Below are 72,089 nucleotides of genomic sequence, written 5' to 3'. Positions count from 1 at the left end.
TTGGTGAGGAAATCAAAAGAGACTACTGGGACCAAGTCCCTTCCTCTGAATGAGCAAGTCTTGGACTTGACTCAAGATGAGGAGGGTGAAGAGGTCCCAAAAGATGCTACGGCTGAGAAGACATCGGCCGTCGTTCCCCTTGCCGATAAGATCCTGGATGAAACTCTTGCAGAAATTGACGCCGAGCTCGCGGCGGATAAGGCTGCTGAGATGTCTTCCCAACAATCGCCTGAACTTCAAACTCAACCAACTGCTACTGCTGAAGAGTCTTAGCCTTATGTTTTTCCCTTCTTTTTCTGTACTTTATTTTTCTTTTTTTTGAAGTACTGTAAACTTCTTCACATTGCCGATGTGTTTTTAATACAACAACTCTTTTGCTTTTGAATGCTTGCATGCTTGCTTTGTAAGCCTCCATACTTGGAATATTTTTGCATATCTTTAATATATACTTCAATCCTCGTGCAATCTTCTCGGGGTGACACACCTTGGTTATACAAACTGATGTTTTACTTCGGCAAGTACCCAAGTACTTTTCTTGGCATAACCTTGGTTTCATCTTGTAAATTTTTTCATAAAATTTCAACAAGTGTTTAACCTTGGCTTAACTTTAACTTGTAAATTGTCCACAAATTTCAACAAATGTTTAAGCAATGATTTTGGTTTAACTTCAACTTGTAAATTGTCCACAAATTTCAACAAGTGTTAAGGTGCCGTTTGGTAACACTTAGGGTGTGTTTGGTAACGTTTACGTTTTCAGTTTATATTTACAAAAATTTTATAAATTGGTTTTTGTATATTTTTTGTTTATTTTTAGAAAAACATAAACTACAAATGTATTTGGTAATTGACAAAATGTTTTAAAAAAAATCTAAATATAAAAAAGAGTGAGAAATGACAAGTGGCGGCAAGTGGCGGCGGACGACGGTGGTGAAAAGTGGTGACGGTGGATGGTGGGTAGCTGGTGGTGGTGGGTAGTGGCGGGTGGGTGGTGGTGGTGGTGGGTGGGTGAGTGTCGGTGGCGGGTAGTGGGTGGTAGCGAATGGGTGGTGGCGGCGGCGGCAGTGGTGGTAACGACGGTGGTGGCGGGTGGTTGGTGGTGGTGGTAGGTGGGTGGTGGATGACGGGTGGTGGGGGATGGTAGCGGGTGGGTGGTGGTGGGTGTGTGGGTGAAAGTGTCGGGTGGTGGGTGGTAGCGAGTGGGTGGTGGTGGTGGTTGTTGTGGTGGTGGTGATGGGTGGTTGGTGGTGGTGGCAAGTGGGTGGTGGATGGCGGGTGGGTGGTGGTGGCAGGTAGGTGGCGGGTGGTGGTGGTGGGTGGGTGGGTGGGTGACGGTGGCGGGTGGTAGCGAGTGGGTGGTGATGGTGGTGGTGGCGGGTGATGGTGGCAGGTGGGTGGCGGATGGCGGGTGGGTGGTGGTAGCAGTGGTGGTGGTGGGTGGGTGGGTGATAGTGGCGGGTGGTGGGTGGCGGGTGGTGGTGGTGGTGGTGGCGGGTGGTGGTGGCAGGTGAGTGGCAGATGACGGGTGGTGGATGGGTGGGTGACAGTGGCAGGTGGTAGGTGGTAGCGAGTGAGTGGTTGTGGCGGTGGTGGTGACAAGTGGTGGGTGGTGGTGGTGGTGGTGGTAAGTGGGTGGCGGATGGTGGATGGCGGGTGGTGGTGGTGGTGGTGGGTGGGTGGGTGGGTGACGGTGGCGGGTGATAGGTGGTAGCGAGTGGGTGGTGGGTGGTGGTAACAGGTGGGTGGTGGGTGATGATGGTGGTGGTGGCGGCGGCGGCGGTGGCGAGGGGTGGGTGGTGGTGGCGAGTGTGTGGCAAGTGGGTGGTGGGTGGTGGTGGCTGGTGGTGGCGGGTGGTGGCAGGTGGGTGGTGAGTGGTGGTGGTAGGTGGTGGTGAGGGTTGGGTGGTGGTGCCGGAAAACGGTGGTGGAAAATGGTGGCGGGTGGTGGCTAGTGTTGGGTGATAAAAAAAAAAAAAACTCAAAACTCAAAACGGAAACACATTTTTTGTGTTTTCATTTTTTGGCCAAATTTATAAACTGAGACCACTGATTTATAAATAAAAAATTTTACCAAACAAGTTTTTATTTGAGTTTTTTAAATTTTTGTAAATATAAACAGAAAACTGAAAACGTAAGTGTTACCAAACGACACCTTACGTTTTCTGTTTTCTGTTTATATTTACAAAAATTTTAAAAACTCAAATAAAAACTTGTTTGGTAAAATTTTTGATTTATAAATCAGTAATCTTAGTTTATAAATTTGGCCAAAAAATGAAAACAGGAAAAATGTGTTTCCATTTTGAGTTTTCAGTTTTTTTTTTTTTTTTTACCACCCAACACTAGCCACCACCCGCCACAATTTTCCACTACCGTCTTCTGCCACCACCATCCACCACCCACCCCCCACCACCACCTGCCACCACCACTCACTACCCACCTGCCACCACCACAAGCCACCACCACCCACCAGCCACCTACCACCACCCACCACCCACCTGCTACCCACTCGCCACCACCATCCACCCATCGCCGCCGCCACCACCACTACCACCCACCCACCACCCACCACCCACCTATCATCCACCCGCCACCCGCCACTACCATCCACTGCCCGCCACCACCACCCGCCACCTACTTGCCACCACCACTCACCACCCACCTACCGCCACCAGCCACCTGCCACCAGCCACCCGTCACCCACCACCCACTACTACTACCACTACCACCCACTTGTTACCACCTACCACCCATCACCGTCACCCACCCACCCACCACCACCACCCCCACCCGCCACCACCCACCACCACCGCCACCACCACCACCCGCCACCACCCACCTGCCACCACCACCCACCACCACCCACTTGCTACCACCCATCACTCGCCACCGTCACCCACCCACCCACCCACCACCCATCCGCCACCACCCACCACCATCCGCCACCCACCTGCCACCACCATCCACCACCCGCCACCACCACTCACTCGCTACCACCCACCACCCGCCACCGTCACTCACCCACCCATTACCACCACCCGCTACCTACCCGCCATCTGCCACCCACCTGCCACCACCACCCACCACCCGCCACCACCACCACCACCACCCACTTACTACCACCCGCCACCGTCACCCACCCACCCACGCACCACCACCGCCACCACCACCACCACCAACTACCCACCACCCACCGTCATCACTTTCCACCACCGTCTTCTGCCGCCACTTGCCACCACTTGCTATTTCTCACTCCTTTTTATATTTTTAAATTTTTTAAAACATTTTGTCAATTACCAAACGCTTTTGTAGTTTATGTTTTCCTAAAAATAAACAAAAACCAGTTTATAAAATTTTTGTAAATATAAACTGAAAACGTAAACGTTACCAAACACACCCTAAATAATGATTTTGGTTTAACTTCAACTTGTAAATTGTCCACAAATTTCAACAACTGTTAAACAATGATTTTGGTTTAACTTCAACTTGTAAATTGTCCACAAATTTCAACAACTGTTAAACAATGATTTTGGTTTAACTTCAACTTGTAAATTATCCACAAATTTCAACAAGTGTTAAACAATGATTTCGGTTTAACTTCAACTTGTAAATTGTCCACAAATTTCAACAAGTGTTAAACAATGATTTCACCTCTCTCTGCCCCCTCATGTGAACCTAAGTTCTACTTGGGTTCTCATTATATATGTATTCTAGAGACAATGTCAAGTATCTTGAAAAGAAAACCAAGCTGAATCTTTATTTATTTACTTCAGCAAATGATAAAAGAACAAAGGAATTCTAATGATAGAAAAATTTCAAATTACAAGTGTTCAAGGGCCTTGGCAACTCTTTGCCCTCATTATCTTCAAGCCGATAAGCCCCATTACCCAGTACCGAGATTATTCTGTAGAGTCCTTCCCAATTTGGGCCAAGCTTCCCCTCTCTGGGATCATTTCTGTTGCCGACGACTTTTCTCAAGATCAGGTCGCCGACTTGGAACTCCCTTGGGTTAACCCTCTTGTTATAAGCTCTGGCAAGCTGCTGCTGGTACGCTGCGAGCTGAATCGTAGCTTTCTCCCTTCGTTCTTCTAGAAGATCCAGATCTCGGGCTAAGAGTACATCATTTGTTTCGTTCTCTACTCCCCGGGTTCTGATTCCTGGGATACCGACCTCCAGCGGAATAACTGCTTCTGTGCCATAAACCATGGCAAAGGGGGATTTCCCTGTTGATCTTCTCAACGTAGTCCGATATGCCCAGAGCACATTGGGCAGCTCGTCCACCCACTTTCCTTTTGCTGTCTGCAGCCTCTTTTTTATCCCGTCCAGAATTACTTTGTTGGATACTTCTGCTTATCCATTGCTTTGGGGAAAGCTTGGTATTGAAAAGTAGTTCTTGATCTTGAACTTTGCACAGAAGCTCTTAATTAGCTTACTGTCAAATTGTGTTCCATTGTCTGCAACTATTGCTCTTGGAATCCCAAATCTGGTGATGATATTTTTCCAAATGAATTTCTTTACATCCACATCTCAGATTTTGGCAAGGGGTTCAGCTTCTATCCACTTAGTGACGTAATCAGTTGCCACCAGCAAGTACTTCCTTTGCCTAGTTGCTTGGGGTAGTTGCCCAACGAGATCCATGCCACATTAGGCAAATGGCCAAGGACTGGATACAGGGTTCAGGTATGCTGCTGGTTGGTGTATCAGTGGTGCGAATCTCTGGCACTTTTCACATTTCTTCACATATGCTTCTGCGTCTTTCTGCATGTAGGGCCACCAATACCCCTAGGTAATGGCCATATGGGCAAGTAATCTGCCTCCAGAGTGGCTTTCACAAATTTTTTCATGAATTTCATATAAAAAATCTTCCACTTATGAAGAATGTACACACCTCAAAAAGGGTCCAGTGAAGGATCTTCTGTAGAGGTGTCCTTCTGCTGTCAGACTGAATCTTGCCGACTTCAATCTGATCTTGTGTGCCTCTTTGTGGTCGTCTGGCAGCTTTCCTTCTTTCAGGAATATAACAATTGCATCCATCTAGCTTGGTCCCAGGTCCACACACATCGCTTCGCGCTCTGTGGTCAGTGGTTCGATACTTGGGCCTAACAAGTAATCAACCATTATGGTCCTTGCTTTTCCAGGTTGTACCGTACTAGCTAGGTTGGCCAACGCATCGGCGTGGCTGTTATCATCTCGGCTTACCTGAAGTAGTCGGCAATTCTGAAACAAGGCTAACAAACTGATGACCTCCTTTGCATAGGCCGACATTCGTTCATCTCGGGCTGCAAACTCGCCTATTGTCTGGTTAACTATCAGTTGTGAATCACAAAAAACTATTACCTCATCTACTTACACTGTTGCTGCCAACTTCAGCCCTGCAATGAGTGCTTCGTATTCTGTTTCGTTGTTTGAGGCTTTGAACCCCAAACGTATGAACTGTTCCACTATCTGTCCATCTGGAGATATCAGCACTACTCCTGCCCCCGCTCTCTGTCGGTTTGAACTCCCATCAACGAACAGTCGAAAGGAGTCGCCGATGTAATGCTGCAGAGTCTGAGTTTTTCCTCTTTTCTTTGTTCTTTCGCCTTTGGCTGAGCTTCTCCTTGTTTGTTTGGACATCGTTCACCTAGCTCAACGGAGCCTGATGTTCGATGGATTCTGGCGTGAACTCGGCCACGAAGTCGGCCAGAACCTGGCCTTTGATTGCTGTCCTTGGCCTGTACTCCAGGTCATACTGGCCTAGGGTGATTGCTCACCTAGCTATTCTTCCTGTCAGGTCTCCTTGTTGTAGTAAGGACTTCAAGGAGTGTTCTGTTAGCACCAGAATTTTATGGGCCTGAAAGTAATGGTTCAACTTCTTTAAAGCCATTACCAAAGCCAATGCCAATTTTTCTAAGGGTAGATATCTCGTTTCTGCATCGGCCAGGGTTTTGCTTACATAGTAAACAGCCCTTTGTTCCCTTCTGTCTTCTTGGACTACTACTGCGATTATCGCATGCTCTGAAACGACCAAGTATAAAAACAGCTCCTCTCCAGGTTCTGGATTTGAAAGGACTGGAGCTGTGGTTAGATACTTCTTTAGGTCGGCCAAGGCGGCCTCGCATTCTTCGGTCCATAGGAAGTCTGTGGCTTTCTTCACTAAGTTGAAGAAAGGTCTGCACTTGTCTGAACTTCTGCTGATGAATCTATTCAGGGCTGCGGCCCTTCCAGTTAGTGTCTGCACTTGTTTTGTCGATGCCGAGCTCTTCAGTTCTAGGATGGCCTTGATCTGATCTGGGCTGGCCTCAATGCCCCTTCTGGTCACCAGGTATCCCAAAAACTTACCAGATCCAACTCCAAATGCACACTTCGAGGCATTGAGTCAAAACCGATATGTCTTAAGGATTTCAAATACTTCTTTGAGGTCGGCCAGATGTCCTTCGGGTTCTTTGGTCTTCACGACCATATCGTCGATGTAGACTTCCACCGTTCTGCTAATTTGATGTTTGAACATCTTGGTTACCAACCTTTGGTAAGTCGCTCCTGCGTTTTTCAACCCAAAAGGCATCACTCTGTAGCAATACAGTCCTTTTAGGGTGATAAACGCAGCCTTCTCTTCATCTGAGGGGTACATGGCTATCTGATGGTACCCCCTGTAGGCATCCAGGAAGCTCATCCTTCCATGCCCTGAAGTGGCGTCTACCAGCTGGTCAATCTTGGGTAGAGGAAAGCTATCTTTGGTACAGGCTTTGTTTAAACTGGTAAAGTCTACACAGACCCTCCATTTACCGTTCTTCTTCTTCACCACTATTGTGTTTGATAGCCATGTCGGGTAATTTACCTCTCAGATGGCCCTGGCCTCGAGAAGTCTGTCTACTTCTTCTTCCACTGCTTCAACGTGTACCAACGTCAGTTTTCTTGTTTGTTGAATTACAAGTTTGGCCGACCTGTCAACGTTCAGCTTATCGCAAGTGACCTCGGGGTCGAGGCCTGGCATTTCGTTAGGCGTCCACGCGAACATCTCAATGTTTGCTCTTAAAAAAGCTTCCAATTCTTTTTCCTCTTCGGCTAAGCCCGAGCCGAGAAGAAAGAAGCGTTCTTCATCCCCTTCCTGGACTAGGATTTTCTTCAGTACTTCTTCACTCTTCTCGGCTGGCTCCTTGTCGATATCTTCTAGGACCTTCACGTCCTCATCTTCGATCTCTGCCTTTTCTGGTTCTCGAATGCTGCAGGTGGATTTCATTGCTGCCATGGAGCAATTTTTTGCCTGCAGCTGATCTTCTCTAACTTCCTTAATCCCACACTCTGTTGGGAACCGCAATAGTTGATGCAAAGTTGAGGGAACAGCCCTAATTGCATGCAACCATGGTCTTCCCAAAATGATGTTGTAAGGGAAGGGTGTGTCAATTACGGTGAACTCTATTGTTATCTTCTTGGTGCTTGCTTGTACCTCCAAGCTGGTTGTTCCTAGTGGCCACGTCGGCGTTCCATTGAACCCGATCATTGGGCTATTGGATTGCCCCATGTCATCTGGGTGAAGGCCGAGCTCCTTGTAACATTGAACGTACATGATGTCACAAGAGTTGCCTTGGTCAATCAAGATGCATTTTACTTGGCACTCCCCAACCTGGAGGGATACTACCAAGGCATCATTATGCGGATGCTGCACCATCTCAAGGTCGGCTTCTGAAAAGGACACTACTGGTCCTTGGCACTCTTCTGTCCGATGTCTCTTCTCCTCGACTTGGTAGACATGTTGCAGGTGCTTTACCTTCTGGGTCTCCCCCCTAATTTCGTTCTCGTTGACCTTCGAGTGAATCACATTGACTAACCGAGGTCCTCCTGCCTGAGGTTGTGGTGCTGGGGAAGGCGGAGCTGCAGGCGCCTGAGGCAATCTTGCCTATTCTTCCCTTGTTCTGGCCTCATCGACGAGGTCTCTCAGATGGCCTTGCCTCACCAGTTCTTCCAAGTGTGTTTTCAGGGCTCTACAACCCTGAGTCATGTGCCCATCTTCATTGTGGTAAGCACAATGTCTGCCAACGTTCCTTCCCATAAACTCTCCTGGTGCCTTCGCTGGTGTTCTGAAATAGGGTTGGTTCCGAATCCGGTCCAGGACTTTGGGAATCGGGATTCGGAACATAGTTGTTACTGCCTGTGTGGCCTTCAGTTCTTTTTCTTGTTTGTTTGATCCATTGTTACCTCGGCCTCGCTTCGGCGAGCCGTTTCTTTTCTCTTGTTTTATCTCATTAGTCCCCGACGTGTCGTCTTCGGCTCTGGCATACTTCTCGATTCTCGCCATGAGCTCTTCCATACTTTTTGGCAATGTCTTTGCCAAAGACTTTCGTAGTGGACAGTTGTCTTTCAGGCCGTTCTTAAAAAATATGACCGCCACCTCTTGATTGCATTCGGGTATTCAGTTGAACACCTCATAGTATCTTTTTGCATAGGCCCTAAGGCCTTCATCCTTGCTGATTTTCAGAGCCATCAATGCATCCACCCTTAATGGCTGCAGCTTGTTTGTCACGAATCTGATCACAAACATCTCGGCCAGGCCTTTCCAAGTCTTCACGTTTCCCTTTGGTAATTTGTGGAACCAATTTGATGTAATCTCCCTGAAAGATGAGGGGAACACTTTGCAGAGCAACGGCTTGTTCCCACTATACAATGCCATTGAGTTCAAATATAGTCTGACGTGGAAGTTGGGGTCTGACTTACCATCGTATATTTGAAACCTCGACATACTGAATCTCTTCGGTGCCTCAAACTTGTCCAGTTCTACCGAGAATGGTGTCCTCGGCTTATCTAGGGAGGTTACCTCGTCATTGGCATTCTGTTGCTTCCTCTTGAGGTAATCTCTTAAGTCCTCCTTTGTCCGTCCAGAAGTTCGACTTTCTCCTACTTTCAGTCTTTTTGGTGCACTACTTTCAGCTTCGTGGTGAGTCCTTTTCGACCCTTCTCCATGAGTTGTGTCGAAGCACAGTGCCTACCCTTGAACATGCCGATGTCCTTTGGGGTCTGCCTCCTTTGTGCGATGCGTCCTCCGTGATTCTTCTCTTCTTGACTCTCTTCGTCCGACTTCTCTAGAAGGTCGGTGAGAGTATCTTTCGCTCCCGTTGTGTTGAGGGGCTACAGGGATTGTTTTCTGCCCTCCCTTCTGGGCATTAGTTGTTGGAATCGGCGTGTCCTGCAGCGGGAACGGTGGCTGCATGATGTTATTTTGCATCATGAAATTGACGACCGACTGCAGGTCTGCCAATTTGTTTGCCATCTCTTTTACCTCTTCGTCCCTTCGCAGGCACCTATTCTTTCATACCTGGAGGTCGTCCTCGTTGTAGTAGCCACTTCGATCTGGTTTCTTTGGTGCGTTGCTAGTCTGGCCGACGTCTTTCACTCCGTGATTCTGGTCACGAGTTTCTGCGTTGCATTCGTCTCCTTCGACATCAAGGTCAATAGGTCTCCCACTCCCAGTAGGAGTGTCGTCCCCAATCTTTTCCTTCGGTCCGTTACTGGCCATCTATTCTCCTTTCTTTCCCACAGACGGCGCCAAATTGTGTGAGTGATTTTCCGATCACACTACCCAACTCAGTATTCAGCTGGAGAATACTGGCAGAATAGATGATACCTGGCTAACCTGCAACAGAAAGAGAAGATTCCGGCGGTGGTTCGTCCACCCGGGGGTACTCCGACGATCAAGTCAGTATATCTCTCAAAGATAATCAATAGTGCAAATCTCACTGTTCAGAATATAAAATTGTGTACCTTAGACCCACGGGGGTGCCTCTCTTTTGTAGCTAACTCAATCCTTGTCTCAACAGGAGCCTAACTCTAATGGACTTAGGATTACTATTAATCTTGGACTCCCAGTAAGATTGGGATAAACTTCCTAAGAGTCTTATCCTTTCCCAATTGTAGTCTTCCCCCTTTCTAGGACTTTGTGCCTTATTCGCTTATCTCATATTCCGATATCTTCGAAGGTAACCTCGGCCTCGCTGAGATAACCTCGGCGTCATGACCAGGACACGTGCCACCTCAGCTAATACGTTGGCGTCACCTTAGCCGCGTATTGGTACTCAGAAAATATATCCCCACAAAAATGTTACTTTGATTTACAATAAAATTATACTTTATTTCACAGCAAGATTTTCCTCTGATTCACAATAAAATTTGTATAATAGAAAAAATAACTCAAAAACATACTATCAGAGTAAAACTTTACTGTTATTATTGTATAGAAAATCAACAAAAAAAAAGTACATATTTTTATTGAGAACAACAGAGTATATATTAAAGAGCAACTACAACAAGTAGAGATGAAATTTTACTTTCATATTTACGAACTAATAAACAAATAACAATATATACACACATAAAACCTTACACGTATCCACGGAAGAGTTCAAACTCATCCCTTAACTTTTCATTGGTTAGATTTTAAAAAAAAATATATATATGAAATTTTTCATTGATTGTAGTTTGGCTTAATTTTATTTTTTGTTCCATTGCAATTAGGTTCATAGCACATACATACATACATATATATAGTTTAACTCATATACATATATATATATATATATATATATATATAATCTGTAGATTGCAAAGCAAAACTGAGCCAAATGCTATGTTTGTGAGCTTCAATAAACATAATCTACCTCTAATTAGGCCTCTTATATAAACAAAGGTAAAAAAATGCCCATAAAAATCAATACATGTCCTTTATGCCCCAGTCAAATAAAACTAAGGGACTTTATGGATGAAGAAAATTTATATTGGATTTCAAGCAATACACGCTTTTCACCAGGGACTTTTAACCAAATATTTTTTTTTTCTGCACATTTTTTTGTAAAAAATGTCAAAAAAATTATTAAAGTAGCATGTTGCCAAATAAGGTCTAAATTAAATTTGGCTAAGAAGAAAATGGTAGAGTACAAAGTGAGAAATTTTTTTTTGAGTTTGTTTAATTTAAAAGTGAATTATATAAAATTCATTTTTTTACAACTCATAATAGCAAGTTAACTAAATTTTTACTTTTTGTTCCCAAAAAAAATTGGTTTGTAAAATTTGCTATTTATTTATGTATATTTTAATTTGAATAAGAGTTGTTACTTAGGGGAGAAATTGGTGAAAAATCCATTAATAAGGGATAGACATTCAAAAATTATTTTTGTTTTGATTGTAAGGACATAATTAATGAAATTATTGGTGAGAATGATAAATTATTATTTTGAAATATGATGTTTTCCATTTTTATACACTACTACTAGACCACCTATCACCGATCATAAGAAAAGAAGTCATCTCACCGTCAGAAAAGTCATTGGAGCTGGTCGATTGGGAATTGTGACAGTCAATGGTGGCCAGTGATAATAGTGATATGGATAAATAAGTAACTTAAATAAACTGATAAGTGACATATAAATAAATTAAATAATAAATATGTGACGCTAGACAAATAGGAGTAATATCGATTTGAAAATTGTTATCATCCTCTTATGGTATCAAAAGATTAAAGTTTGAGACTATTGCTCTCAAGATAATATTTATAACCCGAGTGACCTTATTTATAATGAAAATTAATATTTTTTTGGCCTTTTTTTTTTTTTTTTGCAAATTTTTCTTCATAATCAAATTCATTGTTTGGTTTAGTTTTTGAATCGTAATTTAAGTTTTGAATTGTATTCTGAGATTTTGAAATGAGTTTTGAAAAAAAAAAAATTTGTTTGATTATAAATTTTGAAAAGAGTTTTAAGTTATATTTTGATTTTTGAGTTTTGAATTGTATTTTGAAATTTTTTTTAATATTTAAAAATTTTCTTAATTTTATTTTTTTAGGATAAATATTTTTTATTGTAAATATTTTTTTATTTATTTTTTAATGTGTGCTACATCTACTACATTCATGCATTGTATTTTTTAAAAATATTTAAAAATTAAAAAATACGTTTTTTATTTTATTTTAATTTTTAAATATTTGGGTTAATTACACACAAAAAAAAAATACCCTAGAGTTTTGCGCATTTTTCATTTTAAACTCTAGGTTTTCAATTTCGACAAATTAAACCTTATCCTTCCACTTGTGTTTTAGTCTAGCTCCTCCTTTCATCTCTCTCATATTGAACTAACGGAAATTTAGACAAAATTTTATATTTAAACTCACATGTTCAAATACTTGTATCTCCCTTGTCGTAACTCCGTTTCACCTTATTTTTGGGTTGTTAGATTCACCTTATGGCCTAATTTTTATTCCACCTCTCATACGCCTTGTTCTGTCTCTTTTTACATGTTGTCGGAGCTCCAAAATTTGGCTAAAAATAAGATTTTTCTCTCATTGGGTAAAATTTTCATATTCAAACCCACATGTTCAAACACTTGTAACTCCTTCGTCATAATTCAATTTCGCCTCATTTTTGTGTCATTGGATTCATTTCACGGCATAGTTTTCATTCTACCACTCATACGCCTTGTTTTACCTCTTTTTGTGTGCCATTAGAGTTTCGAATATTTTTTTAAAATCTTCTATCTTCATATTTCTTCTTTCCTTCTTTCTCACAATTATTCTCTTTTTTCATCTTTCTTCATGATCCTTCCACCGAGCTCATGGTAGCCACCGAACCTCCAACGGTGGCGGTGTCGTTGAGTATGGAGATTTATGACTTACAAGAAGGGGAAGAAACGTAAGTGTGGAGGAATGGCCATGAAAGAAAACGAAAAAAGTGAATACTTATGAAAAGGAAGGAAGAAGCATAGAGATAGAAGATAGAGGAAAAAAGAAAAAGAAAAATCTTATTTTCGGCCAATTTTTGGAGCTTCAACGGCATACAAAAAGATGTAGAACAAACATATGATGGGTGTAATGAAAACTAGGCCATTAAATGAATTCAACGACCCAAAAATGAGGTGAAACGAAATTACGATAAGGTAGATACAAGTGCTTGAATATGTAGGTTTGAATTTGAAAATTTTGCCTAAAGAGATAAAATTTTTATTTTTGGCCAATTTTCGAAGCTCTGAAAGTTGAAAAAAAAAAAAAAAAAAAAAGGTGGAACAATGCATACGAAGAGTGAAATGAAAATTAGGCCATGAGGTGAATCTAATGACGCGAAACGAATTTACGACGAAGGAAATACGAGTGTTTTAACATATGGGTTTGAATTTGAAATTTTGCCCAGATTTTCATTAGTTCAATATTACGAAGATGGATGGGGGGACCAGATTGAAATACGAGTGGAACGATGGGATTTAATTTGTCAAAATTGAAAACTTGGGATTTAAAATTAAAAAGACGTGAAACCCTGGGATTCTATGTGTAATTAATACTAAATATTTTAAATATTTTTTGAATATTTATTTATTTATTTTTAAATATTTAATATTTTTTTTAAAAGAACAAAAATTTTGAATCACCCATGTATATCTAAATTATAAAAAATTATTTAGCCAATACTTCAAAAAATAACAAAATTTTTTTTAAAAAATAAAAAATATATGAAATATTTTTTGAAAAAAATAGTTTTTCAAAAAAATAAAAAATAAGTTTAAAGAACAAAATAAAAAAAATATTTTTTCAAAAAAAAAGTAGAGTATTGAAAAAAATTTGGTTATGAATTTTGAAAAGAATATTTGAATTGAATTTTGAAAATTTTGTTTGGTCAATGAATTTTGAAAATAATTTTGAAATTTTTTGATCTAAATCATGATTTGAAAATCAAACCAACTGCTACCTTTATTTTCATGGTGAACTTTCTTTTTCATATTCTAGTTTTTTTTTTTTTTTTAATTTTTTAAATGACCACCTTAAAAGTAATTTTACTAAAATCTGAAGAAAAAAAATTCAATAAAAACAAAAAATATGAAAACCTAAAAATATTAAACCAAGTGAAACCAAGACCAACTAAAGTAGTCTTCTTTTTGTCCTTTTCATTTCTTTTCCCCACATATACATCATGATTGATCTTTGGTAAGCCTATTGAGTGCATAACAATAGTGTAAAAGCCAAGCACAAAATCCTCTAATTGCAGGAGTTTGAATATATGATTCATCCAAGATCCATTGAATTTGAGGGTAGGTACACACACAAGTGCTTTAGAAGTTCAGCAATTTCACATTACAAAATGACGACATCATTACCACATGCTTTGTATAGCGCCTTCTGGTATTTGTTCACACAGTCATTTCAATAATTAGGTTGCCTAATAATCATTGTATTTAAGAGAAACGACATTTATCACCGGATGTTTTACGTGTAAACTGTAAAATAAATGTGCTTCAATATTTTCAAAACAACCTGTAACATTATCGACGTGATGTTCCAAACCAATTATACAACATAAAGTTTTACGAGTAGATATGTTGACTCATTTTTATTAGATAATTAAAAGTATTACATAGAAAATGTCACATAATATTCTAAGGGTATCTAATAATCTTCCATATATAAGAGTGACCATATTTTAAAAGATAACAATGATAGAGACCCTTTTTTTAGAGGACCGCACAATCCCAAATGATCCACACCACTTATGTTGTGGGCCCCACACATGTGAATCACTTTGGAAATTGTGAGGGCCCTCCAAAAATAGGGTCTTGCTCTTTTTCTTTTAAAAAAATACGACCCCGCTACATAGCTCGAAAGAGTTTGACCCGAATTTGGCTCGACACCAAAACGACGTCGTTTTGGTGTTTTTTTTTTTTTTTTTTTTTTTCCTGTGTTTTTGTTGCAAAAGGAAGAAGAAGAAGGGTGGAGAAGAAGAGAAGGAAGGAGGAGGAGGAAGGAGGAGGACTGGAGGGGGTATAATCACAGGGGGAGGAGGAGGCGGAGGCGGGGCCGAAGGCGACGGCGGTGGCACTGCGACGATCTCTGGTGCTGCGACGATCGGCGGCGGCGAGGCGACAGCGGTGGTGCTGCGATGATCTCCTCTCCTCCTCTCTCTTTCTCCCTCTCTCCTCCTCTTTCTCTTCTCCTCTCTTCTTCCTCTCTTCTCTCCCTCTTTCTCCTCTGTCTCTGTCTTTGAATTCGAATTCGAGCCAAAATCGGGCCACTTTTTTCGAGCTACCAGTCATTTTCGAAAAAAATAATAGAAACCACCATACATGGTAGAAAGCCACATAGGAAACAAGGAGTTTCCGGGGAAATATTTCGATGATATATTACAACCCTCTATAACTACATTGTCCACAGATTCTAATATAAGGGTTTTTTCTTGCAATTTTTTTTTTTTTTTGTAAAAAATTGCTTTGGCTACAATGTATCTCACTTGCATTGTACCTGCTAAGCAAGGTAACAATACAGTGCTCATGAAGGCAATAATGTTGTTGAAAGTTTTCATTTTGCAACAATCAAATATCAATTGTGCTACATGCCCAGAAAGATTATCCAGAATTTCATACAAAATTGAAAATATATGAATAAGATTCATTCTGAATATGACTCATATACACATTTAAATCTACACCCTACACTACATTTCCCTTTCTGGGTAAAATTCTGGTTAAATTTTATGCGTTACTAACTAGAATTATTGATCAGAAATAGGATACTCCCAACTCTCGATTAAAAAAGAAGAAAAGGAGACTAGGTTCTTTCTTTGCTTCCAAGATGTCACTTCAACGCAATACTAAAATGAAATGATAAAAGTTCAAGTTTGTTTTCAAAAACATCAATACTGAGTACTTGGTTTCTGAAGCAACTAGACTCCAGCCTTCCTCAACATACCCTTTTTGAAACTTAAATTCTAAACATTAGGCTCTTGTAATCGAAGCATCTAGTCTGAACACGACGATGATAAAATAGATTCTGAAAACTCAACCAAACGGAGCCACTGGTAATTGTTTCTTAGAGGGGTTCGAGTAGCAAATCTTATCAACAGAATTAGGTCAATCTCTACTGTGCTCCTAATAATGAGAATACAAAACAAACGAGTACTAGTGGAAACTCCCTCTAAAAGAATGGGAAACGGGAAATTAAAAATCAATACTTCTTCAAGAAGGGAAGAACGGTTTTAGTTAAAAACTAAGATAAACTAATCTCTTTCATTTGAGAACCGGAGAATCAAGTTCAAGGCTTTTGGATAATGCAACAAAGAGGCCGACGCCATCTCATTAAATTTTTCTAACAAAAGAATTGTAATTAATGTCACTTTAATTGTTTGATTAATAGCTGTTGTAAACACAATAGTATAAGTTCACGTTTCATATGTCATATATTCAATAGGGGGATAATCCTAACTAGATTTAGAGGAACTAAAAGATTGAACAGTAACATCAAATCAAGAATCATAAGATTTTATGACAACGAACAATGACAAAAACACATGTACTGTATTCTAGAATTACGACTTCTATAAATAAAGTTGAGATGATGTAAGAATCCATGGAAATAAAAGTGAAAACATGAGACAATTTTTCAGAAAAAAAAAACCCTAAGAATATTTCAACTAAAAACAGTAACTGTGATTGAAACTTGCCATAATCATTCGAAGATAACTTCAAATGCATAGCAGATTAACACAGAAAATTGTTTTTAGATGATGCTTAGTTATAATTCCTACCTCAAACTCATTCCTTTGCTTGGGATGTGAAAATCATCACTGATCATGATTCTTTCTCCCTATAATTATCAGAAACTAACAAATAGCAATCCAACATTGACCAGAACGGGAAGACATTAAACTCTTACCAATCCTGATAGGATCCAAACACGACATCATTAAGTTTGGGTGTCTTGATTGGCAGTTGGATGATGTTTGCTATAGTCTGTATAAGTAGGCTAAACGAGACCTCTTTCTTCTTTATTTTTCTTCAAAGAAAACAAAACGAAAAGAGAAACAAAAAAGGATCGCGAAAATCAATGGAGTGTTAAAATACCATGTTATTGAAGGTTTCCTTCCATAACTGACTACCAGTGGAGCGTTAAATAAAGATAATTAGTGTTGTCCCCGCAAATTGAGGAATGTAAAATAAAATACAAACAAAAGATCTATATAGTTAAACAAAATATTACTAGTACACCTGATATCCCATAACATTAAAAGCTTTTTTTTCACACATCTATCACCACTCTACAAAGTAACACTCCCGTATATAATCAAATCAAAGAAACAACAAACGAAACACAACATAGAAGAAAACCGAAGAGTTAAGCAAATAGAACCTGTGCGCTTGAGGGTGTCAAGTCGGTGAAGGCCTCCGGTGCATCCACCACTTGCCATTGAACTGAGAAGCTCAACTTTTTCTCAGAAGTGCTGATTGAATTCAGCCTAGAGATATGACCCACGGCAACATGAAGATTACGACCCACAACAAAGATCCTGGTATCAGAGCAATTCACTGAGAAAGGTTTGCATATCTGCTCCGGTAAAGGAGGTCCTTCAACACTATCCCACGAATCAGTATCAGTATCGTAAAACTTAAGTTTTGTCCTTTCATGCTCTGAGACCACAAACAATTGCCCAAAAATTACAATACTCGAACCAGTCCAGCCTTCTCTCAGCCCAATAGGCATACATTCCCAATTATCAGTTCCCGGGTCATACACCTGACCCCGGGGTAGAACATAAAAGGGCCAAAACCAGCCTTCGGTCACAAGGAGCTTCCCATTCAGAACTGCTGCGTCATATGAGGCCATGTTTGTTCCCATGCTCGCAATTGGGCGCCAAGTGTCCATAGTGGGGTCCAGGACTTCAGCTGAGTCAAGCTCAAAGAGATCCGTACTGTTTCCTCCAGCCACATAAATCATCCCATCGATTACGCCACTTGCAAAAAATGACCGTGCCATGTTCATCTTTTTCATTACAGTCCAACGGTTCTTCTGCATATCATATTTCAACACCAAGTTGAGTGGGCAATCAACGTCAGAGACTACGCCGCCACACACAAAGAGAGTACCATCATGTGGGATTGAAACACACCTAAATCCATGGGGGCAAACCTTGTCCTTGCACGGCATTGCGGGGATAGTATGCCAAGAAAAATGAATAAGGTCAAGAACGTGCCATTGAATCTTTCCTGTACATTTGTGGAAGGCAAACACGAAGAGCCAAGGATCAAATAACTTTAGTTCCTTTCTCCGAGTGAAAAATCGCTCCTTACTACTAAGCAAGTGATACCAACGCTTGCAGACCGCTCTGCAAGCGGCATGGCTCACGACAGGAAGCCGGAGGAGGCAATTGAGGGCAATATCATCAGGCAGACCAGGAATTAAGGGCTCTCCTCTCACTCTTAGAGATAATTCAAACTCTAAAGATAGATCCAACAGAGAAGATTGGATCGCTGCTAACCTAAACTTTGGGGACAATGTCATTTGGGAATCCCCTAGTTTGTGCACTGGTGCTTGCTGTGCCGAAACTCGTACCCTCTGCATCTTCTTCCTTTAGTCACAATATCAACAACCCCGGAAAACCTGAAAAAGCTCTACCTTCAATATATGAACTTCTTTATACAGTGTGCCACCAAAAGTTCATGATTGGGTAAAACCAACATATGTGTTCTATTCAATCATTCAAATCCCAATTCAATGCTCTTATTTCAGTATCTGAACTTCTTTATAAATTATTTCACCAAAAGTGCATGATTGGGTAAAATCAACATATGGATTCTATTCAATCATTCAAAACCCAATTCAACTCAATGAATTTATTCCAAAATCTAACCAGAATTCAAACTTATCACTGTTTTTCTTGACCTAAAAAATCAATTCAAATAGGAATCCAGCAGAACCTCCTTTCTCCACAGAATCCTATACAATTACACAACAGATTGTCCTGAAGATTACAAACAAAACCTAAAATCACACTCACACGCGTCAAAACACACCAACTTTAATTTTCTTTTTCTCTCTCTACCCTCAACACATAACCACTGCTTTCCATCCCCACTTCAGCTTCTTGACACAAACTTTGAGAGTCCACAAAAGTTGTAACTTTTATGCTACTGATAATAAGGACAACATAAAAAAAAAGCATCAAAAGCCCAAAGACCCAAGTCACAATACCTCAGAAACAACTTCACTTCATCTCTTTGATCCAGAAATAGAAGACCCACAAAAGAACCCAGTTCACAGATCAGATAAAGATGGTTTTCAATTCTCTCTATAAATTTAAAATTAAAAAAACAAGAAAAAACACTCTATACCCAGAAGATCAATAGTGCAAACAAGAACAAATAGAGAGAGAGAGAGAGAGAGAGAGAGAGAGTAATGAGAACTTACAGATATAGAACTTGATGGACAGCTGTGTGAAGATGGTGACAGATGTGAGCAATAAGAGCTGTGGATAGCTTTTTTGCAAAGAAAATTGATGGTCCAGAAGACTGTTTTTTGTTCTAAAAGAGAAGATTTTTATTTGTTGTGGTTCAAATATGTAGGAAATCCCAAATTCTAAATTCTAATATACACTCCTTTAAACAGATCTCGGTAAAGGCATTTTCCACGCGCGAATGGAACGCGTGTAATACTCTATTTTTGGATAAATTACTCTTTACTTCCTTTTTGTTTGGCTATTTGTTTACTTTGACCCTGAATTTTTTTTTTAATTTATTATTTTGGCTCTTTTTGTTTTAAATTCTTTTCTAATTTACTTTCTAAAATTAATTTTTATTCAAAATTAAATAAAAAAATATCATGTTAACTGTCACATAACATAAAAAATACATTATTATATTAAAATTTGTGTTAGTGTAAAAAATGTGAGTTATATATAATTAATATTTTGTCCTGTGGTCGTTAATTTGTCATTTTTTGTCTAATATTGAATAAAAATTAGCTTCTGAAGAAATTGAAAAAACTAGAAATAAGAAAAGCTAAAGTGAAAAAAAAAAAAATTAAGGACCAAAGTGAAATAATGGGTAAATTATACTGATCAATATAATTATATCAAAAATTTGGGACAAATAAATATATTTCTTTGTAAATCTCAAAGGAAATGAGTATATTTTACCTTAAAGTATCATATGAAAGGCCATGTTTGGTTCAGTTTATAAGAATTTGGCAAAATTTTTGTACAATTTTTACTTTTATAAGGTAAAAGTAATTTAAATATATTTACAAAATTAATTATTAAGAAGGTAAGAGAAAGTGTTTTTGACTTTTGTTTTTTTAATTATTAATTTTCAATTTATAGGAAATTAATCTTACAATTTTAATAAAATTATAATGGCATTCCCGGTGTAAAAGTTACTTTAAAGTTAATAATGGAGGTGTTGAAATTATTATATTATTTTAAAATATTTTTATTTGAATATGTATTTGTGTCCAAGGTCATAATTGCTCTCCATCTTACCTAATAAATTTATCTAAATACCTTCCTTTAATGATACGTGTATTATACAAATGTAGAATATAATTATTTTAACTGCTGATGGTGATTGAACATAAAATAAAATAAATAGTTAAATTTAATAAATGATGATAATATTATTTTTTATTTATTTGACTAATATGAGTCAAGTGTCATGAATCTATTTTTTTTAAGGACCGTTAAATATTTCTACCTTTTTACTTTGAATTTTTCTTCTTTTCTTTTTTTATAATTTTATCCTAATATCAAATTCCAATTTTGTCCCAATCTTTATCCTCCCAAGTCCAACCCTAACCCTATCCCTAACCCTAACGCTAATCCCATCACCACTTCTACTCTCGTCGACACCCTTTGGCAACCAACCCCCCACCACTTCCACTCCCATTGACAACCTCCGAAACATCGTGACCTTTATCAACCCAGATCCAAAACTAGATATTTATGGAGAAAAATCTAAATATATAGAGCAAAGTGAGGGTTTTTTGAGAGCATAAGACAGACAGATTTACCAAAAAGAAAAAGAAAAAGAAAATGGGTGATGGAGAAGAAGAACGAGGCTGAAAAAGAAGAATGAAGTGAGTGCTTTGGGTATAATGGATTTGAGAAGGCAATGCTATGTAAAAGAAAGGAAATTAAGAAAGAAGAAAAAGAAAGAAAATGAAGTTGGAGGGTCAGTGGGCTATGTTTTTAGGGCAGCATTGTCTTTTGTGCGTGACTCTCTCTTTCCGTCGATTTCTCTCTTTACTTCACAGTTTAGTCAATTTCTTGTCATTTAGTTACACAAAGTCAAACTTGTTGAATATGTTCGGTGCTCCACAACCGAACATGTGCCTTTTGTTCGGCTACATACTACCGAACATTAGGTTTTTGTTTGGAACTGGTTTTCCAAATAGCGGCGAGAGTGGTTGCGAAGGCAAAAAAAAGGGTTAGGTTGCCTGTCGAAATGTGAGAAAGGTCCTAGAAGTGCGAAGGTGGAGATTTGAAGGAAGAGTAAGAGGTCGTTGGCGAGGGAGGGATGTTGGAGGAGGATCATCGGAGGGAGAGGTCGCCGGAGTGGAATAGGGACTGCTAGAGGAGGGAAGGAGGAATTACAAATGGAAGGTGTATATGTGGGGTTCAAAGGGTATATTTGGGATTATGGTAAGGGTCTAAAGAAAAATAAAGAAGGAAATAATTTTGGTGGTGTAGGGCCAAAGAAATGAAGGGTCCAAAGTAGAAAAGTAGGGACATTTTAGCAGTCATCTTTTTTTAAATAAGGTGTAACCTACTAGTTTTTTTCATTATTAAAAAGAAGTGAGTATAATTTAAATTTTCTCTCCTAAATTACACTATTACCTGTAACACCCCGAATAATACTTTTTTATACGATAATCTATTTTTAAAATACCTTAAGCTAATTATTGTATAATAATAAATAGTTAAATTGATAGTTAGAAAATCATATTTAATTTTACGGTTGTATGCGCTAAAATGTAATGTAATGTAATTTTAGGGATCATTATGTTTATCAAAATATGATAATATAATGGATTTTTTGGACCAAAGTGAATTAGAAAAATGTATGAAATTCTTTGAATTGAAATTCAATATTGTGTATGAGCTATATGTTTGGCATGGTTTGGAACCATGTGTTTGGCATGGATTTAGAGCCATGTGGTAAGCCACATGGTTGAGCCATGTTGTGAACCACGTGGTTGAAGGAAAAGTGGACATAGATCACCTATAAATAGGTCAGTTTGTATTGAATAAAATAACCAAACAAACAAGCAAGCAACAAGAGAAATGAGAGAGTTGAAGTTATGGATTAATTTTGAGGTCAGTTTTATTATATTTTGAACTATCCTAAATGTCACGACCCAAACCCGCCCCTATAGGTTTAGCATCGTAACCGGCCAGTAATCCTTGGACTATTGAAGGCCTCTGAACAGATTAACAAGATTAAGGGGCTAGCGGAAGCAAATACATAAATATAGTTGTCCAATGAGCTGTGCTGACTTGTATGAGCAGAATAGTTAAAACTTTATATAAGGAAGCAATAGTCATTCATACATTATACCCACACACATTATAGTATCTTAAGTCCAGCCAACAGAATTAAATCAAGTCATATATATACAAACAACCAATAGAACTAGAACACAAGACACTTCGGGAACCTCCACGTGAGGCACAATGGTTGGCTGACAACAGAACACAGATCCAGACAAAAGCCTTCAGGCTCGGGCTCCAGAATCCTCACCTATACATATATATACACACAATGAGCTAAAGCCCAATGAATAACATTAAGGTAAAGGGGTTAGTGAACGAAATCCGAATATATCATAAGCAGAAAACAGACCAGAGCATAATCATTTTCATATCAGAACATAATAATGGTACATTCCATAGAACATATCACAGAACGTCTTCCGACTAGAGTAATCGGTTCCGGATACCGATGAAATACATATCACCACAATGAAGTGGCTAGCGAGATCTCATTTACTTGTATGTCATGGACCCGCATTTTCATGTCGTCCCCTATGACTTGGGACTATCTATGGATGCCATAATAGATTTCAAACTTGGAATATTCGTTCACGAAAACAGATATCATTTCAGAAAGCAGAACTTATCATGTGTCATTTGGAACGTAATTCATATAAACGTATCTTTACAATAACGTTACTCACAGTGGTTCCAGCAATGGTCAATCAATCCTCGAGTCTTGACCTACAATCACAAAATACATAACACAAGCATGCCTTATCATTACACATTCAAGTGGCCATTAAGGCTTAGCTTTCATTACATTGGTTCTTATTCTTTCTTATCACATTGCCTAAAACACACACACATGCAGTCTCAGAACTTAGTATATTCTTTTCTTAGTGTGTTTCTAATCCATAACCTCATTACTATAGCTTAATTAAGGCTTAGGAATGCCTAAGATGCAATGAGGATGCCAAAACATGCCTTGGAACACTTAATAAATTTTCAGAAAATAAGGTCCACGCTCGAGCGTAGCTTTCCTCGCTCGAGTGGACAAGCAAAATGTGAATGGTCGCTCGAGCGCACATTCCTTCGCTCGAGCGATTTGTAAAAACATGAAACTTCTGGGAGCTTGCAATTCACGCTCGAGCAGACTTTTGGTCACTCAAGTGGAGTGCACGCACTCAGATTGGTCGCTTGAGCGTGAACTCCCACGCTCGAGTGTAGATGCAAATTCTGAAATTTCCAGATTGTACTTTCAAGCTCAAAACTTGAATTCCAACCTTCAAAACACATCTCTTGGGCCCCAAAACTTGAGATAACATAGTAAACTTGTAAAACATGAAGAATTTAGGATCATTTCATAAAATCATGGCCCAAGGGTTTGCCAAAAGCTCCTAATTTCAACTTAAAACGTGATAAATGTTCATAAACACAACATGCATGGGTTTTCTTGGTCTTGAGCTTCCCAAAACATGATTAAACACCACAAAACAACTTGAAACTTGATGATTTCCCTAAATGAAGATGAATTTCAATCATGCAAGAGAGGATTCATGGAAATCATGCTCAATTTGTAAGAAAATGTACATGCATGCAAAACTTTTCAGTCTCTTTGCTCCAAAACTCATAAAACTTATAAATTGAGCTCATAAGCTCCATGCATATAAGAAATCCCTTTTGCAAAATATGAATTCAAGGTTCAAAACATGATAATTCAAACATAGATGATATGAATCATGTTCAAAATGATGAAATTAAACTAAACTAAGCACGCATGTATGAATTAACTCTAAATTCATCACCTTTGGTCCAACTCTCGTACATAATCACAAATTCTTCTTGAAATGATCTACTTGATGGTTAAAAGTCATAATTAAGTCTTAAATCCTTACCTAGAGTCTTCAATTAGCTAGGTACTTGCACAATCTTTGATCAATTCAAGCTATAACCTTCAATTTCTCCTTAATCTCTACCTTTCTCTCTCTAGAATTGCACTCTCTCTCTCTAAGATGAATTCTCAGATTTTGGCACTAAGAGGTAAAAGAATTGAGCTCAAAAATGAGCTTAAGGGTTACATATATAGCTATGGTGCTAAAAAACATTAATTAGAACATAAGGCTTGCCAAACGCAACTTAATGAGTCAGACTGAATTAATTTTTAATAAAACTTGCCATATGGTTCTAAAAATTCCAAATAACACATCGGTGTAGTCAATTTCGGTTTCGGGTCCCAATAAGGCTTTCGATTTACATATTAAAGTGGAATCCCAAACAGATATTTCTATAAGTAACAGATAGAAAGCCAAAATCATACAAAGTGCAAAATAAATACATAATTTATTTTAATCCTGTCATTAACGTCATTAAATACGGTTAGTGGCTAATTACGGATAGAGGTTGTTACACTAAATTATTTTATGTAAATTATGTTTTACGAATTATATTAGTTTTTAAAGTATATTATTTGTTAAATGAACCATATTTGCTTAAAAAGGGAAACAAATCTGTTTATTAAATGTATTATTGAGCAATGATTTTGTAAGTACTGGATATAACTGGTTATTAAATGTATTTGAAATAATTATTTGTACCATTGGCCCTATGATAAGTCATTTTTGTGACTATGTGATAAACTGTGATAGTCTCATGCGTTGGGAGACTTTAATATCCATTGACCCTCTAATTTCTAGTGTGGAGCAAAGTGTTATGTGGAGCAAAGTACTACATTATTGTGGGAGCCACATCTAGAGTCCGTACGAGCCATCTCTTGCGTTCGTACATATGTTTGTCATGGATCCACTGACCCTCTGTTTTGTTCTGTTCTGAATTGTCACTTTAAGTGGCCCTCTGTTTGTTATGGATCCATTGACCCTCTGTTTTGTTCTATTTTGTTGTCACTTTAGTGACCCTCTGAAGGTACCATGCCTAGGGACTTAAATAACTGGCCCTTTGAATTTGTTTTGTTTTGTTCTGTACCGTAGTTAATACTACTTTGCTTATATGATTTATGTATTAAATTATGCTCTCAGTATAAAATTTTTCACTTTGTCATGTGCTTATAGTTGTTAATCATTTTCAGGTGACGTGTCAGGACCAGTGCATGGGGTAGGCATAATGCACTTGTAGTCATAGTCCAGCTGGTAATGTAATTGAATAGAAGCTTCAATGTATATGTTTTTGTTATAATACAAAAAAGATTTAGGTACCCTTTTATTTTATTCCGCTGCACTATTAATTTGTTATGACTTCAGTTTTTGTCTTGTCGCGATGTCAAACCTTCAGATACCGGGTACCGGGTTTGGGTCGTGACAAAAGTGGTATTAGAGCAATGGTTTATTTTTTATTTATTTTTTAAAAAAACATTAGAGTATAGGACACACTCACAATTAAGTAGTTGGATAAAGGGTGATCCGTACCTAAATGTTATATTTTATTAGTCCATTTATGTATATGATAAATTTGTGTGAATTTGTGTATTTATACAAACTTTAAAATATAATGTGATATCGTATATTTTATGTATTATAATTTTTTTTTTATTCCTCTTCAATCACTACTCTGTTGGAGGCAAAGAAAAGCTGAGAGGATATGTTGTGTCCTTCTTCAATCACTACTTTGTCAAAAGTAAAGAAAAGCTGAGGGGACATTTCTGTGAATAAAATGAGACTCCTAATATAGCGATCCCGGGTTTACCCTTGTTGTACAGTGATCCTGACATGTGTCCGTGGATGCTAGTAGTTGATTATTATCTTGTTTACATCCTTTCTTACTTGGTATATGAGTTATAGGATGTGTTGGGCAGGTTTGTTACAGGTTGGTTGAGTTTAGAAACCAAAACTAGTCGCCCAGATTTTGACCTGTCCGCTCGAGCGGGGGTTTTGGCGCTCGAGCGGGAATTGCACCCATCCAGTATTTCCTGTGCAGTGTTGGACGCACGAGCGTGGGGTTGGCCGCTCGAGCGGGGTTGTGTGAGTGCCGTTCGAGCGGGGAGTTGGAAGCTCGAGCGGAGACCTGGTTCTGTAAAAGTTCTGGGAGTGTGTATCCGCCGCTCGAGCGGGATTGTTGACGCTCGAGCGGGAGTCTGTGAGTGACGCTCGAGCGGGGTGTTTGACGCTCGAGCGGGTCGACTGGGTTTAAGTTCCGTGTTTTGACTTTTCAAATCACTTTTTCACTTTCTCTTCTCTCTCCTACTTTTCCAAAACCACCATTGTTGAGCCTCTCACTCTAGAACTCTACCTTCTCTCTAGGTTTTGATCTAGTAGGAGTGATTTGCTCATCTTTGGCCTTTACAAAAAAGTTATTGATCGTCGAGGGCTACATTTTAATCTGAAAATTTCGAGATTTGGAGCACGTTGGGTTTTGTCTTCTTCTCCCTTGGAGCTCCGAATTTGAGGTAGGGATATCCTACTCCTCTCTATGGGTTTTGTCTTTAAATATTAGTATTTTGAGATGTTGGGGTTGGTTTGGTAATTTGGTGAAAGTTTGGGGCTTTTGTGTTATTTTACAAAAGTTGGGGTTTTATTCATAATAAACCTAGATGCATGTTTGGTATAGAGAAATGGAATAAATGTTGAGTCATTGATGAAAAAGGGACCTAAGGGTTGTAATGTTAATTATGGATAAGGACCTAATTACATTGTTTGATTAATTGGGTTAATTAATTGTGAGAAATAAGGAAATGAAATGTTGATTGAATATCCATTGGGCATTTATTTTCTGTTTAGAAATAACTGCTTTGGGCTATCGGTGGAGGATAGTCGTGATTGTTGTAGACAATGCATGATGATTAGGCAAACGAAAACTAATCAATAGAATGTGTCGTGGAATGTATCGGTTGATAGAATACATTAACTATATGTATTGAGTGATTGTATATAGAACCAATGTGTTTGTATACGTTATGTGTAGAGGAGGAGATGGGGGATGTACTCCGCGGTTTAGGGGAAGATGGAGGATGTACCTCTAAACCGGATAGTGTTAGGAGAAGATAGGGGATGAACTCCGTAGATACAGCTCATATGCTTGTCTAGAGAAGGGAAGATAGAGCTCATATGCTTATCTTTGTGAAGTGTGGATATAGCTTATATGCTTATCTGTGAATGTGGATATCGTTGTTATACATATCTGTTGTAGAATGTGGATATAGCTTATATGCTTATCTGTGAATGTGGATATTGTTGTTATACATATCTGTTGAGATGATTATAGAGCTTATATGCTTATCTGTTGAAAAAGGGAAAATGAAAAGAAAGCTTGGACTCATAAGTCGTATGACATAAATATGTGATTTATGTGAATGTATCAGTGTCGGCCATCTATCAATTGCTAATCTTTTAGTCATTGTTCATGGTTGGTTTAGTGTATTTCTACTGGGCTGTGGCTCACCCTATATGGGAATATCATTTTCAGGTACAGGTAGCATGCCACCTCCAAGGACATAGCTTGGGAGGCTAGAGGCGGACATACTTTTGTCGTTTTACTTTTTGATGTATTACATGTAAATTCAAGCCAAGGGCTTAATGTGTAAATGAGTTAGTACTCTTTTGTTGTAACCAAGTGTTAACTTGGAAAGCTGTAAGCCCATAGGGCATTTGCTTTTGTTGTTAACATGTAATACTTTTGTAATGGAACTCTGATAAATGGAAGAATGTGGAACTTTTACATATCAATGCATATCTTTATTGATGGGTTTAATGTTGTTATTTTGAGGGCGTTACACCTAACTTTTGTAAACCCTATTAAATCCCTAAATTTTGAGTTATTATAATAAAGCTCTTAGTTCTTCGTTCATTCAAAAATTTAACCCTAAAATCGAAGACGCATCGTGAATAAACCCGTAAAAAACCAAATAGACCCCGGTAGCTTAGTAATCATTTTTATATGCGAATATTAATTATTTAACTATGAGGCCCCTGACCTTTGTAATTTTATTTACACCCTTACTTTTGAACTATTTCAATAATGACCCTCATTCCCTTATTTATTTTCAATTTTAGCAGTAGAGCCGAAAACGCGTGCCAACCGAAAACTCGCAAATCTTGATTGAACCTAGGAACTCAAGGATCATTCCAAAGCCCTAATATATTAATTCCGTAACTATATTTACCGATCAAAAAAACTAGGCTTTCGATTCTCATTACGCCTTGCCGTTTAATTCGAAATAAAGAAACTTTAACTAAATTGAAGGTTCAAATCCTAATTAAATTAAATACTACACTTAAATAAATGTTCCAATACATGAACTAAACCCAAAGATCTCACATTTTTATTAAATCGCTAATTGACCCCAAACTAGTACTAATATATATATATATACACACTTGTACTTTTAAACTTATATTATACACTATATTTTGCAATTTCCAACAATTATACACAAGAAAAAAATTAATTAATTCTCTCAAATCACCCCTTATGGCCAGCTACCCTAGGGAATAGAAAATTATACAACTTTTTCAAACTATATCCATGAAATCAACGAAAAGTGTTGGTAAATACCCCAAAAACATGGAACCATGCCTCCACCCTAAGTCCACCCCTAACCAAATCCTAACTAGATCATGATTAATTCTGTAATTAAGGCTTCTAATCATTCACCATCGCATTAGATTCCAAGTAAATCTAAAATATCCAATCCAATTCCAACCAATGGGCACTTTAGACCTTTTGCACCAAATTTCTTATAAAAGAAACCTCACCCATAACATTTTACATATAAGAATACACATACAAACACTTCATTCGGCTGAGAGGAAGAGAAGGAAAGAGAGTGAGCTTGGTGGAAGAAAGGAAAGAAAGAGAAGGTCTTGTTAGTTAACCAACCAGGCCCAGCCCTGAGATTTTCGGGACCCAAAATCGATAATCAATTGATAAATTTCTGGGGCCCTTCACATTTTTTTTTCATTGAATGAAATTTTTTTTGAAGGTAAAGGATAAAAGATTTGTGTCAAAATCACAAAAAATACTTAACATTACATTACAACAACCAATAAGTATCACTTGATTCTCGCTCTTCTTACATTTTTAGAAGCAAATAAATCAATTATACTTGAATAATCTAGTTTTTTTGCAAAATTATTTTCAATGGATAACAATACTAATTATTTTAAATGGGCCTTTCAATTTTTTTAATGGGTCAATTTATTTTAAATTCGTTTGGGCGTTCCTTAATTTTTTTGGGACTTAAAACATACCGAATATATTACACTAAACTATAATTGGAGGGGGGCCTTTTTTTGGGTCTATTGTCAATGGATAACAATATTAATTTTTTTGAATAGGCCTTTCAATTTTTGAATAGGTCAATTTATTTTAAGTTAGTTTGAATCTTCTTTAATTTTTTTGGACTTAAAACATACCTAATATATTATACTAAATTATAATAGGAGGGAGCCCCTTTTTTGGGTCTATTTTGAGAGGCCCTAGGCCATGGCCTAGTGGGCCTATGCCCAGGGCCAGCCCTATAACCAACCAAGCCTCAAGTAAGCCACAACACAAATCTCTATTTTATTTTCCTTTTTTTAAAGACATGTTATTAGAGATTTAATATAATATTTTCAAATGTGTTGTAATGGTGTTCATGTGTTCAAAGTTGATGAATCGAGCTTTAATCCTTCTTCTACTCATATTTTTTTTTAATAGATACAAAACTACCTTTTTCTTCCCATATCTTACATTATTTCCAGAGGCATACGATCTCTTTAAAAATTTGAGTTATTGATACATTATTTAGTATGTTTTCATCGCAAAAGAAGTGGAAAATTTGCTTTAGTTGGCCTCTTTTCTCACCAATCTTCTTATTTTGAGAATCGTGCATGAAAAATCTGTTTTACAGCCAACTTTCAAAAATTCTAGAAAAATGTAGAAAAATCTTCTAGACCTTAGTTGTATTTCAAAAACTTCCTTAAAGAGTTATCTTTCAAGGAAAATTGGTTTCATTGAAAAAGAGTGAGCAGTTTGAAAGAAAATCTGATTTTCGTAACGGTCGATGAATTTGGACAGTGCTAGAGTGTTTATTAAATAACTAAAAATCTAGAAAATCTATTTCGTTTTCGAAAAATGTTCTGAAAGCTAGATGAATTCTATACGAGCCATAGGAAGGCTAGATTCGGGAAAAATCTGGAATAACCCTTTTGATTTTAATATTTAAATGGTACTAATCTGGAAATTTAGTTTTGCATAGGTGTTTTATGCTCTTGTGTTCATGAATGTGCTTATTAGTACATGATCATGTCTTGGTATGATATTGCATGTGTTATGGTTATGTTCCTATCTTATTCAATTGATGATGTTCATGCTTATGTAGATATTACTATCTGGTTAAGTTGTTCTAACTTTATTTTAAGATATCTAACTCAACGAAAACCTTAATTAGGGTGGTATTGGGTTTTCGATCACTTGGATAATGAAGAGATAATAATGTGTTATGTATGGATTGATGGGATATGCTCCCTAATTGAAGGTTAGGTCTTGTACAAACGGTTATCGCGTAAACCCTAGAATGGAACAGACGTATTCAGACTTTTTGCGATGGTTTGATTGGAAAGATAAGGTTAGGTCCAAATGGGACATTCAGGAGGACAAAATTTTTTTTTGGAACGATAAGGTTGGATTCAGGGTGATAAAACCTTTTTCTTTTCACTGTCCCTTTTAAGGCCCTGCGATTGACACTACGCGGTATAAAACTGTTGGCAAGCATCCGAGGTAAGTTTTGCAACAAAGCAGCAAAAGGGTGAGTTTCAAATAGTTCGGTGTCCAATTCTTGTGGTTGGGATGATGAAATCTCTTTTGGGGATTTCTAGATTACTAACATGTAACCTTGTAATCCTTTATTATTGAATGATTATCATGCTTCATTACTTGCTTGTTATAAATGTGATGGTGTATTGGATTGGGAAAAAAGGACGGGGTGTGTGTGCGTTTCCTGGGCATTCAAAGCTCATGGCGTTCATGCAAGGTATTGAAGACTATTAAACCGGTCGAAGGCAAAGCTGAAGTATTTGAAGACGTATGGCTATCCTATGAGAGTTAGGAACTAGTTATGTAAACATGTTTTGAGTTTGTAAGTGATTAATCCTTGTTGTAATTAAGACCTATTTTGTAATTATTATATATATCATTTGTAACCTATCCATATACTCCGTCAACTTATGTATGCCCTGTGTTAATACTTTGTCAAGATCTGTCAAAAAAGCAACTTTGCAATCTAAGATGGTTGGACTTAGAAGAGAGGCTATATTGACTCCTCCAACCTTCTTGAGATCTTGTTTGGTTATTAACCAAAAGACTCATCAGTGACATTTCCTACTCTTGTAATCTTAGATAAACCCTGTATTTATTTGTTAATATATTCTCTGATGTTTCCAATTTTTGGGATGTCACAAATAATATGTGCCTTCTGTTTTGTGTGAATTAAGTTTAATGATTAGAATTAGTATGAACAAATAGGAATTATGGACTAGGTTCATTAAAACTTTTATTTTGTAGTTATGGTTAACGATAGGAATGATACTGGGACCAATGGAGCCGATCCAAAAGAAATAATTATGCATAGAACTATTGAGGGAGGTTGAACCACTCCTTGAGGTGGTCGACCAACCGGTCGTCCGGGTGGTTGTCCAGGCAATCGATCGACATTGACTTTTGTTTTGTTTCCCCTTTCTTTGAGCCCGCGATTTCCTCCATCGTGCCTATAACCTCATTTATTGCACCCGTGACCAGGCTGTGTCCAATCTGGCTCCCAAAAGAAAATAAATTTTGTGAGAATCAAATCAAGAAAAATTATGAAAATATATATTTTTACAATTGATTTACTTTGAATGAGTGGTGATGATTTAAAGTGGCCTACTGGCAAACTAATAGCCCCTAAATTATTTTTTTCAATTGTGTTTTGTGTGTCAATAATATACTCTGTTTTGGAAGGTTTAGAACAACCGTCGGTCACAACTTACTACAACACTTTCACAAATAATAATCGGCTCTGCTCCGGAAGGTTTGGAACAACCCTGTTTCGCAATCTAAAATAGATTCTACAATTAGGATTACCTACTCTGTTTCGGATGTTTTGGACCAAATCTATTAAGCCTAATGGTTTTAAATCAAAACATAACAGCCCACTTTGTTTGATAACCAAATAGTTGATTGCATTGTCTCCCAATCAATTATGTTTCACAACCTTTTTGATTTATTTTCGTACTCCGTTTATAATTCTAGAATATTGATTTTTGATTGCTTAAATTTCTTTATCATCTATTTAATTGATTTGCGTAAAATTTTCATCATTTTGCTTTCTTTGTACATAATTTTGGTATATTGATTTTTAATTGCTTAAATTTCTTTCATGCACTTTACTTTTGTAGAGAAAACCCAATATATATTAACCACCTATGATAATGTTACTATGAAAAAATGTAGAAAGGTCTTGGCCATCCAAGTGGGTGGTATAAAAATATACATTAGTGACTTTTCAAACTCACTTATTAATACATAAGAACTAATTAGATTTCCCTGAAAAATAATTAATTTTTGCTTTGATCTAAGTTAATTTTTTTAAGTGAAATAAGTTCCGTCCTTCTATTGGTTGATGCATGTTCATTCTTCTTAGTTGAAATTAATTTTTTTTCTCTTGGTTTTAATTAATTTTTTTTTCTTCAAATTTTCAATCAGAATAAGGAAAGAAATTACTTATCCACCAACAAAAAAGAGATGAACAAAATCAATGGTATGAACTTGTATGCCAATTTTGATGAATAAAGAAAAAAAAATTCATGATTTGTTACAATTATTAATGAAAAGATTTATCACAGATGCAATTTCAGAATGTCGTGATCGATAAAAGAATCGATATGCCAGATTTAAATCTGAACAATGAAAATAATATATTGATAATATTTCAAATAATAGGACAAGGAAACACAAAGACCCAAACATATTTGACAACACAACTTACTCTTTGAAAAGACATGACAAGACAATTCCAACAAATGATAAACATACAAAATTAATTATTATTTTGGACATATTTTACTATATAGACTTGAATCTAATGCATGCAGATTGTTTTATATATATGAAATACAGGTGACACATCATCACAAATTGTTTGCTCTCTAACACATGAATTATTGGAAAAATAATAGTTTTTTTGTGACTTTAATGCAATATTAAAGTGGGTGCTAGTCCTCAATTAAGGTGGATTAAAGTAGGTTTAGATGAAATCTTTACACCACAAAAACAATGACAAAACACTATTAAGATTTGAATGAGAAATTGACTCATTAAGTTGGTCTCATGAAAGAGATATTGGAAAAGGTGGCTGCAGAATAACAAAAGTTTGGAGGTTCATATTCAAACCTTTTAGCCTTGCAAAAGTTATAAGGTGTCATTTTATGTAATTCATGTTGAAAAAATAATGATTTTTTGGTGACTTTAATGCACTATTAAAGTGGGTGTCAATTTTCAATTGAGGTGAATTAAAGTGGGTTTAGATGAAATCTTTACACCACAAAAAGAATGACAAAAAATTATTAAGATTTGAATGAGAAATTGACTCATTAAGTTGGTCTCATGAAAGGGGTATTGGAAAAATAGGTGGGACTCCTCTATAATGATGATGGATTGAATTTCCATCAATTGGGAGTTTTGCAAAATTAAATCTCTTGCATTTGTTGCAAGAGCCTTTTCCTCTCTCCCTCCATGTGTATAAAAGGAAACCCTCTCATTCATTCTTCAAGACCAGAAGATTGGTTATTCTTGTCTTCAAAAGTTTTCCTCTAGTTTGTATATTATATTCTTCACGTGAGAGAGTACTGCAAAGTTCTGTTCCCCAAAACTTTTCAATCGGTGCATTACTATAGCTGGTCTAACCGTCGTATCCTGTGAGGCAGACGTCGAACAACTTCCAACACCCAACCGGTGAGGCGGCGAATATGTTTTAAGGACACCGTCTAGTACATGCTTCGGTTTGTTTTCCTTTGCTATTTTATTTTATTCTGTATTGTAATTTTTAGCATGATTTGCTTGTTCTGAAATTTCAATTATCAATTATGAATCTATTTGGTTATTTAATTACACAATTTGTACAACAAGCTTAAAACAGATTAATATTTTAACATGGAATTAGATAACTAGATTCATATATAGTTTCACGTACTGTTCATTAAGAATAAAAGAAAAATTTGCTTGTTGTTGTATTCTTATGGTTTCATGAATTTGGTGCTACTGTTGTGTTTAATAGAATTGCATGTACACTATTTGCATTCATGAATTCGTATTTTTCTTCTAATACACTGTTTCTAAGGCATGCTTAGAATAGTATTTAAAAAATAAAAAATAAAAAGTCTCTTGTTGTACAAATTCTGTAATTAAATAACCAAATAGATTCATAATTGATAATTGAAATTTCAGAACAAGCAAATCATGTTGAAAATTACAATACATAATAAAATAAAATAGCAAAGGAAAGCAAACCGAAGATTGCACTAGACAGTGTTCTTAAAAAAAATTTGCCGCCTCACCGGTTGGATGCTGGAGGTTATTTGACGTCTGTCTCCCAGGATACGACGGTTAGACTAGCTACAACAATGCACCGATTGAGTAGTTTCGGCGAACAAAACTTTACAGCACTCTCTCACAGGAAGAATATAATATACAAACTAGAGGAAAATTTTTGAAGACAAGAATAACCAATCTTCTGGTCCTGAAGAATGAAGAAGAGGGCCTCCTTTTATACACATGGAGGAAGAGAGGAAAAGGTCGTTGCAACAAATGCAAGAGATTTAATTTTGCAAAACTCCCAATTGATGGCAATTCAATCCATCATCATTATAGAAGAGTTACACCCATTTTATACACATGTGTAATGTGTAAAATTCTACAACCATCTTTTCCATTACCTCTTTCATGAGGCCAACTTAATGAGTCAATTTCTCATTCAAATCTTAATAATTTTTTGTCATTCTTTTTGTGGTGTAAAGATTTCATCTAAACCCACTTTAATCCATCTCAATTGAGAATTGACACCCACTTTAATATTGCATTAAAGTCACCAAAAAATCATTATTTTTTCAACATGAATTACATAAAATGACACCTTATAACTTTTGTAATGCTAAAAGGTTTGAATATGAACCTCCACACTTTTGTTATTATAATGGAGAAATAGTTCTTGCAAGCCCCGAAATTTCAGAATATCGAAGAACCATGTTCACTTCTCAAACTATAGAGGCTGTTGAATTACATAGACATATTTGAGCATATAATAGCATTTTTGCATTCACATCGTTTGGCGTTAGGTTAGATAAGGAATTGGCAAATTCTAGACGAGATGTCTATTGGTATGTCTTTAACATTTTCTTATGTACATGAACAAAAAATCTCTTACACAATTATTATATATAACTTACTATAAAATAATAGTTAATCTTAAATTATTTTTTTTTATCATATTAGATACATTTGGCTTAATACATAACGTTGAGTCTCTTTCATCGGTTATGAGAACATCAGTAATTGGTAAAATAATGAAGAGAAATATCTATTTGAAAGATTCAAGGTGTGAATCATAATAACTCTCAAGTTACAAAATAAAAATAAAAATAAATACTAAAAGTACTAAATTTTATATTTTTCATTCTCATAGTTCTTAATCTATTCTTCTCACATTATGGGGGGATGTAACCCAAAACGAAGGAGAAAAATTAGAAGATATGGTAAAAGAAAAACCGTAGTTGTAATATCCAAAGTAAAAGTGTCAACACATGTAGGTACATTTAAACACTTAAAATAATATTATATATTAAATTATTATTATTATTATTATTATTATTATTATTATTATTATTATTATTATTACCTCAGGAGGAAAATATATAGATTACTAATTATATAGATTTACAATTTTACGTTGTTTAATATATATACTAACAATTTTCTTTTGGATCAAGTGTAATATCTATATCCACAATACCAACTATAATTCAAATAAACCCAACAACACATGAAGCTGATAGTATTAGAGAATGATATATCAAAAAACATATTGTTTCTATTTTTATATTTACAGTTTTTATACAATAAGAAAATTAGCAAATATTATGTGTAGTTGCAATCAAAAAACAGTTGAAAGCAAGCCCATATATAACGTTATGGGTAACAAATAAGCAAAGTCTTGAACAAGTGAAGATAGAGATTTGATAGAATGTTCATTACTTGATTTTCATGTAGATAATTGTCATCTTCATAATAATTAAAATTTTTGAATATCATGATTTTTCTTTTATTTCGTCAAATCGTTTCTTCAAAGCGAAAATCATTTGTATAGACAATCTGGACTAATCTTGGTATATTGCTTGCAAAGTATGCTGTAAGAAAATTTATCAAACTGAACAATGAGCAAAATGCAGTAAATGTAAGAATTCATATTCAGAGTATTTATGTGACAGTTCTACATAACAACACAATTAATACTTAGCATTTGTTAAATATCAAAATTATAATCTTGCAATTTAGTTACATTAGCTACATCAAATATCAAATATTTGATGAAGCTTACCGTGAGAGATGAAAAAAGACAACTGTATGTCACATTATTTGAAGTGGTTGAGAAAATTATTAGATGTCCATCAACTGAATTCATAGCATCCAAAGAAAAGGTAAGTTTACCAAATACATAAGCAATGTCACATTAGTAACATACATACATAGCAAATGAAATAATTTAATTTAAAACTCTACTATTGATATTGTTATTGTAAGAAGGTAAGAATAGCAAATTTTATAAGGTATTAAAACTTGCTTCTAGATATACATATATATTTTTCACAAAGTTAGACAAGATGAATGATAAGGATCGCACATCTGGAAAGATTGTAACAGAAGAAGTACAAAATGATGAAAATCAATATGGAAAAGAAAATAGCAATATAACAAATTTTTAAAATTTAACCGCAAAGAGGATCAAATTAGAGAATGAATGAATTTTATAAAAAATACTTTAGCTTTCAATTTCCTTTACTTATTTTATTTCAAAATAACAATAATAATATTATAATGTTAGTTAGATATTTTATTTCTTCACATTTAAAAATAATAATATTACAATGTTAGTTGGGTGTTTTATTTCTTCACCTTTTAATTACCAAGTGGTTTCTACATATATACATATAACAAAAGTGAAACAACCAGGTAAATTATATATTTAATGTCACGCCCCAAAATTCGGATAATTATATATTAAGGGGTTATTTGGGGTATTTTAAATAAGTGCACTTTTTGTCTTTTTGGACTAAAAAGTTGAGGAAAAAAATATGGATGTTTGGGTTAACTTTTTGACTTTTTATAGAAAAATGTGTATTAAAAAATTGTATAAATAAGTGTATAGGGGAATAAAGTAATAGTGTAGGCCGTACGGTTGGAAGCAGCGCCGGGTGTGTAGGAGATTGATTCTCTACTTTCCAGGCATAAATTGGTCGGTTCTGTTCGGCCCATGGGGGCCCACCACGGGTTCCGTTTTACTAATCGGAACCGTTCAATGTGTAGAACTCATCGAGTACTATATGCTTGTAAAAAATCATGTTGATTGGATATCGATAACTATCTGATCATGTTAGCTTTTTTTGTTAACTGTTAACTATAACACCATCCATTTTTATACAAAACTGATTTGATTATATATTTAGCGATATCCGATAGACGTGATTTTTTATAGGCATATAGTATTAGACAATTTCTACATATTGAACGGTTCAGATTACCAAAACGAGACCCATGGTGGGCCCCCACGGGCCCAGCTCCACCATCCAATTTAATGAATATTTTACTCCCTATTTTTTTCCCCCAGTCACTGACGGGCCCATCACGTCATACCTTGTTAACTGTATTTTTTTTGATTTGTATTATTATGTGGATATTGTTTTTTTAATATTTTTTTAGTGAATAGTGTTAATTTTTTGACTTTTTGGCTATTATAGTGTATGCCAAACCAGCCCTAAATTAGGACTAACCCCAATCAATATTCCATCATCTAAATCTTAGGAGTGAAACAAAAAAAAAAAAAAAAAATTAAACGCAAACCAAACCATCCATCATAAATTCATAACTAACCAATACCTCAACATTAAGGTATAACAATAAATAGTCAAAACAACTTAAATAAAGTATGGTTCCAAACCATGCCAAATTATTTCAATACTAAAGTCATTAAAAAAAAATAATAAATATATAAACTAATATCAACCCTAAGCTCAAGAAAACAAAAGAGGTCCAAACGACAAGTCCAACAACTATAGTAATTCCACGTCACCACCGTAGCCCCAATTAATCCTGCAAAGGAAGCTTGACTACGCTCAAACAGAACGCACCCGAGTTGCCAAAAGACAAAACGGGTCAGTATATAGGTATACTAGTATGAGTACAAAATTTAACTTCCTCATGTCCACCAAACACAAACAAAAATAAATTTAATTCTTGTTACGGGATAAGACAAGTAGTTTCATCCACACCGAGACGAATGTGTAGTTTCTCGAGATACGGAGGCATTTAGTTTCTTATCTGTACACAACGAAATATAAATTGATTATAAAGTAAACAAAATAGAAATAAAAATATGGTAGGTCAGCCCTGTATAAAAAAAAAGTTAGTAAGACCCACCATCCTGCAAAATAAAGTTAGTATAATTTAATCATAAGTAACTTGCTAAAGAAGTATAGAAATACACCGTTTCATACTTAAATAATTCGAATTGACCAAAACTCAAAGAACGAAAGTTGTACAGAATCAAATTTTCTAAAAGACATCGCAAATGAATTTAACAGAAATTGAACAGGTTGAGAGAAAAGCTTGATAGAAAAACCTAAACGGAATTCCATCAAAAAATCTGAAACTAAAAACGAACAAAAATTGCCCTAAGATGATTTTTTTCGAAAAAGTTCAAAACACGAGAAGTGTGCAGAATAATGTTTTACTTAAGTTTACGTGAAACTAATAAAAATTAGCTCGTTTCGTAGGTTAAAACAGCCTCTAAAATCTTTATTGTTAAAATAAATCAAACCGACAATAACCAAGATCATCCGATTATAAGTTCTAATCGATCTTTTTAATAACAAGCTAAAACACAAAAGTTGTCTAGAATCACGTATACATGTCTCTGCTCAAATTTCATAATTTACCGAGATCGTTTACTATTTTTCAAGATGTACAAATCAATACAATTCACATTATAACAATAAACTCGTAATTAAATTCTTTGTACCTTAACTCCACCACTTCGGCCTCCCCTTCCGGCCTACACATATATCCCATGTGCCTCCCGTATACCTAACACTGCTTCGAAGCCAAACTTGCACGGGGATATCGTCTCGAGTTTGACTCACACTCCCCAGATGGTTAATATATACGTACGCATGTAAATCAAAGCACTCGTCTACTCATGAGAACGAGACAACAATATACATATACAAAACATCTCACTCATGAGAACAGCATAACAATGCCAAGCCTAAGGCATTCAAATAAATCTCATAATCTTCACTTTTTTTTTTGTACACTCTCTCTCACCACCATTCAAATAAAACAACAATCTATGGAGTCTTGGTGGAGTATAAGGAATTTATCTATGGGTTCCTAATTAATTTTAATTTCATATAACCATGAGTGTGATTACAACCATAAAATAAATCCATATAAAAACTCTAAACATGGCATACACAACTAATCAAAATAATTAAAATTAATCAATCAACTAATAACCCTAAACCTTACATACACAACTAAGGCCAAGTTTGGCAAGTTGAAAAAAAGCTAAAAAGTTAAAAAGTTACTCAAAAAATTAAAAAGTTATCACTATTCACCAAAAGTCAAAAATTACGGCTGCACAACTCTTAATCTTAATTTTTCTCTACACACTAATTTATACAATTTTTTAATACACATTTTTCCATAAAAAGTCAAAAAATTAACCCAAATATCCATATTTTTTTCCTCAATTTTTTAGTCTAAAAAGACAAAAAGTGCACTTATATAGGACACCACAAACAACCCCTAAATAAAATAATTAAAATCAATCACTCATCTAAAAATCCTAAACCTTACATACACAACTAATCAAAATAATTAAAATCGATCAATCATCTACATAAAAATATGAAATCAATTCAATATCAAATAAATAAAAGTAAATAAATAAAAGTAAATAAATAAAAGCAACAATTTAAATATAAATCAAGAAAAATAGATTTTATACTCACAATATTTTTTTTAAAAATCAAAAATTCACTTAAAAAATTAATAAAACCACCAAAATAAAATCATAACCCCTTTTTCCCTTCCCTTTTCCTCCATCGGCCATCTCTCTTTTCCCTCTGTTTCTTTGATTTGTCACAGTGCACCCCCTCTCTCTCTTGTTTGCTCGCGCGCTCTCTCTCTCTCTCTCCCTCTCTCGGGTCTACTCTTCTTCTAAGAAAATTTCACATCCACTTTATGATTATATATAACCTAGGTTGTGTTTTCAAAATATATATATATATATATATAATCTAGGTTTAAATAACCTAAAAATATTATATAATAAATAACACATTAACATTATATTTTATTATATATATATAATATAGATACAACTTATATAAATATATTATATATGATCAATACATATATAGATATAACACCTTTTATATACGTATATAAAATATCTATATAATAAGATAGAAAGGTTTTTGAAAATGTGTAAAATGTATAAGAGATACATTTGATTTGAACGGCTAAGATGAATCTTACATTTATATTAACGGTTCAGATCAATTATAGTCCCGCCCAAACATTTCTCCTGAGCTTTCCACCAACCCACCTCTCCCCACCTTCCCTCTCTATCTCTCTCTCCCTCTCTGCTCTCACGTCTCGCCATTCCCTTTTTATCTCTCTCTTCCTTTCGAAATCGGACCCTTGGCTGAAGAATGTTTGAGTTCATCTGTGGTGTGTGAAACAGCGAGCACTCCTCTCTTGCTCAAAGCCTTAACCGCATGATCAAGAGGCGATTGAGATTGAGATGGAGATAGATCGACTCCTCCAGATTTTATCAAAAGCGTTTGATCAGGAAACATGCACTTGGACACAAAGTTAGGGTCCAGTACGCCGTCGACGCCGTGGATGGTGAGATCGGCTGGCGGAGATCGCGAGATCGCGGGATCGCCGTAGATGGTGAGGCGATTGTTTTCTTGGATCCAGAGATGGCGAGATCGCCATTGAAGCCCTTGGAGACGAAGAGGTAGCGATTGATAGAAGAGATCATTCATGGGTTTTTTCTGTTATCATTAATTGTTTTGTTTTTGGTTTTTTTGTTGATGAATTTTCAGTGTGTGTTGCAATTTTAGGCAAAAATAGAAGAATTGAAGCTGAAATTTAGAAGACCCAATTCAATTCAATTGATTTATTTTTCTTTCTACAATCTTTGTTGGAGCTGAGTACGAGAAGATTTGGCAATATCAGGTATTTATCAGGTTACGGCTTCATGAGTTTTGCCTATTATCATTAATTGTTTTGTTTTTGGTTCTTTTGTTGATGAATTTTCAGTATGTTGAAATTTTAGAATTGTAATGGATGATTTTCAAGAGTATTAGGTGTTCATTATAATTTTTACTTAATCTATTCAGCTACTCTTGGGATACTTTTGGGATGATTGGGATGATTAGGTGTTCATGATACTTAATAGAATTGTAATACTCTTGGGATTTCAAGAGTATTAGGTGTTCATGATTTTCAACATTATTTTCAACATTACAATTTTGAAAATACTCTTGGGAATTATACAATTGAGTGGTCTAACTTTTTATATATATACAATTGAGATTAAAATGCAATCCTAGCGTATGCTCCAGCTTCATTATACTTCAACACTACAAAATTAGAGGTTAAATTTCTCTGATGTGGAAGAGAAAAATGAAGAACATGATAACAAGAAAAGGGGCAGTTCTAAAATACCAAAGCCTCTTGTCAAATACCAAAGTGCAATGGTATAACACAACCAAATAAAACTCAATGACATGTGACAATAGACAATAGATAGGAAAACTTCCACAAAAGGCTTAGAAACCCAGAACACAGTGTTATTGCAAACTTAACCTTGATGAAGTACGAATACAATTAAGTACAAGACATCGTATCCAAAATTTTACGAGCATGAATACTAAATAAAAGCATTCAATACCAGATATTATTTTCTTTTCTTCAGCCATGCTATTTCATTTCATTTTGTTTTAAAATTTAGTTTGCCATTTTGTGCATTTCCATCTAATAATCAAATCTGAAAGTAAGCAGGCAGATAAAATGAAGCAAACACTGTCACAGCACATGATAGAAGCGCTTCCATGGCATATAAAAAAGGTTTATAGGGTTCCGGTCCTATTCTTAGAGCCACCAATCAAGAGTAAGAAAATGAAAGAACAACATATATGGGACAAAATTAATGGTTAAATCTTCAAAATGTAATGAGCACATTTATTAGATAAACTACACGACAGAAATTCATGAAGCTTAGATGCATAACGCTACCACTACAGATCAATTTTATGAGAACTTACATCGCCTACGCATTATGATACTTCTGTTATTTCTGCTCTGCCCCCAGAGAACTCCAGGGACCCCACAGAAGTTAACAATTCCTGCAATTCAAGTCCAATGTTAGAAGAAAAAAAAGTTAGACCACTCAATTGTATAATTTTCAGGTTTGTATTTGTGAATGTGCGATTTCTGGGTTTTTGACTGTTTATTCAATGTTTTGAGAAATGTGAGGTTTGTGAGATTTTGTTGGTTTATTATTGAGTCTTTGTTTTTTGGGTTTGAAACTAATCATTGTGAATCTGTGATGTGTTGTGAAGACATACATGTTCAAGTACGACAGTGTTCATGGACAATGGAAGCATCTCGATGTCAAGGTCAAGGACTCAAAAACACCTTCTTTTTGGCGAGAAACAAGTCGCTGTTTTTGGAGTCAGGTAATTATGCCCTTTATTCTCTCAATTCCGTTGCAATTTTTTTGAATCAGAGTATATTTAAATGAAAAGTTTTAATTTTTTTTGTGTATTTTTAGGAACCCTGATGAAATCCCATGGGGCGAAACCGGAGCCGATTTCGTTGTGGAGTCTACTGGAGTTTTCACTGATAAGGAAAAGGCTGCTGCCCACTTGAAGGTTTGGTTTAATTTCCTATTTGTTTTTTTGTTTTTTTAAATATTTTTTTGTTCTGATGGAAATGTTTTTTGATATGTATAATTGGGTTGATTTAGTTGTCTGCATCTTTGATCTGTGATCAAAGTTTGAATCGAATATAACACTATTGTCTCTATCATTGTTGTTGATTTTTATGCATCGGTTAGATTTTATAAATGTGTTGATTTGGTTGTCTGCATTCAAAGATCAGTGATCAAAGTTTGAATTGAATATAACACTATTCTCTATCATTGTTATCGGGTTGATTTAGTTGTCTGCGTACAATGATCATTGAAGTTTGAGTTGAATGTAACACTATCTCTATCATTGTTGTTGATTTTTGTACATCTTGCTTAGTCGGGTTGAAGTTTGAGTTTACTTTGAAATCTTTGACTTGGGTTCATTTCTGTTTATCATCATTTCTGGTTTCATCTTTGGGATTCTTTATAAATCTACTGATCAACATTTGAGTCTTAGATCACAGTTTTTGAGTCTTTCTCATTACTCAAATTTTAAAATCACTAAATGATTCACCTAATGATCATTGTTCGAGTTATTTTTGAAAACAGGTTCATGAACCAAACATGCTGTCAAGAACCAAACAGTTATTTTTAAAATCACTAAATGATTCCCAGATGATCCTCTTCACAGGTTCAAGAACCAAACATGCTGTCAAAAATTGCTTCAGTTGATCGGAATAACCTTCCGAGTTCCAACTGCGAGTTCCAACTGTGGATGTTTCAGTTGTGGACCTCACTGCGAGGCTTGAGAAGGCAGCTACATACCAGCAAATCAAAGATGCTATCAAGTGAGTATTCAGATTTCCTTCAAATTCACCTCATTATGCAGTATATTAGATTGGCAAATTGAGATTTGCATAGTTGTATGAAATTTCTTTGGCTGTCAACTCTTGATTAGCATGTGATGAGGTCTTTTATTCTTTCTTGGTTAATTTCAGGGAGAAATCTGAGGGCAAACTCAAGGGTATTTTGGGGTTCACCGAAGACGATGTGGTCTCCACTGACTTCATAGGGGACAGCAGGTAGATTGTTGTACTATTTACCGTCTTAATACTCTAGCCGATTGTGTTACTTAGCAGTTAAATGCCGTGAATTTGAAATATAAAACAAAAAACAGAAAATATGTAGGTCAACTGGGCTTCTGTTTTCATTGGAAGAAGATGACAAATGGGCTTATGTTCCTTTCTTAGGTGGAATCTTACTTAAACCTTTATTAGTCAATTGCACGTGCCATTTCACACCCATTTTTCTTCCTTTATTGCATTTTCTTTTTGTTAATAGTAAAACCAATACAGACCAGTGCAATGTAGGAATGCAACAAAATATGTAGGTCTTCTGCTTTTAATTTTACTAAAGTATTTGCACTTGGGTCTTTTTATAATCCACAATAGGCCAGTGTATTGAGTTTTCTATTTGTACTTGAGTACCGACATTATGTTTTGTTCCTTTCTTGACTTGGGTTCATTTCTTCCAATTATGAAAACTTTAGTTAGGCCTGTTTCTGTTTTCATTTTCTATTTTTGTTTTCAAAAAACAGGTAAAAAGGATAGTGTTTTGTTTTTTGAACAAACATAAAAAGGTTGGTTGGTGAACTATTTTTTATTTAATTAAATTTTTGTAATGAACAAAACCCACTTTTTAGGAATTATTTTTCGAATTTTCATAAACCATTTTTGCTTAGCAATTAAAAAATTCACTTTTTTATTTTTTATTTTTTATCTTAACATTTCATTGTTCCTTTTTTTTTTTTTTTCTTTGAAAGCATGAAAAACAAAGAAAACAAAAGCATAACCAAACAGGGCTATATAGGAAAATTATCCAGTTTTATGTCACATGAAAAACAGATGACAGAAAATCAAAACATTCGAGTATTCATATGTATATATAATCATAAATATTAAAATTATGGCCATTTTTAGAATTTTTCATTGTCTTCGCTTTTCAAAAAGACTAAAAACAGAAACACAACTAAACGGCTAGGAAAATTATTTGTTCTATGTCACATATTGGGATCATATACTATCCTAGAAAAATATATAGCAAAGAAGAAAATACATACCTTTTTTCCAGATCTCATGTCAATTTTATCCTTAAATAGTGTTGGGAATAAATTTAAATTTAAATAGTGTTGGGAATAAATTTAAATAGTGTTGGGATTAAAAAATAAATTTAAATAGAGTTGAGATTAAATTGAAATTTAAACAGTGTTGGGGTTAAATTTAAATTTAAACAATGTTGGGATTAAATTTAAATTTAAATAGTGTTGAGATTAAATTTAAATAGTGTTGGGAATAAATTTAAATTTAAATAGTGTTGGGATTAAATTTAATAGTATTGGGATTGAAAAAAAAAATCTAAATAGTGTTGGGATTAAATTTTATATTAAATTTGTAATTTTATCAAATTAAAAAATAAATTTAAATAGTGTTGGTATTACTTGAAGAACCGACCTGATCAGCAGAATACGATGGAGGTGGTTTTGACCACTCGGTTGTGGTTGAGATTGATGAATTTAATTCTTATCTCAGATAGACATTGAACTTAATATATAAAAAACCATATAATCGACTCAATCAACGTATTCATATGCATACAACTTGAAACATGTGTGTTTATTTTCTAAATTAATAACTTGAATTCAGCTTTAAACAATTGTCGCTAAAGGGCTTTAAACAATTGTCGTAGAGTATAGTCTGTTAAATATATTTTTATAACTGTATTTTAATCTTAATATTATTTACACCGACGGGCATACGCTAGTATATAAATATTCAAATTAATTATATAATTAAATAACACATTAAATTAATTAAATAGCATATTAAATTCTCATGTAATTACGTAATTAATAAAGACAAAAATAAAATAAAATAGTAATACTAAATAATGACTTACGAAAAATTATGATCGCTACAGTTAATAGTACAGAACTGATACAAAGCTCTAAATCTAAAGTTATAATTTGAGCTCTAGTGATGTGACAAGAAAAAAAAAAAACAAACAAAACAAAACGCAAACACACACATCACATCACAAGTGAGACGCACCTGTTTAGAGCTCTCTTAGAGCTTTACAATTAGAGCTCCAAATTATTTTTTTAATAATAATAAGTTCAACCATATGATATAAATTATAATTATTTTATGTGATTGGTTTCAATCTACTTTTAAAATTCCACTGCTTAAACATTAATATTAAAATATAGAATAGAATAATATGTGAAATGTTTATACTAATTTTTATTTTTTTATTATACATTCAATGTCCACTCATACGGTCCGGCGGTAAAACACAAAAAGCTAAAAGTTATTATAAAAGCTAATAACCAAAAGAGAAAACAAACAAATAAACAAACAAAAAGAAATAAGAAAATTTACCATGTGCACCGCACGTGTACCTCTGCAAGTAGTAATATAAGAAAAATGCTTGGGAGCACTAATTAGTGCTCCCACTAATTAGGTGGCAGTGAGTTCCGCCATTAATGATGTGATGTTTTGGTCTTGGAGTTGTGTTTTTTTTTTTTTTTTTTTACTTTTTTAATGCATTAGTGCTATTAGTGGTGATATTTTTAGTGGGATGAATCATTGTTGGTAATATAAATGTGACAATTAAAAACAGAAAAAAATTACTATTAGATATTTTTAAGAGGAAATTTACTAAAAGTTAGGGGTGCAATTTTGTTATGATTTCTTTATGCAGAAAAACTTAACCACTGCAAAGTTATACCCTGATGTGTTTATAATTATTTTTATCTTTTACACTAATTTGTATAATTTCCCCTATTCTTAAAGAAATACTTTAATTAATTAATAGAAAAATTACATTCACAGTCCCTATAATTTACTTTTTCTATCAATTTGATCATTGTAATTTTAATTGCATCAATTTTACCTTTGATTTTTTTTTTGGTGTCAATTTAGTCAAATTGATTACACCTCTTAAAAAATTATACTAAAATTGAAGAACAAAATAATCCATTCACACTTCTCAAGGAGGTTATAGGGTTATCATTCAATTTGAAATAATTATTTTGGCTATAATTTTTGTTCAATTTCTTATTAGATATCAATTTCCTAATCTAGATGCACCATATATATATTTAGTGATTTTTTTCTTCAAATTTCTTTACAATGACTAAATTAGGAAGACAATTTGTTTTTACTAAAAACCTAACAGTTTTCAAGCAGTTTTCATGTGACGTAGGGCATATAGGAGACAAGTTTTGAGTCACGTTCTTTCCGCCCTCCTTGTCTTGTTATTGAGTTTTCAAAAAAAAAAAAAAAAAAAAAAAAAGAAGAAGAAGACTAACTATTCACTTTGGTTGGTTCTAATTTTTTAAAAATTGAGTTTTTTTATTTTTCATATTTTTTTATTTTTAGTAAATTTTTTTAATATTTTAAGTAATTTTTTAGGATAAATTACAAATACATCCTTTGAAATTTGCTTAAAGTACAGATTACATACCTCATTGTTAGTATTTTTTATTTAACAGAATTAACTAAAAAAATGAAATTCATAATTGCTCTCCTATACAATAATAAAATTATCTAAATTATTAATTGAAACATATTTCTAACATCATTAAAAACTGTTAATTGACTTGATGATTTATTAATAAAATGAGCAATTTATTATGAAATTAAAAACCTCAGGGGTGGAATATAATTTTTAAAACTACAGAGGGCGATTCATATTTTAATCAAACCTCAAAATTTGTATATAGAATTTATCTTTTTTGTTTTTTTTTAACTTCTTACTCATAATAGGAGTGGATCCCATACTATGTGACGATATATGGTCTACTTTCATTGTGAATAAGCGATAAAAAATATTGTAAAACAAGATATATGACACTTGACGAACATTTGTTTTTTTTTTTTTTTCTTTTTTTCTCTTTTTATTTGGGTACTCTAAATTTTTTTTTTCTTTATTTCTTTCTATTATTGGTAACAGGAATAATTCTGAGGTGATTTAGAAAGTTAATTAAAAATTAATTTTTTAACTTTTTAAATTTTTTATGTGAATAATAATGTAATTTAAAATAAATTAAAAATTAATTTTTAACTTTTTATCTTGTTCCCAAATCTGTAAAAATATATTCCAGTGATGTGATTTCAATTATGCTCGGTTTTATTATCTTTGGTGGGAAATAGGAAAAGGGATAGTGACACATAACTCTTGAATTCAAACATTATGTTTATTTAATGTGCGAAGGGGATACATTAGGTTATTAAATGATTGACGTGTTGTACTCTTTTTCTTATTATTTTTTTTTAGTTTAATTTTTTCTCATTATTTATCCTGGGATAAAAAATGAAATCGGGATTTGACGTGACAAAATATTCAATATCTTGTAATAAAGCACAAAGTGACTTTTTGAGTCCTATGTTTACCATAACAAATATTAGAGCATCTTCAATCCTGAATCAAAGTTTTCATCAAATCTAAATAAAAAAAATAACTTTTTTTTCAATCTGATACCGAGCGTTCCAACGGTTGATTTTCATTAAATTTTCATCAAATCTGTGCCGAGATAACCGGTTGGTTGACCGAGTAAGCCAATTTTTTTTTTTTTTTTGATTTTTTTTTTTTTGAACTTTTTAAACCTTTTAGTGACTGGCCGGTCCACCGGCTAGTCGACCGGTAAGGCAAATTTTTTTTTTTTTAACTGTTTGACCTTTTTTTGGAACTATTTGAACCTTTTGGTGGTCGACCGGTTGGTCGACCGGCTGGTCAACCGGTTGGTCTCCCCCAACGGTCATGCACAGTGTTTTGATGAAATGCGGAGCCTGTCCTCATTTTGGTGAAACGTTTGGTGAAATCTGTTGGAGAAAAATGGTTGAATAATGTGTATATAACTCACACATTTAAGACTCATCAGTTTTACAAAATTGATTGGGCAGTTTTGCTAGCATTAGTTGCTAGCCTTGATGGCTAGAGGTGTAATAACCCTCACCACTGCTTACCGAATGAACACTGATTACCATTGAACTGAACTGATTATGACTGATAATTGAACTGATTAAAGTACTGAACTGACTGATTGGAATCTGGAATTAATTGACTAACTGTATCTGTTTAAATGCATAACCTATCTATTTGACTGTTTGACTATCTGTTCGTGTTTTATGTTTAAACTGCTAATTGAAGGCCTCATCGGCGGCCGAACCGAGAATTGATTGATGTTTTATGACCCTCATAATTAATGTGATTTTATGGTGTAATTATCTGAAAACTGATTAGGTATGATTAAATTAGATTAAATATTGACCAATTGCAGAGTTTGACTCATTTACAACTTTGCCCTTGAGTGGGCCACTACCTATACACCTTTGAGCTACACCACACTTGAATCAAAACATTTCCTCAGCCTTGTTTGAGCTCTTGCCGACCTTAGAGAGTGAGGAAGGGAGAGTAGTGAATTCAACATAGAGATTTGGCTTGATTCTTGAGGAATTGAAAGCTTAAGTGCATAATTGAACCTCTAGACTTGCATTCAAGGAACCTAGGTATGAATTTCATCTTTTGATTTGTCTTTAAGTTGATTCATGCATGGTTCATGTCTAATTGTAGAGCTAAGTCATGAATTGGTTCATTAATGGTGAATTGAAGCTCATTTCATACATGCATGTTTGAATTGTTGAGTTGTGAGTTGATTTCATGGTAAAATGGTACATGCATGTCCATAATTTTGTAATGGTCTATGTTTTCATCTTGTTTTTGGATCAATTGGCTCCTTAGAGCATCAAATTGAGCTTTGAGTTGTTTAAAATTCATGCATGTTTGCATGTTCATCCTGTTCTTGAAAATGGTTTGAAATTGAGTTTGAATTAAACACCCTTGGGCTTTGATTTCTCAAAGTTGAGTTTTGAATCATGTTATTCTATGTGTTTACAAATGTTTTCTGGAGATTCAGCCCAAGAGGTCGAGTTTTGAGTTGTTAAAACCTGGTTTTTGGCTTGGAGGTGCAATCTGGGTTTTCCAGATTTTGCACTTCCGCTCGAGCGTGGAAAGTGGCGCTCGAGCGTGGAATCCAAGCATCCAGTATTTTCTCTGCACTGTTTTACAGTCCGCTCGAGCGGAGGATTGGGCGCTCGAGCGGAGGCATGTGTCGAGCGTCCGTCGAGCGAAGATTTCACCCATCCAGTACTTTTACAGTACGCTCGAGCGGGAAAGTTGACGCTCGAGCGTGTACCTTATTGCATGTCCGCTCGAGCGGGTAAAACCGCGCTCGAGCGGAACTCTGTTTTTCTGAAACTTCTGAAATTGCTTTTTGAGTACATCTTTGCATCCTCATCCCATTCTAGGCATTCTTAGGCCTAGTTTAAGGCATCTTACTGAGGATATAGATGTAGAACACACCGAGGCATTAGGGGTTAAGTTATTATCTTTCCCAGCTGTGTAGCTTAGTGTGTTCAATCTGTTAATTGTGTAGGGTTGGCGACTGGGGAGGCACGCTCTAGCATACAGTAGCCCAGAACTCTGTGAGTAACGATTGTGTAAAGATATGTTCAAAAATGATTATTTTCTGAACAACTGAACTGTACTGTTTCTGAATTGAATACTGTTAATTGAATGAATGTATGTCCTATATTTTGAACTGTATTGTGGCATCCTTAGCACCTACTGTTTACTATTTACTGTTACTGTTACAGAGATCTTTGTCGGTTCCCTTGTTGGAACCACTACTGTTTACTGACTGATGGCCATCACTACTGTTCGGTCTTTTAAGACCTACTGTTTACTGTATTGTTATGCTAATGGATGTACCACATATGACTGTACTGACGGAATGACTGAAATACTGTTTAAATGAACTGTTTTCATACTGCAAGGACATTCATTCTTAACCTCTTTACGCATTATGTTATTCACTGGGCTTTAGCTCACTGCTCATATATATATGTAGGTGTTCAGGCACCAGACCGTGGCTAGGAGCGTCAGGGTTACTCCAGTTTTGTCAAGCCAGCCTATGTGCCTCACTGCGAGGTTCCGAGCCTATCGTGCTAAGGCTTAGGGATGTTTTAGGATTTTCCCTTCTGTACTGTCTTACTGTTTTGTAATAACCGAATGGATTGTATAGACTGAATGTTACTGTACTGTTATGTAAGGGATTGGGTCCCTAGTCTGAATGACTGTATATAGTGTGCATACTGCTCTGTACTGATTATGTTTATATATATGTGAAAAGTCTTTTTGCATACAGACTGTCACAGCTCATTGGACATTGTTTATTTACTGTTTTGGCTTCCGCCAGGCCCTGTACTCTGTTTTACTGTTCTACTGTTTAGCAGGCCTTCGGTAATCTCGGATTACTGGTCAGTTACGGTGCTAAACCCATAGGGCCGGGTTTGGGTCGTGACAAGAGGCTCCTCCCTTCTCCCCCATGGTGTATAAAAGGAGGCCCTATTCCTTGAAAAGAGATATAGAATTTTTCCTTGACATCCATACACTGTCAGTCTACTTCTCCTATAATTTTCTTCTTGAGAGAGAGTATTGCCGTTGTCTGTTCGCTAAGCTAATCAGAAGGTGCTTCTGTTGTAGTTGGTAAAAAACCATCGTATCCTGGGAAGTAGACGCCGGCGTACCTCCAACACCCAACGGTGAGGCGGCGAATCTATTTTAAGGAGACTGTGGTATCACACAGGCTTCGGTTTGCTTCCTTTAACTATTTTATATTTTATCTGTATTTTATTCAGCGTGTTATTTTTCCTGGGATTGAAGGTTTGTTTTGTTCATCTCATAATTTTGCGATATGCAATGTGAAATTATGTAATGTGAGTAGTTTTTCCCAACAAGCGTAAAATAGATTCGACGTTTATCATAGAATTAGATTACTAGATTCATAAGTGTGTGTAATAATTTTGCATGTAATTGGCCACTGGTAGTACTAGCGAGTTAATTGGTTTATTAGATGCATGTACACAGGGTTAAGCTTTTGATTTTGCCATTTTTTGTATGCTACTGTTTGGTCTTCCCATGGAATGGAATAGGCCACTGTTATCAATAGGGAAGAAGAGTTCCATTGGTGCAACGCTAATTCACTGTATTTTCTAATTAATTTATTAATTTATGGTGTACCGATTCATGCCTTGTATTTCTAGATTTACGTGCTTCTAGTTCACATGCTTCTAGTTTACAATATAAATTACATGTTCATTCGGGCTTAATTTTTAGTGTAATTTACATTTCTAGCATGTTTATTAGGTAGTAAATTTTCATGTAACTTGTACCTATTAATCTTTAATTTAGGTGTGGAGTTGTAAGTTTATAACTTACCTATATTTAAATTCGTGTTAATTTTTCTAGAATTATTTGCATGTTAATCATGTCATTTGCAATTCTTGCCTAATAATGTGATTTAAGTATTTAGGAGTTATAAAATGTTTGTAACTTGCCTCAATTAATTACATGTTTAGTGTACCATAAGTTCATATGTAACCTTTATCAATTTAAAATATGATTTAATTATATTTAATTTAGGTCTGTAACTTATATAGTTAATTACATGTTTATTATGTAATTAATTTTTTTTTCAGTTTTTTTAGTTTAAATTCTAGATGTGTAACTTAAGGGTTGGTTTTAATCTTTACTTACAGTTATTTATTAGTTTGTTTGCTAGTACCCTCCCCTTCAATCACTACTTTGCCAAAAGCAAAGAAAAGCTGAGGGAGGTTTTGTTGTATTTTGCTGCTAACTCTTTATTGCAGGAATACCTATGGAAATGGGAAAAATGATTAATTTGGACTAAATATTTGAAGCAATTGTTTGCTTGAGTATTCATTTGTGGTTATTCACCAATATGTAAAGCACGTTTTATTTGCTTGAAATTATTGTAGCAATTTTGTTGTAATTGCTTGTACAGTTTGGAACTTGGTGTGTTTAACCTAGTTCATCCCTTGAAAAATTTAATTCTTAAAGTTATTTCCCATGGACTAGGAGTCAACATGCTCTTGAAAGTTTTGTCTAAGGTTAACTGGGTTTTAAGTGGGACAGGTGTGACCCCTCCAGTCTTCTTGGAAACTTTCCTGACCATGTTCGATTCTAGGTTGCATGGTGAGACTAGTTTTGAATTAAATTTCCAATTGTGGGATTTTCTAGTGTTAAGTTTGATTTCTGGAAATACAGAATAGTAAAAATTCTGCTGTAATTTTTTAGAAATGACAACTGTCTCTGATGCTGCTACTGCTGCTGCTAATGTTGGTGGGGATCCGAACCCCGGGGTGACTGGCTTGCCAACCCCTGCTGTGACCTCTGTGGTCAATCCTCCTGTTGTTACTCCGGCTAGGGATGGCAATTTGAACCCGGCCCGACGGGGACCCGACCCCCAGTCCCAGATAAGAATGGTTTTTCCCCGAAAAATACCCCCGTGGGGACGGGGATGATATTCAAAATTAAATCCCCAGTGACATTCGGGCCGGGGACGGTGATACATATTTCATCTCGGGCCCCGGCTCGGCCCCCCTCCCCGGTTAGCCCCGACTTATATTATATATATATATGTTTAGTTTGGTTTGGTCTCTCTTTAAATATTATATATTATATATATATATATGTTTAAGATGGTCACAGTGTAGAGTGTAGACTGCACTCTCTCTCTCTCTCTCTCTCTCTCTCTCTCTCTTATCTTCTCTCTCTCTCATTCTCTGACCTATGTTACTCTCTCCCCCTCTCTCACATTCGAAACCCTAACCTCTCAAACCCAATCGTCGACGTCGAACGCAGATGAGAGACGATCGCAAAGACGATCTGCCAGAGAGTCGATCATCCCGATCATCGACGCAGAGATGATCGCAGAGACGACACCGCCTCTGCTATTCCACCATCGAAGCTCCTCTTCCCTCCTCTTTGTCGCCATTTCTATTATACTCTTTCTTTATTTTTTTAATTTGTTGGGTTGTTGTTGTTGTTGAATCTGTTGGTGTGGTTGTTATTGAATCTGTCAGATCTGTTGTTCTATTTTTTTTTTTTTTGTTATTGAATCTGTTGGTGGTGTTGTTAAACAGCAGATTTGTTGCTGAATTTTTTTTTCCACCGGGGAATTTTCGGGGTCGGGGAAACCCGATCCCCGTTAGGGGACGGGGGCGGGGGCAGCAACAGGTTCCCCATCGGGGATCGGGGCCAGGGATGGGGAAATTTTCACCGTCGGGGATCGGGGACGGGGAGGGTGATCCCCGGCCTCGCACCGCCCCGCCCCGCCCCTGCCATTCCTAACTCTGGCTATTCCGGGAGGACCGCTCAATCATCACGAGCGCCCGGAGAAGTTCACGGGCAGCAGAAGATGCTGTTTTATTTGACTACTCTAAGCCTTGCGAGGTTTCTGAGTGAAGATGTACCAGTCGTAGAAGAGAATGAGCAAGATAAACAAAAGCTCATGGCTCTGGACGCTTGGAAACAAGCAGACTTCTTATGCCGGAATTATATTCTGAACAGCTTGGCGGATCCACTTTTCAACGTGTTCTATGCCAAGAAGTCGGCTAAGGAGTTATGGGATGCCTTGGACAAAAAGTACAAGACCGAGGATGCTGGGGTAAAGAAATTTATCGTCGGCCGGTTCCTGGACTTCAAGATGGTGGACTCTAAAGCTGTCTTGAGTCAAGTCCAAGAGTTCCAAGTGATTCTACACGAGATACATACAGAAGGGATGGTCCTAAGTGAGTCATTCCAAGCAGCTGCTTTGATTGAGAAGCTGTTTAATGGCTGGAAAGACTTCAAGAACTACTTGAAGTACAAACGAAAGGAGATGATAGTCGAAGAGCTCGTTGTCAGGCTCTAGATTGAAGAGGACAGCAAGAAGAAAGGAGAGAGTACCTCCACTGTCAAAGCCAACATGGTTGAGCATGGCGAGTCCTTGGGGGCGAGGAAAAAACCACCGACAGGCAAAAACTCAAAGTTGGGGGCTAGAGGAGGAATCTCCAAAAGGCCAGCCTACAAGCCAAAGGAGCCTACTTTTAGGTTCGATGGCAAATGCTTCAACTGTGGAAGTGACGGGCATCGGGCAGTTGATTGTCTGAAGAAGATGCCCTACAAGAAAAACCCTCCCCAACACAAAAACCAGGCACATATGGCAGAAATGGAGGAATTGTCACACGATGTGGATGACATGCATCTGTCAGTCGTCGTGTCAGGAGTGAACATGGTGGGGTCAAACCCGAGGGAGTGGTGGGTGGACACTGGGGCCACTCGCCATATTTGTGCAGAGAAGAGAATGTTCACAACTTTCGAATCGGTTTCAAACGGGGAGAAGTTATTTATGGGAAACTCTGCAACCTCAGCTGTTGAGGGTAAATGCAAGGTGATCATGAAGATGACTTCAGGAAAAGAACTGACTTTGAACGATGTCCTTTTTGTGCCGGACATTCGTAAGAACCTTGTCTCGGGGTCTCTCCTAAGCAAGCATGGCTTCCGCATGGTGTTTGAATCAGACAAGGTCGTGTTGACCAAGGGCGGGGTCTATGTGGGGAAGGAATATATGTCAAGTGGTATGTTTAAATTGAATGTAATGACACTTATCCCTAAGATTAATGAGAAAGTTTCTTCTTCTGCTTATATGCTTGAGTCCCCTAATTTATGGCATGGTAGATTGGGTCATGTAAATTTTGACTCTTTACGTAAATTAATCAAGTTAGATCACATACCATGTTTCAAGATTAATCCACAACACAAGTGTGAAACTTGTGTAGAAGCAAAATTGACAAGGTCTTCTTTTCATTCTATTAAAAGAAGTACCCAGCCTTTGGATTTAGTGCATAGTGATGTATGTGACTTGAAAGTTGTACAATCACGTGGTGGCAACAAGTACTTCATCACTTTTGTTGATGATTGCACTAAATACTGTTATGTGTATTTTCTTAAAAGTAAAGACGAGGCTATTGATAAATTTATTCTTTTTAAGAATGAAGTTGAGAATCAATTAAGCCGAAAAATCAAAGTATTGAGAATTGATCGTGGTGGTGAGTATGAATTCCCGTTTGCCGAGACTTGTGCTCAATTTGGGATTATTCACCAAAGCAGCGCCTTATTCGCCTCAGTCAAATGGTGTTGCTGAGCGAAAGAACAGGACGCTGAAAGAGATGATGAATGCAATGTTGATAAGTTCTGGGTTGCCACAGAACTTATGGGGGGAAGCAATTCTCTTCGCGAATTATATTCTTAATAGAATACCACGGAAGAAAATGGACAAGACTCCATATGAGTTGTGGAAAGGTCACAAGCCTTCATATAAATACCTACAAATGTGGGGGTGTTTTGCAAAAGTGGCGGTACCTGCACCCAAGCGGGTTAGGATAGGTCCGAGAACCGTGGACTGTATTTTCATTGGTTATGCACAAAAAAGTAGTGCATATAGATTTCTTGTGCACAAGTCTGATATTTCAGATATACACAAGAATACTATCATGGAATCTAGAAGTGCATCTTTCTTTGAAGATGTATTTCCGTGTCGTCCCCAAGACAGGGTTCCGAGTTTCATGAAAGAAATAGATGATCACGAAGACGATCACATGGATGATCAAACAGCTGATCAAATAACTGATCAAGTAGAAGATCAACCTGATGAAGTAGATGAGCCAAGAAGGAGTAAAAGGGCTAGAACCACAAAGTCTTTTGGTCCAGACTTCTTGACTTATATGTTAGAGGGAGAACCTCGAACATTCCATGAAGCTGTGACTTCACTTGAAAGTCCTTTATGGAAAGAAGTAATTGAGAGTGAGATTGACTCCATCTTACAGAACCATACTTGGGAGTTGGTTGATCTACCCCCAGGCAGTAAGGCCATGGGGAGTAAGTGGATCTTTCGAAGAAAGATGAAAGCGGATGGGTCAATTGACAAATATAAAGCTCGGCTAGTTATCAAAGGATACAGACAGCGAGAAGGCTTGGATTACTTTGATACGTATTCACCTGTGATAAGGATTACATCCATTCGCATGATGATTGCAATAGCAGCTTTATGTGGTTTAGAAATACATCAGATGGATGTAAAGACAGCTTTCTTAAATGGAGATTTAGATGAAGAAATCTACAAGGAGCAACCCGAGGGGTTTTCAGCTCCAGGAAAAAGTAAGAAAGTCTGTAAGCTTGTCAAGTCATTGTATGGTTTGAAGCAAGCTCCCAAACAATGGCATGAGAAGTTTGACAATGCTATGTTGTCAAATGGGTTTCGAATCAATGAGTGTGATAAGTGCGTATATGTTAAAGACACTGACAAAGGTTATGTCATTTTGTGTCTATACGTTGATGACATACTCATTGTTGGTAGCAATGATGAAATGATTAAAACTACCAAAAGATTGTTAAACTCTAAGTTTGACATGGGCCTTGCAGATGTCATTCTGGGTGTTAAGTTCACCAAAACATCTGGTGGTATTGTACTTTCTCAAGCTCATTATGTTAATAAGATACTTGAGAAATTTGGAAAGTCAGATACAAGTATGTTTAGGACACCGGTAGACTTGAGTCTATATTTGACCAAGAATAATGGTGAGAGTGTCTCTCAACTAGAATATTCTCAGGTCATTGGGAGTTTGATGTATTTGATGAGTTGTACAAGGCCGGATATCGCCTACGTTGTTAGTAGGCTGAGTAGATACACGAGTAATCCTAATACTACTCATTGGAAGGGCATTATGCGGGTGTTGGGGTATATCCGTTACACCCTGGATTATGGGCTACATTATACCAGATACCCAGTGGTACTAGAAGGGTATAGTGACGCAAATTGGATATCTGATATAAAAGATTCCAAATCCACTAGTGGTTATGTGTTTACCCTCGGAGGGGCAGCCGTGTCTTGAAAATCTGCCAAGCAAACATGTATCTCGAGATCAACGATGGAATCTGAGTTTATTGCTTTAGATAAAGCAACTGAAGAAGCTGAATGGCTTCGCCAGTTTGTTGAGGATATTCCACGTTGGCCGAAACCTGTACCAGCTATCAGTATTCATTGCGATAGCCAATCAGCGATTAGTCAGGCATAAAGTAATATGTATAATGGAAAGTCTAGACATATCCGTCGTAGACATAATTCCATACGACAACTACTCTCAAATGGAGTTGTCTCTCTAGACTATGTCAAGTCTAAGGACAACATTGCGGATCCACTAACCAAAGAGTTAACTCGAGAGTTAGTAGAAAAGTCGTCAAGAGGAATGGGGTTAAGGCCTTTAGTAAAGGTTACCGGGACGGAAAACCCAACCTAGTTGACTGGAGATCCCAAGATCTAGGTTCAAAGGGACAACCTAACTTCGTGTAACGGGTGAGTCACTAAAGAGGTAAATCCTCTTGCCCATTCCTTTATATAGTGATGCCCTGTGGGGGTGGAAGGTTAAGCTAATGCTTTTAATGACCTTACTGATGTGGTATAATGAAATACCGTATCTAGGTCACCTATGTGAGTGCGAAGTGGGGCCGCTTCTTTAAGAATTGCCAAGGCCGAATTCTTTAAAAACACTCACAGAACCAGGCTAGTGTTCCAGGGCCATACCGAACACACCAGTGAGAACAAGAACAATGGTTGGACTAACTCCTGTGTGAGGTCTATTGTCTCGGTTTACATAAACGGCAAAACAGTTCAAGACATTACGTTCACTGGTCAGCCAGTAAATCCGGTAGACTTTCATTACGAAATGTTCAAGGCCAACAGCTACCTTTTCTGATGCAGGGTTAGTCTATGTGCTCTCTCTCTTTCCGAGTCTTTGTTGATAAACGTTGAACGTTTGCTGTATTCGGTCAATTTTTATTCATGTGGGGGATTGTTGGAGAAAAATGATTGAATAAGAAATTGCCTCATAAATGTGTATATAACTCACATATTTAAGGCTCATCAGTTTTACAAAATTGATTGGGCAGTTTTGCTAGCATTAGTTGCCAGCCTTGATGGCTAGAGGCTCCGTCCCTCTCCCCCATGGTGTATAAAAGGAGGCCCTATTCCTTGAAAAGAGATATAGAATTTTTTCTTGACATCCATACACTGTCAGTCTACTTCTCCTATAATTTTCTTCCTGAGAGAGAGTACTGCCGTTGTCCGTTCGCTAAGCTAATCAGAAGGTGCTTCTGTTGTAGCTAGTAAAAAACCATCATATCCTGGGAAGTAGACGCCGGCGTACCTCCAGCACCCAGCGGTGAGGTGGCGAATCTATTTTAAGGTGACTGTGGTATCACACAGGTTTCGGTTTGCTTCCTTTAACTATTTTATATTTTATCTGTGTTTTATTCAGCATGTTATTTTTCCTGGGATTGAAGGTTTGTTTTGTTCATCTCATAATTTTGCGATATGCAATGTGAAATTATGCAATGTGAGTAGTTTTTCCCAACAAAATCTCAATTTGATATCAATTTGGTGAAACCGTTGGAGCATGAAAAAGTGCTTTTTTTACCAAATTTTAAATTTGATGCCAGATTTGATTCAGGGTTGAAGATGGTCTTATGTAAATGAATATATCACATCTGCTCAAATCACGAAACATACTCGTTTACATAAAATATTTTTTCAATTAGTGGAGCATCTCATCGATCAAGCTAGCCCTTGTTGTTGACTATGCAAATCTTGATTGCTATCATAAAAATATGGAGAAATATCAACTAGTGTAGAAGACAAAAATAATTATACAAATACATGGGAACATACAATTTTTCCTATGCAAAGTAGAGAGTGATGTGCGGAAATTTTTTTATCTTTTAATTATTATGTAGTGTTTGATTATATGTGTAATTTAAGGATAATTTTTTTTTTCATGATTATTTTCATGATCCCTAACATTAGACTTTGATAAATAACTTTTTATCTTTCCACTCTTTTGTGATTTTCCCTATGAGTTGCCAAGCAACCCCATACGAATCCGGATCCTCGGCCGCCCTCCAAAACGACGTCGTTTTAGAAGTTTTTTTTTTTTTTTTGTGTTCTTTTTTCTATGGGTTTATTGGGTACTGTATGTTGCAATCTGAAATGAGGAGAACTTGCCGAACAGAAACCAGAGGGGAGGGGAAGAAGAGAGAGAGGAAGGGAGAAGAAGAGGGGAGAAGAAGAAGGGTGGCGGGTTCCTCTCCATCGTCCACCCCAAGATGGAGAAATCTCTGTTCGGAGACTCTGTTCGCCTGGTCCAACCGGATCTGGAGCTGCCATGGCTGCTCGCGGCTGTTCCTTTGACCTCGCCACCTTCCGAGGCCACTGCGCCACCGGCGACTACGGTGGAGCCCTCTTTCTTCTTCTCCCCTCTTCTTCTCCCTTCCTTTCTCTCTTCTTCTCCTCCCATCTGGTTTCTGTTCTGCTTGTTTTTTTTTTTTTTTTTTAAATTGAAATTTCCCCCAAAACATCTCCACCGGCCTCCTCTTCGGCAATTGAAATTTAAATTGCAATCTGAAATGAGGAAGGAGAGAGAGAGAGAGAGAGAGAGAGAGAGAGAGAGTTATTAGTGAGGTCACCGTCCTCGGTATGGACTGAAGAGAAAGAAGAAGAAGAAAAGTCCTCAGTATAGACTGAAGAGAAAGAAGAAGAAGAAAAGAAAAGAAAAGAAAAGAAAAATCTCTAAAATGACGTCGTTTTGGAGGGCAGCCGAGGATCCAGATTCAACCCCATACGCCCCATTGATGTCAACAACATTTATGGTTTTTTTAACCAAGACAGGCCTTCTTTAAGCGCCTTAAAAAGTTGAAATTGCCAGAAATTCGGAATCGAAATATTTGTGAAAGAAGAGTGTTTTAAGAAGGCCATTAATCAAGAAACAGTGTCAAGTTTGCTTCTTTTTGTTTTTTTAATATAAATAAAAAAATTAGTGGCTAACAAATTAGAAAATTAAAGAATCTAAAGATTGATGTTAGTAAAACATTTATTAGTTTCCAAGAGAACTACCCTTAATTTTTTAATTATCTTATTTTAAGTAAATTAATAAATAAAACACTTAAATTTTAATAAAAATGAGACTGGTGTGGTTAAACACTCAGTTCCTCAAACCAAGAACGAAGTGATTTCTTACTTAGGTCTCATATTTATCGCACGGCAAATAATATACACCACATCAACTCAATCATATGATGTATTAAAATAGGGCAAATTACATATACACCCCTCGAGGTTTGGCTAAATTACAGATACCCCCCTGAGGTTTCGGAAATTACATCCCGCCCCCTGAGGTTTGTATTTTCATAACAATTTGCCCCCTGAGGTTTATATTTCATAACAAATTACCCCCTAATTTTTTATGCAAATATAGCGTTCAGGGGGTAATTCGTAATTTCTCAAACCTCAGGGGGGCATCTGTAATTTAGCCAAACCTCGAGGGGTGTATATGTAATTTGCCCATTAAAATATGAGGTGATATATTGAATGTGGTACAAAAAAATGATAATAAAGAATAATGTTACAAGTACCACCTTTTTATATCACCTCCAATGCAATACACTATTGGTGTAATGAATCTCACCACTCATATTTTTCTCTAATGATGTATTAACAAATGAGATAGTAAGGGATTGTTTGGGATGTCTTAAATAAGTGTACTTTTTGATTTTTTGGACTAAAAAGTTGAGGAAAAAAATATGGTTGTTTAAGTTAATTTTTTGACTTTTTATGAAAAAATGTATATTAAAAAATTGTATAAATTAGTGTGTAGGGAAAAATTATGATTGTGAGTTGTGTAGTCGTAATTTTTGACTTTTGGTGAATAGTGATAACTTTTTAACTTTTTAAATAACTTTTTACCTTTTTAACTTTTTTTTAACTTACCAAACTTGACGTAAATATGATACAAAATGGTGATAAATATAGCATTACTCTTGCATAAATTACAGCAACCCATAATCTACAAAATGGGAAATGAGTTGCTTAGTGGTATGACCTTAGACATCTAATTGAACAATAATAAAGGTTTGTTGGTAACAAGATAAGGATAACACAATTGATGACAAAGAATGATGGGTACACATTTCCAATCCAAACCAGAAGAGAATCTGACAGTCCAGCAAACCTTATCCCACCAAAGCTATCATCTTTTCTTAGAGCCCTGTTTGGTTTGTGTTGACCATTTGATGTGGTTTTAGGCCAAGTTCATGCTCTGGTTGCCAGTTTTTGGAGGCATTGTCTCATGCATGTATCATGCTTTTATCTTTCTACAATGTACCTGAAATGAATATAATTAAAAAATGTCTCTTTCTTACTACATTTTTTTATTTAGAAATGTACTCTCAAATATAATTTCACCAAATATTTATGAAAGCATCAATGCTACTGTGGGAGGTACAATTATGAACACTGAAGTGTGAATGCTTAGCCAGGGCCGGTCATGAGGTGAGGGGTCTAAGGCGAACTTTGAAAATGGGAGCTTCTCTTATATTAAAAAAAAAAAATTTCATGAATAAACGATAAGTTATAATTTTTTTATTTATTTGTAGCCATAAAAAAATTTACTTGCACATATAATCATTAAAATTATAAACAAAACAATTTAATGAAACAAAATTAGGACAAAAAAATTAAGAAAAAATTATTCAATTAAAACTAATAAAGACCTAGGTAAAAAAATTTGGGCAAAATTATTTATTCTACTAAAATCAATAGATAAAGAAGGTTAAAAAAAAAAAAATAGGGCCCATATATTGTATGTATTGTTTTTCTGGGTCCAAACATTTTTTTTATATATATATTTTCATTTTAATAAATATAAACAAAAAAAACTACACTTATAAATAAGTATGGACTAAAATATACATGGACCCAATAAATATTTTAGGCCCTTTAAATTGATCTTAAAATCAAAAAAAAAATATTAAACCTATAATATTTTATCAAATTTAAGAATCCTATTTTAAAGCCAAAATTTTAAAATCTAAAGCCCAGGCCTTACTAGGCTTAGGCCAGGGCCGGCCTTGTGCTTCGCCTAACAACATGAATGCGTTTCGGACGAGATGTCAAGCCACATGGCTATTTACTTTCGGCCGACACTCATAACGATTGTTAAAAAATCTTGCTCAGAAGGGACCAGGCTCACAAATTTTAGGCATGAAACAATGTGGAGGGCAAAGAAGTTGTACATCAACAATAGAACAATGGAGTCTGAGGTAGTTATGGCCTTGTGCTTCGCCTAACAACATGAATGCGTTTCGGACGAGATGTCAAGCCACATGGCTATTTACTTTTGGCCGACACTCATAACGATTGTTAAAAAATCTTGCTCAGAAGGGACCAGGCTCACAAATTTTAGGCATGAAACAATGTGGAGGGCAAAGAAGTTGTACATCAACAATAGAACAATGGAGTCTGAGGTAGTTATAATCTAGGTGATGTAACCCATGTTAGTACTCCCTCCGTCCCAAAATAATGGTCTCTTTTGGGGAATTTAAATTTTTTTGGTAGTACAATTATTGTACTTTAGAAAGTTGGTTTTTCAAAATTACCCTTTAATAGTACATTTTTTTGAGAATATCAATGTCATAATTGTACTTTTTATATTATTTATGAATTTAAAAGAAGGGCAAAATGGAAAATTTATATTATTTTTGTACTTGATTTTTGAAGAGGGACTAATATTTTGGGACAATAAAAAATAGAATAAGAGACTAATATTATGGAACGGAGGGAGTACTTGATTACCAGGTGCTTCAGCTAGGGTTTTGGTACTTGGAAAGCAAGTCAAGCTATACGATAGTCTCTCTCGGTTAAAAGTCAAAACTTAATTTTTAAAGCCTTATTTAAGAATAGATTATTTTAATAATTTTTTAATTTTTTATAAAAAGATGTGTAAAAAAATAAAGAGAATTGTGTGACAATTTATAGTGACTTTTTAAGTTTTTAGTTAAAACAGAAGATTGCCAAACGAGACCTAACTTATTTGGGTCATATCATCCCTTTACTTTTTTATATGTTTTTTTTTTAAAAAATTAAATTAAATTAAATCAAAAATTAACTTTTAACTAATTTCCTAAAACAAGCTAATATATACTTCACTTATCACATCGCTCATTTATATTTAGCAATTATTAGATCAAGATTCAAGCAATTATCATCTTTTTAACAAGAAAAACAATAATGGGTCGAAGTTGTATTATTAATTAATAAAAAAATCTCATGTTAAAGTTATGCAACTTACATATAGTCAGAGCAGTAAGAGACAAGTTAATTCTCTTAATTTTATTTATAATTTTTTTATTAATAATAACATTATATAAAATAATAGGATAAATTACTAATAGATCTCATTTTTTAGACTTATTATCCATTAAGTCGTATTGATAAATTATTAAGTGATAAATTTATCAGTCTCTCTTATTTTTATGAATAAATTTATAATGATAAATTTATCAATCACGATCTGTAAATAAATAAGGTTAGTTAATAAAATTAATTGATAAGTATCATAGGATTGTTTTGAAAAGATGGTTAAAAATTAATTTTTTGACTTTTTTTGAAAAAAAACGTATAAAAAATATGAAAAATGACATAATCCAAAATAAGTTAAAAACTAAGAAGTGACTTTTAATCCACTTTGTAAAAGATTCATCTAATATCACTAATATAGTAAGGCCTCGCTTGAAAACAAATTATTTTACTAATTTTTAAACTTTTTACGAAAATATATACAGAAAAATAAAGAAAATGATGTGATAATTTATAATAATTTTTTAAATTTTTGACTAAAATAAAAAGTTTGCAAATGAGGCCAACACACATATATATCATATGTTGTATTTTTATTTATTTATTTATTTATTTTGGGTGACAGTTATATTTTATTTAGGAATATGTGGAGTTACGGTAAAGGACCGTGTTATAAAATAAAAAATAATTAAAAAAAGAAAAGAAAAAAGGTACAAGGGCCGCAAAGGCTGGCCGACAAGGAAGACTGGGCCCAAATGGAGAGCAATTATTAGTGTGACAAATTGACATTTGTCATCTAGCTTTTCTTCAATTTGGCCTTATTCGGCCTGTGGGTCATTCTGGGAAGCGAGGAAAAAAATAATTTTTTGACTTATTTATTTATTTAGATTATACTATATTTTTAGACATTTTTTTTAAATAATCAAAAAATTTAATAAGTATTTTTTTCTTACTTCTCAAAATAAGCTTATATGCTTGATAATTTAAACCTAAATATTTTTATTTTTAAATTTTATGTATATATTATTTATAGAAAATAAAAATAAAAAAATTTTGTCCAAAAAATCAATGAAATGCTCTATCCAATAGAATAGAAGTCAAATTCTATTGTAAAATAGAGACTGTTTGGCAACCCACACAAAAAAATAGTCTTAGGAATCGTTTGACAAGTGATTATTTTAGTCAAAAAGTCAAAAAATCACTAAAAAAATCAAAAAACTAACAACTCATACCAAAAAGTCAAAGATTTTATTTTCTCTCTATTTTTTGCATATCTTTTCGTAAAAAGTCAAAAAGTCATCCCAAACATATTAATTTTTTTATATCATAGTTTAGCTAAAAATTAAAAAGTTACAAAAAAAAAATTTGTTCCTAAACAAGGCAAGAAATTCAAATGTCATACTAATTTTTTTTTCTTCCTAAAAAATAACTTTTCTAAATACTTCTCAAAAACATTACTTAAAAAAATCAAAAATAACTAAAAAGGTTTCATCACTAATGAATTTATATTATTAATAGGTGTGAACCCACATTAATTGGTGTGGAACCGATGCCGATACATGGTGTGTATCTATTTTCAGACAATGTCACGTGACAATAATAACGTTTGACATTATCTGGTATTTATTAATTGGTGTGAAGCCACATTAATTGGTGTGGAACCGATGCCGATACATGGTGTGTATCTATTTTCAGACAATGTCACGTGACAATAATAACTTTTGACATTACCTTTGTATGAAGCCCACATAAATAAATAATAATAAATATTTTAAGACATGACTACGAGTAACATCGATAATTTTTCGATGATGTTACATGTATGTTATATGTATCAATTAATATATTAATTAGTGTATCAACATTATTTATAGCATTATTATTGACTCTACTCATTAATTACATTACAAATACCAAAAACTTCTTAAATTGTGTCACATCATCAATTAGTACACTAGTTAGTACATAAATTAGTGCATATAACATTATTCATTTGTACTAGTTATGACATTATTATTAATTTTACTTATTAATTACATTACAAATATTAAAAATCTCTTAAATTATGCCGTATCATCAATTAGTGTTAGTACACTGATGCATATAGAATTATTCATAATTTTTACCCAAAAACGAGAATTTAAATTTATTCATAAATTTTGAGAGTGTGAATAAAATATAAAATCAAATTGGTTAAAAATGAATTATAGTTTTAAATGTATTGACTCTATTTAAAATTATAGAGCTCATTAATTTGAACCAATTAAAATTTATGTTTTATTCATAATATTTAATTGTGTGCGGATAAAATCGAACTCCCCAAGAACTACACTTTATATTGGAATGACATTTTCAATAATAATAAGGGTGAATTATATTAACGGTCTTTATAGTTTAGGACTCATATTACTTTGGTTTTTGATTTTTTAATTGTGATATGTTTGACATTTAATTTTGAATTTTGTTTCAAATAAAGACAATTGAAGATACCATTACTTAATTTCAAAGGCAAAGTCATCAATTTGATAAAATATAAATAAATTTGACAAAAATAAATGTTAAAAAATATTTTTCAATTTTTTAAATTATATAAAATTGATAAATTTTTTACACATTTATTGATTTATTTATTTTATCAAATTAATTTTTATTATGTGTTTAGATGATGATCATGTAATGTGTAGCTGCTAAGCTTTTAATATGCAATCGATATATTTAATATATGAAATGTTATCAGTTTTGGATTTTTATGATGTAATGGATTGATTTAATAATGATATCAAAGTTGTCGCTATATTTGAATTTTCAGAAAATAGAAAGTAATTTAATGAAAATAAAAACAATTATCCATTACATTATTATCATCCAAACACATAATAAAAATTAATTTGGTAAATAAATAAATAAATGTGTAAAAAATTTATCAATTTTATATAATTTTATCTTTAGTGGGTAAAAATAATTTTTAAAAATTCAAAAATATATTTTTGACATTTATTTTTGTCAAATTAGTTTATATTTTATCAAATTGATGACTTTATCTTAAAATTGAGTAATGATATCTTCAATTGTCCTTATTTAGAGCAAGATTCAAAATTTAATATCAAATGTGTCATAATTAAAAAATTAAGAATTAAAGTGATATAAATCTTAAAATATAAGGATCGTTCATCTAATTTACTCTATTATTATTATTATTATTATTTCTTAGAGTAAATTATGAATAAACACAACCGCTTGTCAATCACATGTATTAGATAAGTTTAGGCATATTATCAAGAAAAATTATTCATAACATCTGAATTTACGATTCAATCTGAAGTGTACGGGGAAGAAATAATTCTCCTCGTATAATCCTGTTGACTAAGTCCACGCTCCTCCGTACGACGTCGTTTTGTCACCTGAAAACACAAACGTGAGCTAGCCGGCGGGTGTGTGCCGGAAATCTCTCCGATGCCTAAGTCAGAAAACTTGACAAATAGACAAAACTCAATGTATTCAGGAAGCAAAATTGTACGTTGGGTTATGTTACCTCCTTCCAAAGTAATGCTTGTGAGCTTTTATAGGTTTCGAATGGCCCAATCCTAGTGGGACTTTTATTTCTCCATGCAGAGTTCTCCTAGGATTCATGTTCCTAAAAGATAATGCTTATCTTTTTACACCCCCCCACTGCTTAAACCAAGTGGGATGGTCTTCACCATGGCCGAACTATCATTCGACCGAGGTAAACCTTGCTATGCTGAGCCACAAAGTAAACCGAACTATCCTTAGTTCGGTCCTATCCGCTTATATTTCCTTATCTCGGTTCTCATTTGTTCAACTCATGGTGTGCTTGGACCGAACCAACGACTCTTCGACCGGTATAACTCCAAAACTGGTATACCTCTAAAGCCGGTATAAATTCAAGAACAAAGACCGATCTAACTTCAAGTTGCTATTGGACCGAAGTAGCTTAACAATTCACGAGCCGAAGTAACTTCATCTCTTTTGGCTGGAGTAACTTTATCTCCCTTGGGCCTGAGTAACTTTTCGGCCCTTTTTACTCAGTCCGTCACACTTTGGGCCATAAAGTCCGTTTCATAGCTCGGCCCAATTTTCACTCAAAATTACCCTCTCAATTGCCCCTTAATCCCATCTGTACAGCATGATTGGGATTACCAAGTGTCCAGCCGAGCTAGACGTTTTCAAGCCTTTTCCAGCCGAACTAAAATATCGTTTTAGCCGTTCCAGCCGAGCTTATTTTACTCCGGCTCTGCTTGTTCGGTCAAAACGTCTCTTCAATCACTGACTGTAACGCTTCACTTTCCAATGACACGTGGCAGGTCCCGATAGGCTGTGAGCTGTTATCACGCCGCCCTCGTACCACGAAATTTTTGAACAGTCCCGCCCCTTTTTTGCCGCTTTTTCTCTCTCCTTTTTCACAAAACCACCATTTCATTTTTTCAATCATTTACTCTACTCCTTTCTTCTTCTCTCTCTTGATCCTGAGCCCCGAGTTTGAGCTCGCTGTGTTCGTGCCCTCCATTACTGCCACTGCCTCCATCTTCAATCCTCTTTTTCTTCAATCTTGGTAAGCAAATCTACTTTCCTTCCCTGTTTTTGCTTTCGTATCTGCTCTATAAATTTGGTTTACTGTATTTTTGCAAAACATGTTCTTCCCTTTCTGCTTTGCTTCTGTACTTTCATGAAAGAACAATAGCAAAACTCATGCGCGTATGAACTTCTGTAGAAAACTAGTCTTAGATCCAAAATAATGTAGCGACCGAACTAGGGTACTGTTTGTCCTACATAGGTAGATCACTTTAGTCAATAACCGAACTGGAATTTGTAGGGATGGTAGCAGCTTCAACAAATAACCTTCTAATTCACCTTAACCGAAATAAGATCACCGAACGAAGTTTGAACATTTTAGACTAGGAACCACGATCATCAACCGAGCTAAGCCTTTGGGGCTAAGCCAGCTTTCTTAGTTTCTAAACCAGACTCCGAAAGCTCCCCCTAGAGGCTTAACCGAAGAAAAAAATCCACCGTTCAAACCGAGATAACAAACCTTAAAAGAAAAGCCGATCTTGCGTACCCTAAGTTCAAACCGAACTGCCAAGTGTTTTGCCGAACCGAGACAGAACCTGCCCACAAAGCCGAAGTAGGGCTCATTTACCTTGCTTTTAATTTGTAGCACGGTCCAATGATCTGTGCTTAACCCCTTTGTTTTCTACTTTGCAGACTTAGGTTACCCAAGCACTCCTGCGTGCGCTCAACCGAGCTACTGAGCACAATTTTTGCACCGATATAACTTATTCGTAAATTATACAACAAATGGGTAAGTATAGGTATCTAGTAGAGACCCCTGGTGGCATGGCCGAATTCAGGAAGGACTATAACATACCTGATGATGTCCACTTGACTTTAGCAAAAAAAGATGTCATCCCATGGGATAATGAAGGCTTTGTCCCCTTCACCCTTTTATCCATTATAGAAACCGGATTACGGTTTCCAGTCCAACCATTGATCTGTGAATTTCTTAGGCAGACTAGATTATGCCCTACCCAACTGTCCACCAATTCATACCGCATCATTATGGGAATAGCCACACTGAACCACCAAGCCGGACTAAACCTTGGCCTGGCCGAAATCTTCCATCAATACTCCATCGGCTCAAAAGAGGATGGGTGGGTCTATTACCTTAGGATTCGCCGCCGCCGAGAGAAGATAGTTAAATATACACCGGACAAAGACCTTAATGACGACGATTTTTTCTGGGTCTCTGGGAACTTTGAGGATTTTCAAGCCCAAATTCTTGGCCGACCTATAAATTGGAAAAAGGGAGAGCCTGGTAATTCGACTTCGGTCTTCTTCCTTGTGTTTTTATTTCGGTTTTTTAGTCTATCAACCGAACTAACAGTTCTTCTTTCGCAGATTTCGCCCACCTCCATTCCTTATACAGCTATCCCAACCTTGCGATTTTGCGAGCCGCACTACGGTTTAAAGAAAGGAGTTGGGCTAAGCTTCTAAACTTTGAGCCGACCTACCGGTACAGCGGTCGCCGAAAAGCAAGAGTAACTGACTTTCTTCTCGAAGACGCCCCAGAGCCGGACCCAAACTTGCCGCAAATAAGATTAATTCCTTTAACTGCTGAAGAGGAAATGGCCAAAAAGAACAGACTAAGGGCGCTTCTGACCGAGACAAGCAGGCCCGAAGTACCGTCACCCAGCCAAACACAGCCTGCCATTGTGGCTCTCCTCTCTCAACAGCCGTCTTCATCGCGCCGAACCAAGCGCGCACGAACCACCGAGTCTGAACCAAGTTTGGTTGACGAAGATGAGACTGCTGTTCCACCGATCCTGCCACCGAGCCCCCAACCGGAGCCCAACAACTGAACTACCACCAGTTGGGCACCAAAACTTACATTCAACAACCGAGATGTCCTAAATGCTGATTCGGTTGTCGCCGAAAAAGATCGCCAGTTGGCTTTTAGTCTGGCCAAGAGTGTGTGCCTCCCCAAGGATATGGAGCACCACCAAAAGCAGCTAAACACCGAATTAAAGTCCATTCGGTCTGCAACGAAGTCCATGATCCTGGTAAGTAGCTCTGTCCGTTTTTCTGTCTAGTTTTTTAAACTTTTATTTCGGCTCATTTGAAGTCCTTGTTTTGCCAGGCAATTCAAAAAAACTACAACACTCACAAGAAAGTGCTGGAACTCAGAAAAACTACAAGGGACGCTGTGGCAGAAGCCGAAATGAAGTCGGCCGAGGTAGAAGACATCAAGAAGCAAATGGTCGAACTGCAAGCTGAGAACAGCAGGCTGACCGGACTAGTTAGTTCGGCAGAGGCAGAAAGGCAGAAGACTGCCATAGCGCTGAAGGACAAATACCTGCGCGAGCTGGTGAAGCTCGAAAGAAAGAAAGATGCCGAAATAAAGGAGAACGCAAAGGAAGCCGGCAAACAAGGTTTCAAGAAGGCAGAAGATGCTTATGCCAAGCAATGTAATGCTGCTAAGGAGCTGTTCTTCAAGTGTGGCTGGAGGGCGGCTGTTGAGAAGCTCGGTCATGATCAACAGACCGAGGTCTTCAACCCTCCAGCCTACTTCATACCGAATTCCCTTTCGGAGTATGCGGATGCCATGCAACAGCAGTTCCTTGAAGGCTCAGATTCTGATGAAGATTCCTCTTCTGAGGATACTCTGGTTGTTAGTGTGGACCAGGTAGTTCGGTCGGAGCCCACGGTGGAAGATCTAACTATTGATCAACCAAATGAAACCGTGGTTCCGACCGAAACCACTCTTGCGACTGAAAACGTCCTTCCGCCTGAAACCGGTCTTCAAGTTGATGCCGATGCTGCCTTCGACGCCGAAATTGAAGATCTTTTTTCTTGATTTTTTCTCTTTTTGCTGCCTTTTGTCTTTGTAACCGGGCCATGCCCCTCTGTAATTACTTTTTAATGAATGAAAATTTTGTTGGACTCTTACTCCGGTTTTGATGTGTGCTTGCACTTGTAATGTCTTAATATTACTCCAACTGCTATTTCGGTTTTGGCTGGTTAAACTATG

The 72,089-nt window shown here is 35.8% G+C and overlaps 2 protein-coding genes across 3 annotated transcripts; one reads left to right on the top strand and one right to left on the bottom strand.

The window, feature by feature from the left end:
- Window positions 1-16,822: 16,822 nt before the first annotated feature.
- Window positions 16,823-19,389, bottom strand: LOC114314333 (F-box/kelch-repeat protein At1g30090). 2 transcript variants are annotated; one of them, XM_028260812.2, is made up of 2 exons: window positions 19,175-19,389; window positions 16,823-18,367 (listed from the first exon to the last, which is right to left on the bottom strand). In XM_028260812.2, the coding sequence occupies exon 2, from the start codon at window positions 18,326-18,328 to the stop codon at window positions 17,105-17,107; it is 1,224 nt and encodes a 407-aa protein (XP_028116613.2). In that variant the 5' UTR covers window positions 18,329-18,367; window positions 19,175-19,389; the 3' UTR covers window positions 16,823-17,104. The 2 variants fall into 2 exon arrangements, with proteins under 2 accessions (XP_028116613.2, XP_028116612.2); XM_028260811.2 differs by having other exon boundaries at window positions 16,823-18,982; window positions 19,175-19,381.
- Window positions 19,390-43,133: 23,744 nt separating this feature from the next.
- On the top strand, window positions 43,134-48,430 carry LOC145799315 (glyceraldehyde-3-phosphate dehydrogenase, cytosolic-like). The gene is made up of 5 exons (XM_082888867.1): window positions 43,134-43,222; window positions 43,318-43,417; window positions 44,087-44,283; window positions 44,394-44,477; window positions 48,409-48,430. Exons 1-5 carry the CDS (start codon window positions 43,134-43,136, stop codon window positions 48,428-48,430), a joined length of 492 nt encoding a protein of 163 aa, XP_082744993.1.
- Window positions 48,431-72,089: the final 23,659 nt, after the last annotated feature.

Source organism: Camellia sinensis, chromosome 9, assembly GCF_055761805.1.
Source record: "Camellia sinensis isolate YWXY chromosome 9, ASM5576180v1, whole genome shotgun sequence".
Taxonomy (NCBI): Eukaryota; Viridiplantae; Streptophyta; class Magnoliopsida; order Ericales; family Theaceae; genus Camellia; species Camellia sinensis.
The sequence above is the reverse complement of the archived record's forward strand: the minus strand, read 5'-3'. Positions and strand labels throughout refer to the sequence as shown.

What these genes read in the sequence shown, in the direction of transcription:
- LOC114314333 (XM_028260812.2), bottom strand. Translation starts at nt 18,328, where the DNA reads ATGCAGAGGGTACGAGTTTCGGCACAGCAAGCACCAGTGCACAAACTA.
- LOC145799315 (XM_082888867.1), top strand. Translation starts at nt 43,134, where the DNA reads ATGGACAATGGAAGCATCTCGATGTCAAGGTCAAGGACTCAAAAACAC. An exon ending in CAAATTCACCTCATTATGCA is followed by an intron (nt 44,284 to 44,393) that starts GTATATTAGATT and finishes GGTTAATTTCAG; the next exon opens with GGAGAAATCTGAGGGCAAAC. An exon ending in GACTTCATAGGGGACAGCAG is followed by an intron (nt 44,478 to 48,408) that starts GTAGATTGTTGT and finishes TATTGGTAACAG; the next exon opens with GAATAATTCTGAGGTGATTT.